This window comes from Neolamprologus multifasciatus, chromosome 15 (assembly GCF_963576455.1).
Source record: "Neolamprologus multifasciatus chromosome 15, fNeoMul1.2, whole genome shotgun sequence".
In the NCBI taxonomy this organism is placed as follows: domain Eukaryota; kingdom Metazoa; phylum Chordata; class Actinopteri; order Cichliformes; family Cichlidae; genus Neolamprologus; species Neolamprologus multifasciatus.
Window position 1 is genome coordinate 10,325,014 of NC_140453.1, and position 62,112 is coordinate 10,387,125.

The 62,112-nt window shown below is 39.0% G+C and overlaps 1 protein-coding gene across 1 annotated transcript; it reads right to left on the reverse strand.

The window, feature by feature from the left end:
* Positions 1 to 2,852: 2,852 nt before the first annotated feature.
* LOC146501620 (potassium channel subfamily K member 2-like) lies at positions 2,853 to 33,938 on the reverse strand. The gene is made up of 7 exons (XM_085133340.1): positions 33,522 to 33,938; positions 29,423 to 29,736; positions 21,622 to 21,739; positions 15,082 to 15,242; positions 13,418 to 13,613; positions 11,124 to 11,266; positions 2,853 to 7,148 (listed from the first exon to the last, which is right to left on the reverse strand). Coding segments are annotated over exons 1-7 (1,290 nt in total). The 5' UTR covers positions 33,523 to 33,938; the 3' UTR covers positions 2,853 to 6,791.
* Between the last annotated feature and the right edge of the window lie 28,174 nt (positions 33,939 to 62,112).

Consider the following 62,112-nt stretch of genomic DNA (forward strand, 5'->3'; position numbering starts at 1 on the left):
ACGGTGTGCGTCATTACTTACGTGATTACCGCACTACTGTGTCCTTTATTGTTGAGGTGCACAGAAAACACACGTTGTTTATCCAGAAGAAATGCAGCAGAGTTCATTCTGGACAAGTTGGCAGTTATTCAAGATGGGGTTTCTGCTGATGTAAAGCAATATACATTGTTATGATTCTCTTTATCACTCTCTCTTTTTAAGGTGTAATTTCATGGGACAAATCTAGTCATAATCTTCCATTTTCAAAGAAACCCTGTAAAAAACTAAAATGTTAACGAGAAGTTTGTTTTGGTTTGTTGCGGCTAAAGGCTGACCGATTGTAGATTAAATCTCTTTAACACATGGGTAAAAATACACGCAGATAATAACACATTACTGAAAAATACAGAAAATTTAGTAAAGTAATTATCTTCTTTGAGAATACAGTTGAATACTCTATACTGCAAACTTCAACACAAACTAGTTTTAAAATAAACTATTTAAATTTTTTAAATTTATTTTACGTTTAATGCTGACTTTACAGACACAATATACCCTATATGAAAATGTAAACTTTTAAGGTATTTATCAAATGCAGTTAAATAAATAGAGCAGGATTTTTACTAATATTTAACTGAACTATTGTGTTTTATTTTGTATGCCGACATTGCACACAGACACAAAATTATTGCACAAAAACCAAAAAGTACCAGTGTCAAAATGATTAGCCTCCCTGTAAATAGTCAGTTGTGTGTATTTCTGCTGGATATTGACCCTGGTAATATTTGGGTTTTTAAAAAAAAAAAAATTTTCAGTTGGATAAGGGGAAAAAAAGAAAGAATAGATCACCATTGCAACTTGTACTCAAGACCAAACACGTTCTCATCCACAGCAATTTGAGAACCACCATTCTAACCACTCTGATTGATATTTTAGTTTTTCTCCAGCCAACCGAAATAAATACATTCTTGTTGTGTTGAACTTGCTTCTCAGTAGACCCCCTCATTGTTTGTGTGGTTAACAGTGTTATAGTCTAGCTAGCAAGCACCACATGACTGATATTCCTGTTGGGATATATTACATCCAGGAAACTTACACAGCACTATTTGTAACCTTTAGGTCCAGGTGCTAGGAAATCTAAACAATTATTTTCCTCCTGTATCTGTCTCAGAGCTCTGTACCTTTTGCATGGCCTTGCAAGTTCTCCACCTCACAACTAGATCCAGTCCTTACTCCTTCTCTGAAACACATTTTTTGCTGAATCTCTGAGTCTGTTGCAATGATCTTAACACATCACTTGAGGTTGGAGTTTTTCCTTCCACTTTTAAAACAATTAAACCACACAGTTAAACCACTAAAGCAATCAAACTTTGATACTAGTATACTAACTAATTACAGACCAAAACCTTCAAACTCATTACAGATCAAACCTTCCCTTTTTGTGCAAAAGAAGTACTACTGGACATCTTCAGAAAATGTGAATGAAGCCATAAATGTTGGTCTTTTAACTGTATTTTTGATTTTAGAGCTCATCCTACTAATAAAGACCTCCCTCACTGCCATTCATACTACACCAAAATAGCTAAGCAATAGATAATTAAATAGACAATTAGATAATCTACTATAGAATTACCATTATAAGAAAAAAGGGGCATTTCCTGTAAATTAAGAGAAATCTCCTGTTTTATAATTACAGGAGAGTCTGGGCTATGAGCTGCTAGAACCTCTTTTATAAGTCTACACATTTGCCTCTTACAATTTAAGCCCAAAGAATTGTGGTACAGCAGCATTTCTTTATCATGTAGAAAAACTGAAACCTACTGTTGAAATTGCCCAATATCTCAGGAAGTAAATGTGTAATGAAACTTCTTTACACTTAGAGAAAGGGACTTTCTTCACTCTTCTGGCCCACTTAGCGGGCTGTATGTGGTCCGACATGTAAAATGAGTTTGACATCCCTGGTTTAGATCATATATTACTGACAGGAAAGATTGGGTATCAGCCACTCATGACTTTTCCTGTGGTGTTCCACATGGCAGTTGTCTTGGTTTATTACTTTTGCCCTTATATGTGCTACCACTTGGCAACCTGTTCACACAGCATAATGTGTTACCATAGTTGTGCAGATGATACGTAGCTATCCCTATCTGAGTTAGATGACGAACTCTCTAACACTGTATTTGACTGACATTAACAAATAGATCACCACAAACCTCTTAAAACTTAACAAAGACAAAATGTGAGTTCTTTTAACTGGGCCTAAAATCAAACATGATATGTTAATTCATACGTTAGGTACATTAGCTCGCAGTAAAACTCTTATTTTAGATTCTGATTAGAGCTTAAACTCCACATTGATTTTTATCATAAAGACAGCCTTCTTCCATTTTAGGAATATAACCAAGACATTACCCTTTATGAGCCTCCATCACTCATGTATTCATTTCCAGTAGACTGGATTACTGCAGTGCTCTTTTTGCTGGACTTCCCAACAACATTAACAGAAGGTTTCAGCTTATCCATAATTAGTTTTATCAGTCTGCTGCAGGATTTATTTAAAATACTGTTACCAGAAAGAAATCTAGCTTCAGGTACTTTACTGTAATTTAACAGCAATATTTGTTTTGCTGCAGGAATAATGGCCCATGCATCACTAACAAATACAATATTTAGTGTTACCGTGTTAATCTGTTGAAATTTACAGTGCTCAACTTTTTGGTTAATAATATTAAGATAAAACCATATAATTATTTTTTTTTAAAGTTCTACATCTTTAGTAGAAACTGCTGATATACAGAGAAACAGTCTTGGATTTGTAGAATGTTACAATAAGGCAAAAAATGTTATGCTGTAAAAAAAAAATATCATGTTTTAGAACAAAAACAAAATGACCTTTTTCATATAAAACCTTTTATTCTAAATATTCAAAATAAGTGGTCATGAGTTAATGTGACATACCATACATTAACACACTGGAAACATACAATGCTATATTGTTTTTAAAAACCAAACAAAGCCCAGGATAGGAAATTCATGATCAATAAACAACATTAAAAATAGCATGCAACACTTGATGATGTCATGTTTTTTAAAAAAAAAGATGTGACCATGAAGCCTTCACATATATTCAACAAATAGAAATATATAAAAAAAAATACAGTGAAAATTATTTGTGTTGTCCTTCCATCACAAATTGTAAAATTCTCATGCATCTTCCAAACCCAAGTTGATATATATTTATTAGTTCATGTTATTATGACTATGATTGATACATGATTCTCGTTTACGGCATTCTGAATCTAAATTAATGAGGGCTGGAGCTTTAAAAGGCCTTTCACAGCATACCCACATGAGCTATTGGAACACCTTTGCAAGCATTTATCGCCGCGTTAAATGATGCATGTGCTTACGTCTATAATGAGGCTCCTCTCAGCTGTCAACGATGGGTGGATACATTCACCATGCTTGAATCAGGATTTTGATGTGAGCTACAGACCTAATTAAAAACTGTCACCTCGGGAAAAGAGAAGGAAACGTAATGTGTGTGGGTGGAAACTTAATGAGCTTCCTCAAACCCGAACGCACACGCTCAGTCGTGCAGTCGTTAATGGTCATACAAACCACCATGTGCATATGGCCTTACGTGTCCTGAAATAATATATAATACTTCATTGACGGTCCTCCTTGACTTTCTGCAGCACTCACAGGCTGTTAATCACGTATCTGACAAGGGAAGCAGCAGCACAGTCTTTTAGGGGCCTTTGCTTTGAGAAGCTACACTAAAGCTGGGATGGCTTTCCTCAGACTACTCAGCAATTATGTACTAATAGTCTTTCTCTCAGTGTATTGCAGTTCAGCACATGGTACAGATAACTGTTTACATGGTATTGATTGCTTTTTAGAAACATAAAGAGAAGTAAGTAACAGTATTATTTGTTAAAGTTCCTTTCTATTTTCCTCAGTGATGCCCCTTTGATTTTATTACACATAATAGCGAATGGCTTTTATACATGAACACACATGACCAGACTCTGCTCAAACCAAGAAAACATGTCAGGGATTATATTGTGCCCGCTAAACTGAGTCACACTTGGGGATTAATGTCACTTGGGAAGTAAAATTGAAGTAATGTCTTAGCCTGTAAAGATCTTAGAAAGGCAAAAAACAAACAAACAAATATAAAAACATATTAAAACTATTTCTTACACCTTTAGGAGGTGGGATGATATGCAGCAATAGTTATGATTTCCAATCTTTTGTAAGAGCCGAATTACTTCAGATTTGATTTCTATACATACAAAAATGAAACATATTTCTGCATTTTTATTTATTTAAATGAACTGGAACATATTAGATACATAGAAAAACTGTATTGAGGTCAGATTAAAAGGTCACTTTTGCTGACCATATCACAAACTACTTTTTCCCCCCAAAGTCATCTAAATGAGTAATGAAATATCAATCTAATATAAGCTGGAGTTAAGTTAGTTAAACGTTACAATTGGTAGTTCGTGGACATACATATTTGACAACTAATCCTTGTATAAGACTTTGTTTGGTTGGTTCAAGCTGTTTTAATTTACTTTTCCCTGAATTTCATCATTGTCTGTGTCTTGGCATAGCAGCTATGGGAATATTAGATGAAGCCAAACTGTAAAGTGTGAAAGAACAACAAAGACCATATAAGGATGCAGGGGGAGGTGCCATAAATCACAAACCTATCAACCATGAAACTTCATTTGTGTCCCATTTGGGGCCTTTGTGCTCTCAGTTTAGCTTAGCATTCATTTTCCAGATTGTGGTTTTTGCTAAAACATCCTCATTTACATTACCCCTGCATGTTAAATGGCATTCAAGGGTAACTGGTGTGCTTGAATCAAAGGGTTGACTGGCCTCACTACTGCCACAACTGGAGTGTCAAGACAAAGGACACTTTGGGTACCTCTAAGATGCCAAAAGCTTTGACAAATTAGCAGTATTTAATGGCAGCAGAATGGAGGAAGGTTGATATGGCATAACAAATCATCTTATAAGACAAACTGTAAAACTGTAAATGGCACTATTAAATGAATGGGACAGTGCACAGTTTTAAATGCACTGAACAAAATCAGACGAGCAAGATGCACTAAAGACACTAGGAGAGACTAAAATGGAAAATATCCCTTAAAAATTGATTAACTTTTATATTTTAATAATTTAAAAGAAGAAGTAGATTCATATTCTGTGTAATTATAAATGGAAGTGAGATATAGGCTGTGCCTGAATAACATTCCTGCCATTAGTATAAATTTTCATCAACACCAAACCTGCAAGAGAGCAGCATTTATTTAAATAATTTCTTCTTGTATATGATGCCGCTAGTATATCTGTAAAGCCTCAATCGGGTCACTAATGTGGCACACAGTAAATAAGGATTTCTGATTGTATACATTCACTAACAGCAATACATAACAGACCTTATCTTTACGAATAGAGGAACTATTCCCCAACCAGCTCAATCACAGAGAGCGGTAAGGTGGAGATGTGCCTCACAGCTTCGGATATTTTACTACTACAGTACCTCAAATGCCAGAAGTTCATTTAAATTCAGTTTTTTCAAAACGCTAGATTTTAGAAATATCTTAATCATCTGTCAGAAAAGCAGGATCATAGCTTTGGTATACTGGAGTTAGAGGGTTTGATCAGAAAGCCTGGCACTGTGGTTAATGTAACTGTCAGCACATTAAGATGGTTAAAGAAAAAAAAACAAAAACTAAGACAGTTGATAGAGCGGTGACCTTTTCTCAAATGTTACCTCAAGTAATCAAATATATCTCAAAATGCTTTCTCCTCCCTTGTCATGCAAACTCCTTCAAGTCAAAGAAAAAAAAAGTCCACTTATTTTCCCACACATCCCAAATACATCTTTATCACTGCCGTTCTCAAAAATAAGAAGTATGAGAGCTCGCACAAGCGCTGCTCAGTCTCTCACACGCCGTCATCCTCAAAGGTTCAGTATACTTTTTAGTAAGGCACAAGTGGAATATTCCTCATAATGAGAAACTGAATGTCAGTCACAAAGGAACTAATATGTCAACATTCATCTCTATAGCGAGGGCAGACTGACCGGCAGATGCAAGGCATATAAATTCATGCTGTAACAAGCGTAATGCAAAAGAAAGTGGGACATTCCTTTGTGTTAGCACAGAGCTGCTGTCTTGTAGAGAATGTGTTCATTGTTGATGATGCAGTGTTTTTATCAGTGAGGATCCTCTCCATCTGATGCAGATTTCAGGGCCTCTGAAAAATTCAGCAGGAGCTTTGCAAAGACACGTCTATTGCTTCCGAAGTTTGATGAATTTATTGGTCTTTGTTTGCAGGGGGTAGGAGGACAGGATGCCCAGTGTGTTGCTACCTCAGTACAGGGTTTTCATTTCCTTCCTCTGCTTAGGAGGAGTTTTCTTTTTTTCTTCAAGCTCATGCCTCCAATACAATCATTTGCTCCAGTCTGGAACATTTTTTTTTTTTGATTTGGCTCAGTCACTAGCACAGCAGTCAGTCAGTCATGTTGATGACATAAAGACTTCAGACTTCTTTCACAGACTAAATCCAAACTGTGTGTTCTTATGTGTGAGGCTCACACACATGAAGGTACATGGCTTCATGACTGATTCATGGGATGGTTGGAACACAGTCTACTTAACAAATCTGTTTGGGTATGTCATCAGCGATGCTCTGTGAATGAACACAAAAGCATGTTTGTATCTGTAATCTCTGTCAGTGGCTAGATGTATTTTACACAGCTCCCCAAATCTTATTATTCACGCTGCTCCTCATTTGAGGTTTTCGATGATGGCGATCTCCTGTCGGTCGGCGTATTCTGGACTGAGGCCGTTTAGATAAAGGCTGCCGTTCCTCGCCAGGGCCCCCGGGACAGGACTGAGGGAAAGATTCACTGTGGGATAACCCTCTCTGTCCTCACAAAAGTTAGCTGACAGCGTCCTCTTGCCAGGGGTCATTTCCTGGTTGATGGACGCATTAATACCCAGCTCAGATGACAGCTTGCGCTTGATGGATGCAGCACGCTGAAACTTGTCATAAATGTCAACACTGAGTCGCCTGCGGGTCTCTTTGAACTCTGCTGACACATTTGCAGTCCATTCTGCTGCATGTGCACGAAACTCCCCAACCTGCAGAAAAAGAATGAAGATTGATGTTTGAAGGCGATCAAACACGTGATTCTAAGTTCCTCTATCTACACCTGGTGTTAGAAAAGTCTAGTTTCACTAAATGTCTCTGTTTACTTGTGTTTGGGTAACATGCGTGAATTATATCATTGCTGGTATTTTACAGTGATGAAATTATTATGATAGATTGTGCAGTTGCACTTGTTGGTAATTTGTGTGCAGGTGGTTTTGGACAAAGAGCTGAAGCTGTCTTCAGGGTTGCCAGATTTGTGGGTTTCCCCACAGATTTGGGCTACTTTTAACATGACATTAAAAGTAGACAAAATTAAACACAAGGTGAACCTTTATTCAGGGCGATTGTAGAATCCAGAATCTGAAGGCCAATGAAAAAATGAAAGGTAGTTTAGTTCAATTCAATTTTATTTATAAAGCGCCAAATCCCAGCAACAGTTACCCCCATGAGCAAGCACTTTGGCAACATGGGGAAGGAAAAACTCCCTTTTAACAGGAAGAAACCTCCGACAGAACCAGGCTCAGAGAGGGGCGGCCATGTGCCACGACTGGTTGGGGTAAAAGAAGGTTAAATCCGCTTAACTCAGAAACAGGCAGCAAACACAGGAATGACAAAAGATGCTCTGACAACAACTGAAGGGAAAGACTGGGCTTAAATATGTACACTGAGTTTATCAAGGGAAGTGGATACAGGAGGGTGATGAGACACAGCTGAACCTAATTTAAAAAACAGGGCAAGGAAGTAAAACTAAAAACAGGAAACAACCAGCTATCAAAATAAAACAGAAAATAACTAAAGGGGAGCAGAAACAAGTAGTTAAGGACACTGGGGAGGCTAGACTATGTAAAGCATTCAAAAATATACTCTAAACACGAAAAAAAAAAAAAAAAACAGACTACCAAGGTTGTCCAAACTCAAGACCAAACACAGCAGCAATATAATAAAACAATAAAAAACTAAGAACCCTAAACAACCGGTCACAACTGAAACAGGACACTTAATAACCAAGAATACAAAGTTCCAAAACACAAAAACTTTCCAAAACTTAGGGTTCCAAAACACAGGACCATGAGAATAGCATACCGTATAATATCCAAGTATTCAAATTCTGTTGACATACATTTATTGTTGTCTTGAAGTTAAAATGATATGTTGCTTTTATAGGCTGTTAAAGATTCATAAAAGCTAAAATGTGTAAATTTAACTGACACGGTTGCTAGACAACCGGGTGAGATCATAATATCGGATATGGATAAGACTTTTTAGGGTCCCAAATGTGCCCACGTGCCAAATTTGGTCATAAATAAATAAATATCTATAAATAAAAATTCATTTTAAATTTGTTAACTTAAGTAATCTACCAACATTACTCATCATGTACATACACTGCCGTACTAATATGGGTGTCACGTCCAGTGTGGCAGACGTGTGGGGTTGAAGATAGGACCCAAAATGCGGCAGCTCTGGTGCAGGTGAGTATTTATTAAACAAAAGAAAATACAAACAGCAATGGCGCAGGAACATGAAACTGGAACCTAAACTGGGCAGAGCTAACAAAACAAACCAGAAACGTAGATGCAGGGAGACCGAGGTAAACAACACAGACAAACCAGCCACAACTAAGACAGAAGACACGACTTAAAAACACTCAGAGAACACAGGGAGATTACACACAGGTGGGGGACACAGCTGGGAGTGATTAACGTGATGAGACTAGGGAGGCGAACTGAAAACACTCACATAAGACGCAGACCTTCACAATAAAACAGGAACTTACACATGCAAGGACACAGACTAAGAAACGCGGACTTGATACAGGAACACACGGGCAGAACAGAGTAAACACTAAACAGAGGAAGAACAGAACCAACAATCACACTAATAGAAAACACAAAACGCTGGGTCAATGGGGATCCCATTGCAGCATATTAGGCTGGTTTTGGTCTTGTTATTGCTGGTTGTAAGGGTGGTTTTGAGACACCGACATGGCAACCCCGAGGCTTCTCTATTTCTGGCACAGTTCTAAGCATCTACACTAGAGACACTTTTATTGCCATCCTCTGTCACACAGTCAGATTAAAATTTAATTCATGTGAAGAGACAAATTAATTTTTTATAACTCTAATGTAAAACATGGAGTTGAAGCACTAAATCCAGGAAAAACAAAAAAACTTGGATGTGTTACATGAACATGGTTTATAAAATGTCATTTCCGTTAATCAGTGCAAACCCCTGTTTAATAGCTCTTATCCAGAGCATTCTTCCACAAAATATGCCAGCACTCCAATGAACAAATGAGTACGACAGACCTTTTTAACATTCATTCATTATTTGCAATAAAAGTTAGCTACGGTAAAGGCCAACAGCAGATGTGGAACTTTATGAGAAGTGGGAAATGAATGAGAATAAAATTCTTTAAAGCATCAGTACATTTAGTCTCATTCTCTTGTGCTATCATTAACCCGAGGGTAGCGGACTTAAAAGGACTTAAAAGCAGGAAAATGTTTCCGAATTCAATGTGATTTTTAGAAATGGGTCTGTGTTGCGAGTTTTTTTTGTGCTGCATTTGGCACAAGATGTTGTACACACATTAGAGGTTACAGACATTTTCCCAACCATTCATCACTGGCCTGCTGAGATTAAAGCAATGAATTAAAAATGAGTTTTGTCATTGAGCTGTGTGTGACCTACTGAACAGGCCTCTGGCGGATATATACTGTATGTGCTTTGCACAGTATGCTTATTTATGGTTCCTGAATAATGACAGGGAAGAGGGAGTTAGGCCAACACATCATTGATCCCACCTTCATTATGAATTAGACCCGTTTCTCCCGGCTGTTTTGTTTATTTATTAGGCTCTAAGGTACACTTGAATTGAAAATGATGGCGCACATTGGAGCACAAACACTGCACGCTTTCCCTGCTGTCTTTTCACTTTCTCTTCCCTTTCCCTAATCCATTCCCCCAGTCTCCCACTTTGTCTGTCAGTAATGCAATTCCCTGCGGAGCTCACAGCCTACACAGCTGTACTTCTAATTATGGCTGTGAAAGGATTTCCCACTATAGAGTGCTATATGCCCTTCAATGTGTGCATGAATGTGTGGCTTTTCCCATTCTTTCTACATATAAATAATGAACCTGCCACAGCAGCACAGTATCATATTTATCAGCACCAGCCACTGCAAACACACCAAAGATTTTGACCAAGTCTTGCACAAAATGGCATTTTTACATAACAGGGTGGGGCCAGGATGGAGATTGAGCTTTTCACTTTCAACTGTATGTGAGGAAAAAATAAATAGTACAGTAATAAACAGTACATTTGCATAATGACTGAAACCAGCCCACTGAAGGAATAATAGGCTGTTCCTTCCTTAAGGAACTGGCCTCACAGCCCATTGTTCCCATTGTTCCTTCAGTGGGCTGGTTTCAGTCATTATGCAAATGTACTGTTTATAAGATTGGGGAAACCTGCAGTCAGCTGAGACTGAAGAAGTCACTTTGATGAGTGACGAAACGTTTCTCCCAGAAAACGCTACGTCCAGATGAACAGAATCAACTTTTGGAGAATACTAACTTATCATCTCAATATACCTTGTAGAGCAGGGGTGTCAAACATAAGGCCTGGGGGCCAGAATTGGCCCAGCAAAGACTCCAATCCAGCCTGCTGGATTGCTTTGGAAAATGTTCCAAGCTTGGTGGATACTTTGTGTGAAATAAAGGACAAACAGCAATTAAAAAAAAAAAGTGAAAATAAAATATGCTAATAGACCTCTCAGTAAGTGCCAACCACGAGCTTGGTTCCTCAAGCATGGGATGCTATTAGCATAAGACTCTAAGATAAATCTTGGGATTCGAGGGGCTGACAGAGTTCTTTCTTCAACTTCAGTTCAGATTCTGCATATCTGCGTGCTTTATGTTGTCAGTAAAACCAACAAAAGAGCCAACTTAACAGCACTACTTGCCTCTTCTTTAGTTTTCTTGGAGATAACCCGAAACCAGTCTCCGATCATACTTAGTACTGCAGCAAAGTACGCCAAGCCCACCAAAATCCAGAAGAGCACCACGGGTTTATAGTAATCAAGGTATTCTGGTTTCTCGAACCCACCTGAAGAACAACAAACAAAACTGTGTTATAAAAGTCGGTCACATCGTTCTGGGATACTTACAGCGCTGTGCAAAAGTCTCAAGCCACCTCTCTTTTCTCATTTACATTTTGCTTGGAAAATGAGAAATAGCTGCAAATATTCATTTAAATATATGTGTGCCAATATTTACTACAAGATACCCAACAGCACTGGCTGAAATCAGCCCCAAACCATGACAGAGTCGCCACAATGTTTCACAGCTGGTGGTAGAAAAAAGTTTTAAACCTGAATTCAATTTCTTAAGTACATGGCTTTCAGATACTTTTCATCTGCTGTAGATAGTTTTTAAAGGCCTGACAATTCTTTGGTGCCCCACTTGTCCAATTTCCTCAAACTTTTTAAAGAAGCTTTGCACACTGTGCAAAGTTTTTAGCTCATAGATTCTTGGGAATCATCTTGTTGGTGCAAATATGCTATTTTATGCATTTAAAAGTGTTAGATTTGACATCTGTTTTTGCAGCAGACTGCTAATAACAAAATGCCTAAAGATAAAATTTAAAATAGGTTCTTTCCTAAACTGGTTGTTCCCTTGAGTTAGGTGCCTTTTTTTGAACAATTGAATGATTTGTAGGTCAGCCTTTTGAAAACAGTCAGGTACAGGGAATGGACAGAAAATGAGTGAAAAAGCAGCCAATGTCCAAGGAAAAACTTTTAAGAAAGTCTCAAGAACACTTTTAAACAAAGGTGTCTGGCTCCTTGGAAGAAATGGGTGGTAGCTAAAGACTTTTGCACAACGTTCTGCTTGACTTCACCCAAATCTATTTCTATGAATGACCCAGGAATAGGGGCTTTTACATAATGATTTTTCTATAATAGATCCATGTTGCATCAGTTCATGGGCTGGTTCTGGTTTTCTGTCATTGTGAACATATTACCTTAAGCCCATTTAAATGCCACCTCAGCCCCCATTATGGTCCTTACCTTTCAATGACTCCGTAAAATATCAGCAGGGATGAAGAGTCAGAGCCAGCCAACTCAGTGTGCAGTTAGATAATCTCTCATTACAACAACATTTTAACTAACGGGAGTCCACATTGATTAGCTTAGTGTAGCTACTGGGGGTTGGCACAGGTGCCACAATCTAATCTATAATCATTAGGCCTGCTCAGGGAAGTTTAATCCAGCAGTGTAAGTGTTTGTGATTTGTCCCATCTGCCTCTCTCTTGTTATCTGCCAAGAAGGTCAAATCAAGCTAATACCAGCTGCTACACAAATACACACAAGCTACGAAAAATGCACAGTACACCCTCTTACTTTTTCTATCACAGACATACTGTATTATGTACAGTGTGTTTAGTTAATTGTTTATAATTATTCTTTTAGGGTGTTTACAGACTTGCGTCGTGAAATAGTGTGACATTTCGAGAAATGCGGTACGCTTCTTACATTTCTTGTGGTGAGTCATGATCAGTGCTCTTCTCGGGTTTATTTATGGAAGGAGAATGAATCTACTTCCAGCAGCTGTATAAAATTTGAAAATAAGCAGGAAGCAGGGTATATCTGAATATAACAAAATGCCAACTGGTCCATCAGACACAGTGTGACACATTGTTTATTCTGCACAAAAAAACCCCCCAACAACTGTAAAACAAGCTTGCTGTTTCACAAAGATTAAACAATATGGTAGAACAAAATGGGAATAATTATTGTGAAATGAGCCAATGTCCAAAAAACTTTCAGAAAGATGGAGAACTATTGTCCAAAACTACTGTAAAAATTTACTAGAAGGTCTGGCTCCTTAGAAACAAAATCTGACCAGTGGCTCTGTTATGCTTGCTTGGATATAAAGTAATTCCCATCAACATCTTCAAAGCACTAAATGAAGACACCATTTGGGAGACTAATCTGATGTTCTGGTAGAGCTCCAGAGACTCACACAATCAGTGGCTATGAGCTCGGTTGTCTTTACAGTTAAATATGTTATCGGTGTTCATAAGAACTACTGTCAAGGTGCTTGTAAATTAAAGTGAGGCACAGAATATAATTGTAGTGCACTGGGAGGCTTATCACTGCTGCGCAGATCCTTTGAGTCAGGCTGGCCGATAAATCATTCAACTATAAATACACTGATTCTACATAAAAATGAAGGACAAAAGAAAAATTCAAGTGACCTTTTTCTCCAGCGACAAAGTCTCCAAAGCCGATGGTAGTGAGTGTGATGACGACAAAGTAGATGGACTCGAGAGTGCTCCAATCTTCAATGTGCTTGAAGATGACGGCTGGCAGGGTCACGAAGATGAGGCACCCGAACAGGATGAAGAGCAGCGTGGAGATGACGCGAATCTTTGTCTGGCTGACTTTCCACTTCTGTAGGGAGATTTGCTCGCATGAAGAATACATGATGTGCACTTTCGGAGACTAAAACTTTAAATTTAAACTGTAGGAGCGATAGGGAAGAGCTTGAAAGAATTCAAACAGCGCAGAAGCTTTACATGGAAACACTGCGCTGAATTTTATGAGTAGTTACCATGTGCTTTGGTTTCTGATGTGCTAATAAAACAAGCTGTTTGTTTTTTCTTACAGGTGCGGCCGCTGGCGATACATCATGAATTTTTATTTGTATGCTATCCTTTTATTCCGCTCCGCACCAGCCCATTTTTTTCCCTGCCTGTCTTGCCTTAGATATTGTCAATATGTATACTACATATAATGTAATAACTGAAAAACAACAACAACAACAACAACAACAACCCATGCTTTTATTTATTTATTTATTTGGATCTGAATATTGTAATGAGTCACTTTCTTTGACTTCTTCCTAGGAATAAATTGTATGTTTTCTAACATCTCAAGCTGTGAAGTTCATGTGACATCATTTCCGCTCTCAGATGGAACGCCCACCCATGACTTGACATCCCTTGGAAATGCTCTAATAACAGATTTACTACATTTTTAGTATGCTAATTGATACATTACAGTCAGCACTTGCACTGCTTCAACAACAGCATGCACATTTCATTTCCTCATTATCCCCAGAGTTCGTCTTTTCCTTGCGTTACTGTGCATTATATTCTGCACGCTGTCCTTTTTTGTGCTGCCCTTGCACTCATGGTGACTGCATTCAGCTGGGTCTCTTGGTATCATGCCCTTTTCCTCTGCAGTTATGTAAGACCAAAGCACAGCACGTCAGAGGTAAAGTATAAAGAGCAGACAGCCCTCAGATCACTCTGTCTGTGATATCTTATGTCCTCATCGCTCTCAAAAAAGCATAGTACAACAATGCACAGTTGAAAGGTAATCTACAGTGAATGTTAGAGAAACAAATTAAAACTGCATCACTGTATTTCCATGGGGACCAGTGAAGCTGATGGTTTTCAGCACCTTCACTGCATGGCAGTGAGTTCAGCAGGTGGCAGTCCATCTTTTTCCATTGTCTCCATGACCTTCCAACCTGTCTTTTCCTCCCCGGGGAGGGACAGAGCCAGCTATACATCAAAATCAGTACCCTGACAAAATGCTTTTGTCAGTGCTTTTATACTGAAACAGGAGACTCTTAAACTACTTTTTGAGGGGACGTATGATTTCAGCTGACTTTTACGGAAGAATAACAAAGTACATCAGGAAATGAAAAACATCTGATAATTAGGGCCTCATCTTTTTTTGTCTTTCTTCTAGGAATCTACCAGATGCTACACTTTTTAAGGTAATAAAAGTCAGTGCCTATCTACCTTATCAACAGATTTATATTCATTTTTAATCTAAATTTGCAATAAATGTCACTTTTTACAACTTTATTCATGTATAATGTCACTGATGGATAGAGAACATATCTTACCACGATCATCTTCTCTACTTTGGCAATGCCCTTCCCAAAAATAGTTCCCAACTGGTCCCCGACACCAGCCAGTAAGAATCCAAATAGGGGAATCCCCAGCAGGGCATAGATTATACAGAAGATCCGCCCACCTTCTGTGTGAGGAGAGATGTTCCCAAATCCTGAGAGAAATGACACACACACAGTGAATGTTGAGTGGATCTTGACAGTTTCAGTGATGTTATGTTTCCAAATTATTCTATCCTCTGGAGCAGAACATAGTTTTAATGTACAATTTGCATACTTTCTAACATAAAAGTTAAAGGCGATTGTTGATTCATAGTTGCACCTGTTTTATTTTTCTCTGAGCTTTCATTCATGAAATTGCACATTTTTAAAAATCTTATTGCTCTCTACTTTTGCTATATCACGCTTGTCAGTTTAAATCATGAAAAAATCGTGTGAACAAGTGTTTGGTTTTTCTTCTGTAATGAAATTGAACATGAAGAGTGAAGTATCCAAATGCAGAAAATAGACATTGGTTAGATTAAACAGAAGGCACTGTTTATTTAGATTAAAAACTCAGATTTAAGTCCTAAACAGAAAAGTCCAAAAGTCCAAAATCCAAACCCAAAACTCTGAGGCTCAGAGAAACATGCAAGCAAATGAGCAGAGAAGCAGTACTACACGACAAGCAACGCAACCAAATCGTTGCCTGGTTACTGGCTGGATCCCTCCTTATGTGGGGATGGTCTCCCCCCCCACCGGCCACCTCGATGTGTAAGGTGGGCTGACCCATGTTAGAATGTCCGGTCTGTGCCTCCAGGGCTCGTGGGTGCCTGTAGGTTAGGGCATCTTGTCTCAGGGAGCTTGTCCCAGACCCAGACCATTTTGTCTCACCCCCTTTATTGTGACGCAATGTGCAGATGAGCTCCAAGCCTCGGGACTCATCTGCACACTTCAGTCTACTCTTTGTGGTGGTGGCGCTGGGTGCTGCCCTAGACATGGCGGTGTTCAGGACCGTTGTCATTGTGTGCCTGATGTCTGACTTCTTACCGCCCTCTGGCAGGGTGTGGGGAATGGGGCTACCTACTGAACCAGTCGTTCTCTCCTTTCTTACTTGGTCTTCCATGTCCCGGCTCCATACATCACATCACTCAAACCCTTAGGGTCTCGGGGGGAGGGGGGAATCATATAGTTCAGTGGTCCCCATCCCTTTTTGTGCCACGGACTGACCTTTAAGGTGTCGCTGATAATTACAACAAAATAAAACCAGTAACGGTACCAAAAAAAGAAGATTTATTCAGAACACACGGGAAAAGACCCATGGAAACCAAGTTAACAATAAAACGATTTTAAAAATAACGATAAAAAACGATAAAACCCTGAAAACCATAAATTTCACACCCAAGCCTGAACTCTCGCGGCCTGGTACCAAACGACGTACCAGTCCGTGGCCCGGGGGATGGCTGATGTAGTTCACCCCAACCCCCCTTTTGAGTAGTAACTCTAATAATTATGGTTCACGACATATAACCACACACATAGGCCATGGGGGGCAGTGCAGTACCCAGAGGCTGTTTCGTGGGGCTGCTGCAGTGGCCCCATTCACCCCTTCACTGACCCTCATTTTATCTGTAAGTTAGACATTGAGGGTCTTTGCAGTACCAGTTTGCCACTGGTTTGAGGCAGCATTTGCTCGCCAGGTGGTTCTTGAGTGCCTGGAAACCTGGGACCCTATTCTTGAATTGTACCAGAGTGAAAGGCCTCTATCAGGGTTGATTCCCTTTTGCCTTTGGTCCTCTGGGACTCTGGTTCCATCTCTGCCTGCCTTTGGGCATGCTCTCTCTCTCACACACTCATACTACAAGAAGATTGCTGATTTATGTATCTGTGTATTTTATAATTGTTGTGTAGCACGTGCTGTATGTCTGTTCTTTTTTTTATACAAGAGTAGTTGGTGATACATTGTGCTTTTTTTCCCCGTCTGTCCTGCCTTAGACATTGTTATACTGTACCACATATAATGCAATTACTGAAATAACACAAATAGAAATGGATAAATAAGCAGAGAAAATATTCACATGAAAAAAAATCAGAATTTCAGAACTTCATTCATTACAGGCTGCACAAAACAAAACCTGCCAGACAAGAACATTTTCACGAAGTCTGACTGTGCTATGATATGATTGCTGAGAGGCACAAAAGAATAGCTTTGAGAAATTTCAGTAGAAGCTGCGTAACGTCTCTGACTCGGAAAAAAGCTTATTATTCACACCCTCTATTCTCAGCCAACTCTAACATGAATGAAAAATGGGGAGAAAATGAAGCGATGAACATTGAGCTGTACCTCTGAAACCTGAGAAACAAAAATACGAGTCTGTTACAGGTTTAACGCCTTTGTTTTAATCCCCAAACCCATATTTAGCTGCAGCTAGAAAATCAAATGGAGGTTATGAAAGTCAACATCCTGTTTAAAAACAAGACCTGCGCCTCTCATACTCCTGACCCCACACACCCATCAAAATGCAATATCAATTCCATTATTTAACATTTAATAAGGCATCTGCATAATGAACTACATCCACTTTTCTTCATTAATGTAGTCATCTGTCTCAGGAAATGAGCTGCAGGGTGTCTTCTAACAACTTTCCATAATCACACTGGAGCAGGGTGACACCTAATGTGAGAACAATTGTCAATCATGGCTCAGTAATTTTAAGATCAGTACAATGGGAAACAGGATGTCGGATTAGGTTTTTTAACCTGCGGGTGACATTGCAAAACAAATGAGAAGCAGGAGCTCTCTAATTTGAACCTGTACTTAATTCATTTCTTCCTGAATTAATTCTAGTTTATATTCTAAGCTCTTCTTTTGTTTTATTTCAATAGCAGACATAAAAGCTTAGTACGGTAAGGGTATTAGTCACATGTGGCAGAAGACATCTGTGGTATTCATTCATCTGTCTATTCATTAGGCGATGTCGTTACCTCGTTATGCATAAATAATCAAATAATAAATAGTTAATAGAAGTGTCGTGATGACTACATATTGATTAAAATCATGACAGATATAAATAAAAAATGTTTATTTTTAGTTTTGTCATTGAAACGTGCAAACAAACACGTTAAGGGTTAATATTTGGTATGACCACCTTTATCCTTCAACACAACTAGAACTCTCTCAGTTAAGCTTTTGCATTTTTTCTTTAAGTAATCTTCAGGAATAGTTCTTATTTTAAAAAAAGCATTCAAAGCTAGTTTTGGATGCCTTCTGATTCATTCTCTGGCAAGATGATCCCACACTACTTCAGTAATGCTGAGTTTGGGGCTTTGGGGAGGCCAATTCATGACTGATTCATGTCCATTGTATGTTTTTCTAACCAGATACGCTTTTACTGCACTGGCAGTAAAGCTGAAAAACTCAGATGTATCTAATCAGGCGACTTCTATATGGATCAAAATCTGACAGTGTTTTTAATTCCATCAGTTTTGATCTCCAAGACCTCCAAAACCACCGACTGAGCTCCAAACCATGACAGCACGTCCACCATGTGTTTCAGATGGCTGTACACACACTCATTGTTGTGCCTCTCTCCTGACCACCTCTGTGCACAGTGACAATGATTTGAAACAAAAGTTTTACTTGTTGCCACTTATTTTCAATCTAGCTCTAGTAATTTGGCAAACCTGTTTCCACTGAGACCATTTCTCACGAGGTTTCCCCGAACAGGTCCTATGTTAGGTCTTTGTTGGATTTTTATTTTTCTGATTTTTAAAGGACATGATTTTCAGATACTGTCCATCTGTAGATATTTTTTTAGTCCTAGCACTTCTTCTTCTGTCCTCCACTTGTCCGGTTACCTCACAAATTTAAGGCTACACCATGCTGAGACATGCCAAGTGTTCAGCTCATTGCTCTTTGCTAATCACTATTCTGTGGTTGTCGCATACAAGTACTGGATTGAAATTGACCACTCAAGACCACTGAAATTTTTTTTAAGTCTGGGTCCTTGGAAGCAAAATATAATGAAATAATGACTGGCTTCACACTTTTATGCAGATATCAGCATGTTATTGTTATTATACTGATTTACTGTGTGACTGTAACTGTGATGTGGTAGTCTGATAGTGTGACAGCCCTGGGCAAAAACAGCCAGTTTTAAACCATCACATATTTTCTTAAAAATATCTAAAAACATAAGAAGTCATGCATTTAAAATACATTATCTGCCTTCTGCTCTACCGAGATGCTGTTTTCCTACAGGACCTGCAATATATCAGACTTCAAAAACCATGAAAGGTATTCTTGAGTTAGTTTCAAAGCATTGCCTCATGAACAGTACATTAACCTTAAGATTTTAGAAGGAGGAGCCCTGGATCGCCTCTTTCCCGACACAGTTGAGTGGATTATGTGATGATTACATATAGTAACACGTCAGGTCTTGTGCAATCTCTCGTAGGAGCGATGACAATTGCAGTGGACAGTAAAAGCTTAATGACTTCCTTCTAAACTCATTAAGTGACACAGGGAGAGAAAACCAGCTGCACAACATTTAACAGAGTGACTTCATTAGCTACAAAAAGACACAGGCTCTGGGTTTGGTTGCTCTTTCTCTTTCCTTGAATCAGATGTTGGTACAGTGGGTTTGAGGTGGTATCAAAAATATATAAAAATATACCTTTTTATGGAAAACCATTGCACAACGTGTCGCAACATGTTCTTGTAAAAACAACCTTCCAACAGAGTCCAAAAGGAGCAAAGTTGTATGAGAGAATAATAAAAAAATTTCTACAGGCTATAAATAATGAATCATTTGAGCTCTGTTGGTGTAAATACAGTAGAAATGTGAATTTCCGAGTATACCAGTCTTAACAAAGAAATCCCATGGGGGGAGAAATGCTGTGAGATCAATGATTACTGCTCTTTTGCTCCCAGGAGAGGGTAGGAAGGAGCCAGGAGAGGCAACCGAACCCACAAAGTTATTCCAGTTCATTTCCTCGATAAAGGGCAACGATGATGGGGGGTATGCTGTGTTTCAATAATGGGCATCCAATTAAAGATCACATAAACAAAGGAGTATGTGTGTATGAAATGTAATGTTTGATATGGCTTCAGAAATGTTTTCCTGTCTGGACTCTTAATAGATTCTTTACAGACTGTGCGCTGACAAGAAATGACATAATGGCTTCTCTAAAGCAAGATGTCTTTGCATAGCAGCACAGAGGCCACAGAACATTTTGTTCCTGTAAGGCAAAATTAAAATGATTGCCAACAGACAGCGCAGCAATTATGTGTTGTTTGCACAAACAACCATCAGAGATACTGCAAACAAAATCACCACAAGCACAGTTTACTACCAAAAAAGATTTAAATTCTTAATTTCAGAGAGTTTTGGATGCTTCATGCTTTTTTAATTAGTTTTTAAACTAAAGCAGAGCTCTGTCATTTCTCTGCATCACTTACTGCACTCACATTGCATAGAAAATCGAAGTAAACCTGCTTGTACTGACAATACTCGACATCTTTAAATCACTGGAGCACAGGAGTATAAAAGAGAGAGTCAACATACTCAGTCTCAGGTGAGCAGACGAAAAACCCACAGTGCAGTTTTTGCTTTTTTGCAATAAATTCGAGGGGAAACATATTTTAAAGCCAAAAGGCAAAATCCATTTATGGTAATGCAATGCATTAGCAACATTTTATCACAAGGATGAGCTGTGACAGAATCCAGGAAATATGAAATGAAGCTCAACAGCCCACCACACGATGTTATACCCGTCGTGTGTGTGTGTGTGTGTGTGGAGGGGAATTTTTCATGAGCAGAACTGCAAGCACAAGCCTGGCGCAGTGCACCAAAATCTAGAAATCTGGAAAGAGGTTGCAGGAGAAGTCTTAGCGTTAGCGAGCAAAACCCGACGCTAAAATATTTATCAAGATCACACTTATGGTGTTTTTAAAAGGAGGGTGTGCTCTGAAAAGGTGCAACAGATATGAAAGGGAGCCCAACAGCCCACCGAACAGACACGGCGAACTGTCATGGTCCAATTGGAAGAGCCAGATGAGCTGTCAAACCAGTTGTGTGGGTGTTTGTGTGCGTGCCATTCCTTTTTTCTGATTAGCAAGCTCTTACAGCTGGAGGTGACAGAGAGAGAGAGCAAATGGTGTAAATGATGGAGAAAAGGGAAGTGTGTTTGAGTTTCAGGCTGTGTTTTTTGCTCGTATGAAACCAAATTACATTACTAAATATTTAAGTTGGACATTTAAGTTCTGTTATGTATAAAGAGCACAGTAGCTAACATTGAGGGCACAATTTGCAAATGAGGTACAAAATTATTTACTGGAATAATCTCAAGTGAGAGGCTGCTACAGACCAAACTGGATCAAGACAAGTATTCAACTAAAACAACTATTTAAGACCTGTTCAGGCACTGGCTCACACTTTTTGGTAGTGGGACCGAGGTGTATCCACTTGTATCCAAAATGCTTCCACATTGTTCTTACAATTTATTTGAATTTCCATTTTATTTCACAGCCGAATGAGAAATTTCTCTGCTTACCGATGGTGGTGATAACAGTCCCAGCGAAGAAAAAGGAGGAACTCATGTCCCAGAGGCTCGTCTGATTGGATGAATTTCCTGAAGGGTTCACACCTTCTCGAATTGCTATAACCACTTGCTGCAGAAGAAAGAAAAAAAAACAGCCTTAGCATGAAATAAATAATACAGTAAATATGTGCTGCTATTTTCCATGCCAAAGTTTACAAGCAAAAGATGTGGAATGACCTGCGCACAAGTTCATTGTATTTACACGGAGAGATGATGTTTTGAAAAATTGCTTTTACATTTTTTTCTATACATCAAAATGAAGCTTACGTGTAAGTTCAATAATAATGTAATCGTCTGCCTTCTTTCCTGGACGTTCGGCTACTAGTCTGTTCTTTACATCACTACCAGTTTCCCACGCTGTCTGAGTCAGTACTGACATCATTACAGTCCTATCATCTTCTTGCCTGCCTCCTTTGAGCCAATCTGCCTCCATTCTGTGTTGTTAAATCTGACTACTCTGTCATTCTCCCTTTTAGAGTCTCATTCGTGCAGCCCCTCTCCTCCCCATCGCCACCACACCCAACAGAGCTCTATCCACCAAGCCTCAATCTTCATCTTCACCACCATCTAGGGATCCTGTCCTAAATCAATGCTGGGATTCTGCTCTGCCATGAAGGGTCATCAGAATTTAATCGGCAAATACATTATTTAATTTTACTCTCTCAATAAATCATGTTCAGTTCTTCTAAATGATCTCTCCTTATTGAAATTCTCATGTAACATGTAGACTTGCTTCTTTTCTCACCTATTTGCATAGAGTCCGCTCAGTCTATACTTAACACTGGGCATTTGATTACAGTGAGTTCACCCTGCTGGCAAACTGCATACTGGATGAATATAGCCAGACGCAGACAGCTGTGGCATTATCGCCTTTCTTTATGATAGATTATGCCTTGGAAAGCTAATGCATTAAAATGTCTGATGTGTTCCAGAAGGAGGGAAAAATTTAATTCAGGGAGATTGCACAATTCAGCTACTGTGATAGATGTCTACCTAAGACACCATAATACGGCCTAATAAGTGACTGGTCTCCTGATGGCTATTCATAGCTTGGCATCAAGAATACTTTTAAGTGGTATTTTAAAAAAAAATGAAGTGCCAAAAGTGCCAAAAATGTTATTTCTTTCAGTGGCAACTTCAAAAGCAAATCAATCTGCATATGTTACTTTTATAATAAAATGACTTTACTGCAGTAAAATGTTTACAGACTGGCACAAAAATGGTTTTGCCCTCTATTGATAGTTTCGCCACTTCACAACAACTCTAGACGAGATACATTTTCTTAACAACTGAATTATAGGTGCTGCTACTTTGACATGTGCCCAACAGGAAGCTGTAGTCACGTCTGCAAGGCCCTTACCTCCATGCTGCTAGATCCAACCACTTGTAGTGTCTGTGCCTTTGGGAGCATTTAATTGCAATGATCTGACAGATGATATAGTTTGCTGCGCAGCACGAGTTTCTTCTTTAGTTTTAGTGAGTGAAATTTCAGTATTTTATAAGTCTGTTACTAAGCACTAATTAGGATCCAGCAGTTAGCTACGTTTGCAGCTTGCAAACTGAAGGGAATATCGGACTCCAAATTTCCACAGTGACAATGAGTTTAAGACCAGTGTGTGATGTCACATCCAGTTTTAAAACAGTTTATGAAAACAGCTTGTTAAAATTTGTTCATCTTCTTTGTCAGCATGTTAAATATCTATTTTTAGCCATAAAATGATCTTTTCCTAAACCTAACTAAAAAATCTATTTGTATAAACGTGTGTAATTCACAGACACACACCAGCTAAGAGTTTGATTTCTTCTTTTATCCTGCTGATTTATGTAATTAATAAAATACATGCTAAGTGCATTAAACTGTACGTCTCCTGTCTTTATCAGGTTAATTTCAACCATGCTAAAATTGGACTGAAATATTTTTTTTCACGCTGAAACATGAAAACTGGACACCGCTGCACACAGCCACCAAACAGGTGGTCCTCTGATAACATCAAACAGAACACAGGCAACTGGGTTTGAGAAGAAAAAAATGTCAGCACTCACAAAAGTGAAAATAGCATAAATACCATGCTGAAATAGTTTTTAGCATAAAACATGAAAACAGGACAACACTGCCCAAAACCACCAAATTGGGTGGTCCTCTGATTCCATCAAACAGAAAACAGGCAATGAGGTTTTAGAAAAAAATCAGCACACAAACAAGGTGGAAATGGTCATTTCCAAAGGAAGCATTAAAACTTGAACTTGAACTTACTTCCAAATAGAATGCAACAAGCCTAATAATTCCAAACCACATCCCACAACTTCAGAGCCCCTGCTCATGCAATATGTCTTATCCGTGATCAACTTTGGGGGTCATCATCCCCCTTCCCAGGCTCCTCGAGGCAAAATGACAGCTGACAGCGCCTGACTCCACCTCTATAGTTTGTCTTTATATATCCATAAATGTTTCTGCTCAACTCAGCCATCATATCACTCTGTGATCAAACAAGACCTGATGTCCACTTCAAGGGACAGAAGCAGAACATAAAAAGTAAAAAAATTACAATTTTGAAAAAGAACATTTTGTCTTCTGGATCTTAGGAGGTTAAGGTGTATTAAAGAAATATAATAACAATACTACAACAGTACTGTACAATAGCACACAACAGTCTGTGTCTGTGATCTTCCTGCTCTTCCTGCTACCTGTTTCTAACTGTTTTTCTTTTCTTTATTGGGGGGAGTTGACTAGTCCAACTGACCTACCTAATCTCTATCGATCTCTAATCACTAGTGTATAACCTGCACAGATACTACAGTATGTAGGTAAAGCTGTAAAGCTGAGAGTTGCCCAGGTAATCACTGGTCGCTATGGAAAAATGTGTATGTGAATAAAGTGTTTGATTTCCTTGTTATGAATATTATGAAAATTTCCTTGTTTAATCTACTAATTTTTTCCTCCTCGTGGACTGCACAAAAAGTTACCCAAGGACACACTCTGAGAACTCTGATTTTAGATCTAAGGTGTAATAAGAGAGAAAAAGGGCACAATTAAAAAATCAGTCTACCGCATACAGCACCATGGAAACTGTCACAGATTCATCATGACGCATTCATTTGGATGACTGATGTTTCAGATCCATGGACAGAGATTCCAGCTTGAGTAAACCTGAGCCAAATAAGACATCAATGAGTATGGCAGACTCAACTAATATAATTAATCAAACAAACCCCGGCCTCTCTCTGCTACTAGGAGATGGAGAGGAAGGATCGTATTGGCTGTTTGGTATCAAGGGTTACAGCATCAAGATAAAACGAGAAAGATAAAAGATCAAGACTAGTGAACTGTCATTTCCTCTGAATGCTGGATTAACTTGATCCCACCAGGTTTAAAAAAAAGAGAGAGAGAGAGACTCAGGTCAACAGGGGAACAGTTTAATTTACTGCAGTAAGAAAAAAGCATTTTTGGCCCAAGTGGCAACTAAAGAGACTCGCTAGAATTATTACTGAGACAAAATGAAAGAGAAACACTTTGAAACGACAAGGGAGCAGATACTCTACTACAGATCTGATGCCATTAACTAGTAGAGGAATACTTTGCTGGACTAAAGCTTTTACTCCCCTGTGATTATGCATTCTGTTCAGTTTGAGGCCAAGAAAAAAGATCTAAAAAGGATCTAATTCTTGTGTGGTTTTTCTTTTAATAAATGTAAAAATTGAACCTAAAAGAGTTAGAATTTTTTTAATTATTTCCATCAGCTGGATTTAATATGAATAGACCTCTCAGGTTTAGAGTTACGTTGCTATAATATAGTAAGTGTACAAGACACCGTATGTTGCTCATCAGTCACTAGAACGAGCTCAAATGACGACAATTAGGAAAAGCACGAAAGCATAGAATTTATTGATTTACAGTTTTCTCCACTCAAGCTATTTAGCTGCTATAATAGAGTTGGTAGAGCCCACTGGAGGACAGCTGTATTATGAGACTTAATACATGTACCAAGATTAGCTTTTATTATGTTTTTGTCTAAACCTCACAATTCCCAAATAAACCAAAGGAGGAGGAAGAGGTCAAAGTTAATTCCACTACATTCACAGTGGCTTTAAAAACATAATTTAGCAATTGATTAGATCAGAAAGCCCTGGCTCAGTCAGCCCCCTTTTGTGTCTCAGTCAAGTGAGCTTACTAATTCACCGCTTTGGCACTCAGCTATATGCAAACTAATAAAAGATAAGAAAGGATGATGCGAAGACCGCAGTGGACGTCTCAAAGCTGAGGCAAATAGACCGGAGAGAAAAAGTTGGAGCTTTTAACATCACTCACTTTTTTTAATTACTCCCTTTGAGAGCACATCTCTCCTCAATCCTCTGCTGAGTAATGTTTTATCAACAGGAACCTGCAAAGGTGTGTGCATGTGTGTGTGTTTGTATACATCATTAAGTAAAAGTGTGTGTGTGAGGGAGGGGGAGGGGGGACCTCAGTTGAAGCTGCCTATCAATAAATGATCAGAAGAGTAATAGTTGCTTGAAAGGCTGGTGTACTCACTGCAGCTACTCTGCCCACCTCTGCCCGAGACTAGAGTTTGGCTGGACTCTAGTCTCGTGAAAACACAATAAAAGACTTATATCAACACTGCTATCTGCCTTACAATTAGCCTCAAAATACCAAACATTAAAGTGATTCTAAATGCTTCCAGAGACAACTCGCCCTGGATTTTTAGGTTAAGTTCTTGAGCAAGTAATTAGTTCCAATTTGCTCCAGAAGTCCAGGAAACCTATAGTGCTCAGATGCATCTAAAGACAGAGGACAGTTTGCAGAAAAAGGAACACGCAGGACAGGAGACATACTCGTATAGCAAAAAACATCCTCATCCCATTTATCAGTTTTACAGGTGACGGTCTGTCAAAAGAACTCCTACTTTGTTACAGACTGATCCAATCTCAGTGCATATTGTCAAAAGAAGTTGCTTTTTGTCATGTAAGTTGTTACGTGGGTTCCTACTTTTAGATGACGATGATGCAGAATCAACTGCTGCTACTGCTGGCTTTCCATATGTTTTCCTGATGATATGCTTTTAAGTATGTCTTAACCATAAATAAGCTTCACTGCATAGTCGTAGTCCTATTGTTGGACGTCATGTAACAGGTAGTGGGACTGAAAGAGAGAGCTGGAAGGATGATTTCCATTGTTCAGAGCCTCAGGTTTCACTCTAACAATGTGAAAGATGGATGATCTCAGCTCTGAAAGCACCACCATCACCATTAAACATTAACTCGGCAATTTAAAGATAAATAACCGCCATCTGTTACAACTGTGGCCACGACACATTTTTCAATACATGCAGTAATAAATCCTTTCAGCGTGAAATTGGTTTTAATTATGTTAGAGCACACATGTACTATTAACAGCGTATGCTAATACTTTTATTACTTTAATGCCACAGAAGGTAAATATGCATTAAGTACACTTTGAAGCCCTTTAAAGTATTAAACAATAAAACCCAGAGTGAAATAAAAAGTAATATTTTTATATTGTGAAAGTTTTCTCCTGTTCTCATGTTATGAATGAGAAGACCTGCTTGTTAAATCAAGAGGGGTTTTTTTCAGTGTGAGGTGAAATCCATATCAGAGCGTGCACCAATGATTCAAGCGCTGCTGTTCTATAATTTAGTAACTAAAAACAAACGTTAAAACAGCTTTTGGTTTGCAGGTTATAGTATATGATGGGCTTTTCAATTGAAGTGTTTGCTTAGAATTTTTTATTATTTTAAAAATGTTTGCTCCACTCAAAATGAAATGATCCTTGCCATTAAACTGTATGTTTATGCCAGTAGCTTAATTTGACTTGTGACACGATGATTTGGTTAAAGCAAACAAACAAAAAAATAAATAAAATGAATACTATGAAAAGAAATCATAGATTGGAAATTGTATAATAAACTTGCTTTATGTTCTCTGTAGACCTTCATTACTTTGCTGGCTCATTACTTGTTTGCATTTGGTCATTGTTGCAATGTTTTAGGGCATCCTACCATACTATGTGAAAAAAATACATATATTGCTTTTTGATATATTACCTTTTTAATTTTTCATGTTACTACATAACGTTGGTCTTGCACATTTTGATAGTTGAAGGTGTTTTTCTTGGCTCCAAATGGCAGACTCTTAATGAGAAATTGCAGCTAGCGGCCAAATTTAGAAAAGGTAGAAAATCATTTTTCCCTTGAGATTTAAGACCTTTCAGCTTTGGCACATTAGAAAAGTAATCATCATCCACAAGTGCAATGCTCCAACAAGATTCCCCAAGAGGAAATGCTTTTAATCAACCCTGACAAGTTTGCCTGCTAGATAAACTAATCCATCGAGAAACAGTCAGGACTTCACAAGTTAATCAATATATCAATATATATTTTTTTAGTGCGTTTTTATTTTTAGTCACAGATGTACAGTTACAAGTTGACGGATTGGATTAATTTAGGGAGATTTACTAGTTCAACTCGAGACTTCATGGCTTGATTTGTAGTTACATCTTTGACTTTCTTTTCAGCAAACATTGAATACCCAAAGGGCAAACATAACACAAACCTGAGGACCCAGATGGGTAATTTGGCGGTATTGTGCTTTATTTTGCTGCCATTCATAGTTTATATTCGTTTTCTGTATATTTTTTTTTGCAGAGCAGTTCAAAATGGTTAAATTTACATCAGCACTAGCATTCAAGATTTGGGATGATGAAACGGTAGATGGCCTGTTGAGCCCTTTTGTTCATCCCATGCTAATTTGTAATAGCTTTAATAGAAATGTCAAAATTAGCATCAGCCTCCAGCAATGATGGGTTCCATGTCATTTAGTTTACAGCTTAAAAACATTTAAACGTGCCTCTTCTAAGGTACTCCCGCGCTGGTCTCAGCCTCACGTAGTAATTTTCTGGTGCTTGGCATATGGTGAGCTCAAGAAAATAAAACGTTCCCTGCATGGTTCGATTCTGTTTCTTCAAATGAAACTGCAGATAAAAAGTAAGTAAAGATATGCTGTGATATGGAATTCCCTAGAATGAAACTTTGTTTTAAAGTTCCATTTAGCAAAACAGATGCATTTCATGATTTGCTACCCTGTATCAATTGTCTAAGGCTTCTAAAACCCTCACAAATCCCTGTTGAAAAATGCATTTCATGGATAAGAACAGGTACAAAAGAACCCCAAATTTGCTTATCTTTAACAAATGGTATTATTTAGCTTTAAAACAGAGACATTATGACAGAGACACATGGCAGTCAGAGAGTCCTGCATTGGAACAAAGATGGTGATGGCTATAACAAAGAGTTATATCTTCAGTGGGTGGGGGTGGGGGTTGTTCAAACTTTAGAAAAGGGTTTTCTTCTAAAGACCTCTGACCTTGACTTCAAGGTCACTGAGACTCAAACTCTTCTGAGATTCTTAGCTGTAACTATGGTATGAATGTCAAAATCCTACATCGCCTTGTTCTTGAGTTATCACATTTGCAAACTTGGGTGTTGACACCCCATCAGACTTTTACAGCTGTGGGGTAAAAACTATTTACAGTTATTATACTTTTCTGCAAGGCATAATGTTAAAGGCAGGATAGGGTTTCAGGGGTGCTTAAACAACATTAAGCTGCCAGGTACAAACTGCTCAGTGTTCTCCCTGAGTTTTAAAAATCTGCAGACAAATTTTGTGTTTTGCTACACATTAAGACCTGCACAACAGAATAAATTAGGATTATTATTATGGCACTGAAGCTTCCACCTACCCGGACCAGCTCTTCCAGCTCCGAGGAGTTTACACATGCATGCGCAACCAAGAAGTCCAGCTTTTGAGTAAGAATGGCCAGTTTCTGGGAGCTCTCGTGAGGCTGTTCAAGCGCTCTGAACACTGTTGCCCCGATGATGAGGTACAACACCACCAGGAAAAAGATAGCTGATACCGTCTTCCACCTCATGACCGTAGTCCGAGTGTCGCACTCGTCCTCTGGGGTGTTCAGCACCACTGGTTTGGTTGAAAACGACAGGCGAGGCTTGGAGTTGTGGGCGGCAGCCTTTGGGTCAAGAAGGTCAGGTGCAGCCACTGCAAGGACACAAATGATTTACGTGGATCAGTGTCTTTACATGTTTCCTCATTTATCCCATCATTCACCTTTCCTATAATTAGACTTGGTTGCCAGTAGATTCATCAGTCAATGAATCTCTCACTGTACCTGTGCTATTTTTATCACAGACATAAACAGGAAACAATATGCGCCATATGAGATTTACATAATATAATATAATGGGGTTGCGACTAACTATTTCTCATGGTTACCATCCAGACAGTGCAGTATCATAATATGTTTTATTCATTCAAACTAAACAGGGCTAAATGTAATAATAAACCTTTAACAAATATGTCAAACAAAAAAGGAGCTCTCACTGAAGAAGCTTGGATCAAAGGAGCTGTGATATCTCTGCCTAAAAAGATGGTTCAGTCAACAAAATAATTGCCAGTTATTGATTCTGTCATTTAACTAACTGTTTAAATTACTGTTTGCTTCTTCATCACATAAAGGAAAAAGGTTGTGAGATAATTAGAAATCTTACCACGCTTTAAACTCATAAAATGTTCCAGGACTGGCTGTCCCTGAACACTATTGCAGACTGTTCTTTATAACTGCTTTTATTAATTATCTGTCTTTAAAATGTAAATGAGTACAAATGATTTTCAGTTTCATATTTTTAAATACCTGACACTTCAAAACATCGTTTTTTAAATGGTTTAAGGGCATTTCTGACTCATAAATTTACTTCAAAGAGCTGCTTTCAACTTCAAACTCAACCACAACCCATACTCTATGTTTAAACTGCCTATTGTGGATCAAATATCCTAAAAGGCATAAAACCTTTAACTTTTCTTGAACTCAAAATTGATATATACAACACTGAGCGGCAGTTACCATTTCTTTGTGACCTCTCTGAGAAACTTGTGTCAGGGCAAGCTAGATAGTCTCAAGAACACTTTATAATTGTGTAATGGGTCGATGAGGCATTTCAACACCTTCTCTTCCAGTCATGAAGTGGTTTATAACCATCCCAGGATGGTATTATCCTTCCCCCTACATTACTCTAAATTTCTCAAGCACAGGGAGGAGTTCATTTCCTTAAGAAAATGGAAAGTTTCTGACCAACTACCAGGATCCTGTCTGGTCCAGAAGACCGGCAAGCATGGAGCAGATGTGGAAAAAGGTTCTTTCACATGTATATTGAAGAAAATCTGGTCTAATGTGTTAAAGAAAAGAGCAGGGTTGGATTGTAATGTTTTATCTCTCAATGTATACAGTTGGGTCCTTAAGTTTTCGACAGTTAATTTTTTTTCTCCTCTTCACACAAACAAAGGATTTAAAATAAAACCGAGTCTGGGCTCAGCCTTGTTTCAAGGCTTTTACACATTTTTTGTTTTGGAATCAGACGTTATTATACACAATTCCATTTCTAGATACTCAAAATTAATTGGACAATTGACTGACAGGCGGTTTCATGAGCAGATGAGGGCTGTTAATTTGTTGTTTCATGACAAATTAGGCCAATAAAAGCTCTGTTAGCCTTCGTTTCAACTCTGAATATGATGCCCAAATAGATGTCAGTGCAAGTGAGGACACCATTAGACTGAAAAAACAAAGGAGCAGTTGAATCAACAATTTGGTTAATTCTTAAAAAGAATGAATGCACTGGCTGGCTGAGCCAAAAAGGTGTGAACTGCAGAAGTAACCAAGTCAAGCACACTCGAGGAGATAGCTGATCGCTTTTAAAGTTTACAATGAAGAGACATCATGATTGGAAATAGAGCAAGTTTACAACAAGGTTCAAATTACTGGTTACACTGAAGAAAGAGAAAGATTAGACTTTACCAGAGAACTGATTGATTAACGTCTACCACAATGATGGGAAGAGACAAGCATGGAAAGCTTACCACATCTATTAAACATGGTGGAGGCAGTGTTGTGGCATGGACGGTGGAACTGGGTCATTAGTGTTTATTTTATTGATGATGTGATTGCTGATAGAAATAGCAGGACAAATTTTGAGGATGAAATCTCTTTGCATTCAACCAACTGCTGATTGGACAGCACTTCACAGAGCAAAGGGATAATGACCTAAAATCATACTTTCTTGTTCTCCAGGGAAAGAAATGTGATTCCCCCCCCCCCCCCCCCCCCCAGCATCGACCAAGCCCGTCAGCTGATTTCAATCCAGTAAGGCAGCTTTTCAGTTATTAAATACAAAACTGAATGGAGAAAGATCCACAAACAAGCAGCTAAAGGTGACTCTAGTAAAGGCCAAGCAGAGCATCGCAAATATCTATATCTAGTGAATAATAAGAATCAGAATCTGCTTTGTACACATACAAGGAATTAGGCTCCGTTTTCTTCTTTGCTCTCATTGTATGTGACAGACAATACTGACTACACGACATCAGCATGACACAGACACAATGAGACAGACAAAAACAATTAAAGCACATTTAAGATGCAATGGTGCAAAGATGTAATACATGGTGGAATAGATAAGGGATGGATAATTAGTTACTATATGCACAGTGTAAATACATGAGGACTGACTATATATATGTACAACAGAACAAAAACTGTATATAGCGCATTTTATTGTATTTTATATTGAATCACTGGAATCACCTAAGATGACCTCTGTGCGGACAATTTCTGAATTTTGTGGCATACAGCTAAGAGAGTTTTGGCTGCTAAAAAAAGAAAAAAATATTTCAGAAACGTTAATATTAGATATTATAGTGAGACTTTCTGTTGCAGTATTTTAATGCCACCACCTAGCATAACCTATCATCAAATCTTAAAAATAGAAGTCCAGTAGGAATGGCAGTTTTTTAAAATGCTGTTATAAGTAATAATGTTTTTTTTACTTGGTTTGTCTAATTACATTTTTTATGTTTTTCTTAAGAAACAGCGCCACCTCAACCCAGACGATCAGCATGAGGTTGGACACTTTTCATTCACATTGTGTTCACACTGAAGGAAAAAAAACACAATGCATCAGCCTTAATTTTACAATCGGCTTCATTATCTCACGATCCTCTTCCAAATTATGTCCAATAAATATACATGTATGACTTATATAAAACTCCCAAATATCACTTCAATCGACCTGTCAATCAATCAATCTGTGCATGCAAAACATGTGAAGAAGAATGAAGAAAGAAGAATGCAACCCTTTGCACTTCATGAGTTAAAATACTATATCTTTATATATTTATTTAAATGCATGCATGCATGTATTTATTTATTTTGGCTGCTGCCCCACAGTATAAATGTGCAAAGCAACTGAATGGACGCTCATTAAAAATGTATAACTCTTTGTCACAAACCCGTTTCCTAAACCGCTTGCTACAGTAGATGCAATTACATAACCACCCCGAGAGGTCCTGGACATAATTTTATAGTAAACAACTCATGGAGAGGATCACTCGCTCAAAAACAATCCAGTGAAAACAAAAAGGACTGTTTTAGGTTTTATGGTTATGTTATTTGCACATACACGCAACAGCGGTAAGCACTTTTATTATATTAGTCCATCTTTAATGGGTCTATCTAATTAAAAATGACGTTTTCTTGTCTATAATTAAGTAAAAGTGTCATCAAGTTCAAAACAATAATACGAATAGTTCAAATATCCCTGTTATTAACCTTCAATCAATTATCAGTGAACCGATTACCTACTGAACGGTAGCTTTCCCCCTTAACATCTTCTCTAAAGTGCAAACTTGATAACAGGTTATAAGTCACGAAGAATAAAAGCAGCTAATCGTCATCTGCTAGGCTTAGATTTCCAACTTGACTGCGTACTTACTTCTCTACCATCTCTTCTCTCTTCGTCTCCTCATGGAAGGATCTTTTTTGCTCTCCAATAAAGTGCGAGCACTATTCCTCTACTGGACTCGCGTTTTGCCTCTGGTGCTCCCGACAAGAGATATGTCCGCTCTTCACATGGTTTCAGAGAACTGCGCTTCACTTCAGCGTCACTGGAGATAACGCATCCAGGACGTCGCGTTCCTAGCAAAAGCAACGCTGAGACAGAGCGTAAAAGGAACACGGAGAACAGACCGCCTCCGCGAAATCCAGCCAGGTGTTTGCAGGCATCTCGTGCTTTTACGGAGGGAAGGTTTGGGCTGTCAGGGTCAGGAGACGCGCTTCATCAGTGTGACACTGCTGGATGCGCTGTGGCGCATTCCGGCTGCGCTCTCAGCGACCGTGTGTGCTCTTGTTGAGAGAGAGAGAGAGAAACTTCCTCCAAAGGGAGATGTGGATTCATTAAAACCTCCACTCCATTAAAAAAAAACAACCCTCTATATGTTCATATATTATAAAGGATCACCACTTTTCTTCCTTCCAGCATCATCCAAATGTACAATTCAGCTTCAGAATCAGAAAGCAGACCTGTCTGACATCCACGTCTTGGTAGATGGTGAGCTGCTGTGTGAAAAGGGTGAAGAGCATATAGAATACTACAGAATAATCACCTTAAAAAGCATGAATTTTATCAAAATAGGACATTTTTAATACCATTTTGGTGGTAAAATAATACTAATAATACCAATAATACTAATACTACTACTACTACTACTACTAATAATAATAATAATAAATAGAGCTGTCTTCTTACTGGACTAAATTGGCAACATCCCAGTCAACGGGCCTTATCTCACCTCCAGGAAAAAGCCAGCTTAGGCAGAAGCAGAGCCCAGGTTGCAGCTCCACGCTTTGAAGCCTGGCTTTAATTAAATTAATTTGAATTTGTGAGACTGTCTGTAAGGTTTATGTCCCCTGTGTTGCTTGTTATCTTTACCTTGGCATGCAGACGTGACCTCCACATGAAAACCAACACTGACAAGGATTCTCAGTAATTTGATGGTCAGTTGCTGATCAGCTCCTTTACGTGCCCTTGTGTGTGTGTGTGTGTGTGTGTGTTTGTGTGTGTGTGTGCAGATGAGACCACAGTATTGATTACATGCATGATCAGCTGCTGCTAATTGAATTGGGGGAGTTCTGTTTTTCTTTCGTGCTTTGACACTGATGTACTGCTGGCATTAGATTGATTCATTAATCAGGAAGGCGTCTTTGAAAGAAAAACGGGATCCCTTTAACAGATATTTGATTTTTTTTCCTGTTTTACAAAACGGCTCTAATGCTTTTGTTTTGAGATGCAAAAAACACAATAAAACCAAAAGAACCAAGAAAAAAAAATCTGCTAAATTTTATATTTTTAATTTTTTAAATGTTTATTTCATTTTCTAACCAATGCATAATCATAGTATAAATTATACAAGTCATAAATATATGACTGATTTCCACTTTTTTCTATTTTGTGCATTTTTTTTATGTTTTGTTGGGACAGTAGTTGAGGTTAAAGTGGACAAAATTTTCATTTAAAGAAGAGAAAACGCTAAATGAAAAGAATTGTAAACATGTAGTCTGTAACCGCGCTTTAAAAATGCTTTAGATTGCTCTCAATAACCACGTGTTCTTTCATAGATTTTCAACCATTTGCTCCATCCTTTCCTTTTCCATTATAATCTTTTTCTGGCCATCTGTTCATTTCTCCTTCTCTAAATTACTTTAATTCACTCAAGCATCCAATCTGCACTCACATGCTCAGAGAATCTGGGAGGTTTTTTTTTTTTTAGGTCCTCCAGGACACGACTTCTAGGTAAGTCGTGCTGGTCACACTGTCAGGATCCAAGTAATCTGCGATTAATCATTTCAGAGCATTAATCGCAGAGGTACTGTACATGTGTGACACTTTCATTCATTTCTTCATTCATTCATCATTCAACAGAAGAAAAACCCATTCCTGGATAAAATATGAGAGACTTACATTGCGGCTTCTGTGTCTCACATGCAGTCATATCAGCAATGTGTACTGAAAGGCTCAAGGGATTGCATTTACTCATCAAACATTAACTCCAGTTTACCCAAAGAGAACTGTCATTGATTGTCTGAACCATAATAAATGAGAGACTATGAGTCAGTACAAATTATTTCTTAGTTGTCAACATGCTGTTGTGAGCTGGTATCAGTCAGAGGCTGAATTTTTTGGTTCAGCTTGTGTCCTCAGCCAAGTCAGACATCAGTTCAAGAAGCAGCAGAGCAGAATTTATTTGCACCCAAGTGGAATACATGCATATAATATAATGCTCGCTCTGCTGCTATAACACCCGCTGCAAAGTCTTTGAGCAGTTAATGCTGTAATGTTCTGTCAACAGAAACTACAAAACCACTGTAGGTTATGAGTGGCTGTAAATCTTTCTGACTTTGCTTTAAAGTTGTTTTACCCTCGGCTATAGTCATCTTTTTTGTTGCTCTTAGTGTAAAAGCAGCAAGTCTTTTTGACCATCTCACCACTGCTTAGTGTATAAAGCTGCTGAAATATAACATTTGTTTCTTCATGGTTTTGCCATTCTGATTATTTGCAAACCTGAAGAAATTTAAAGGTTACGTCCAAGTTAAATGAATGAGGTAAGAGACCATATGTAGTGATGTGTTTCAGCTTTATGTGACATTAACACACTTTATTAGGTACACCATTCAACTTATCATTAACCCTCTCAGGCTCAAATTAAACTTTTTGTTGCACAATCAAGTCCTGCAGTGGTACTTCTGAGTAAAAAAAACTAAAATAAAATATGTATGTGGAGTAATCAGGTTGTTAGTTTTTAACTGTTGCAAATTGGCAACGCCTGCCTTGAGAGGGTTAATACAAATGACCCAATCGCATGTAGACTTGGTCAAGTTCAAACTCGGCATCAGAATGGAGAAGAAAGGTGATTTAAGTGACTTGAACGTGGGATGGTTGTTGATGCCAAATGAGTTTGTCTGAGTATTTCAGGATCTGCTGGGATTTTCCCACACAACAATCTCTAGGGTTTACAGAGGACAGCCCCAAAATGAGAAAATATCCAGTGAGCATCAGTTTTCTGTGCCTTGTTGATGCCAGAGGTCAGAGGAGAATGGGCAGACTGCTTCAAACTAATAGAAAGGCAACAGTTACTAGAAAAATCTCTCATTATAGAAAAGGTAGACGAACATTTCTGAAAGCAAAATATCTCCAACCTCGAAGCAGATTGGCTACAGAAGCAGAAGACCATGAATGCCACTCCTGTTAGGTAAGAACAGGAAACTGTTTCTGCAATTCACACAGGCTAATCAAAAACGAGTAACAGAAGATTGAAAAAATATCGCCTGGTCCAATAAATGTTGATTTCTGTTGCGACATTCTGATGATGCTCAGAATTTGGCATAAACAACATAAAAGCAGAGATCCATTCTGCCTTGCAGCAACAGCTCAGGATGGATGGAAGTGTGGGGGATAGTTTCGTATCAGTATCTATAGTAGCAAAATCTCTGAGGAATGTTTTCAGCACTTTGTTGAATTAATGCAAAAGGGGGACCAGCCCGGTACAAGCAAGCTATACTTAATAAAATGTCTGTGAGTGTTTACTACCAGTGTTGCCTAAGTTTTAAACTTTGCAGTAATGCTATTTAGTCAGGAGGATCATTTGGGAATTTGAAGTAGAGCTGTTTAGATATTTCTAGACACAAAGAGGTTTTTTTCATCTCATTATGAGTCCCCTCATGAAATATGAGCACGTGGTTCCTAATTCATCGTAATTTGCAGACTGTTTCGCTCAAGCTGGACAGCACCTGTAACTGGAACATATGGCTTTTGTTACAGACAACAATCAGGATAGTAATCCTATTATGGGTGACATTGTTGCACTAATGGGCCATATTACCACAGTAATTTCTCCTAATGGTGCAGCGAAAATGATGCTGTTGTAGTAAGCCACTTTAGTGTTCACCCATGACCCGTTACAAAAGGTTCTTACATAATAGTTGCTTACATAAAATTTCTGTTAATTAAAATTTAATCACAAAGGTTTAAAGATTTACATTTCAAATGTATTTTTTGCACATTGTATTTCTATTACTTATATTATAATGAACCCGATAGCATGTTTTGCATCTGGTAATTTGAGTGTACTGTGCATCAACATTATGGGGTGTATTATTGTGTTTGTGTATTATTTTTCATATTTGGTAGAGATGCAAAAAGTGTAAAATATATCCTGTATCTTAGGAACAGATGGTTGAGGATCTGTTTCTAAATGCTTCAACTCTTGCTGTTATTCCCACATGCTTAGAGATGCAAGGACATGCAGAAATATTGCCTTGGTGAAAAATGTGACTGCAGTAATGTTAAAAAAAAGCTCTGGAAACAGATAATTAGCAACATCAGCAAACAGAAATGCTTCAACCTTCATGTGATTAAATCTGTATAATATAGTCTTCACCGCAAACTTGCATTGTAAAAGCTCAGAGGGTTTCATGCTGAACAAATGAACTGCATCTCTGCCCCCAATCCTGCTGAATACACACCTGAATCTTTTCTAATGAGGTTGCATTTTCTAAATCCTGCAGAAAGCTATCAGCAGTTTTTAGGAGCACAAGCCTTTTGAATTCAAAAACAAGAAAGATCAGATTTAGATTGCTCTTCAATTGTCTGATCTTCATTATTTTACAAAATATATACAACAATGTCAGTATCCACAGAAATTGTCACTTTGTATTAATATAATACTGATGTTTCTGTTAGGTAGGTTTAATGAAAGCCCAACACAGACAACAAGTTCTGAAAGTAAACTGAATCTATTGAAAAAAAAAAATCATTAAAAACGAATTACAATGAAGACAGCACACATTTTAGAAAGTCTGTTTGAAACAACTTATTAAACGGAGAATTATACATCTTGCATGGGACAATGCTTTAACAGCCTTGCTCTCTGGGATTCAGTGAAGTCCAGCTAATTGCAGCCTTTTTGCACATTGTTTTTGTATCAGTTACTCTCACTGTGTTCAGGGGACAGCCAATAATGCATAGTCTGACACACGGTTAGCATTTGTGTGGAAACAATCTTTATAACTGATGTTGCTCTCAAGCGTCTGTCTAATTAACCCTGTGCTTCATGTTCATTGTCAGGTCGAGTTGTTCTAGTCACCGGTTCTTGATGGATAATTAAGCTCAAAAGGAAAAAGGCTGCATTATCCGTCGACTGGAGTCTTTCATTTCCTGCTCAGTCAACTGAGCCCTGCAAAAATCAATCACCATGAACAACTGAGCGAAATGAACTTGTCCAAAAGCGCCTGCTCACTCAAAACACCTGCAGGTGCACACAGATGCATGCACATAATACGCCCATATTAGGAGAAATACTTATTTGACCCCCTGCTGAATTTGTATATTTATTCACTTACAAAGAAATAAAGTCTCTAATTTTCATTGTGGTTTAATTTTAATGTAGAGAGGCAGGATATCAAACAAAAACCAAGAATCAACAATCGATTAATCAATTACAGATACTTCCCACTGTCACCAAAGTCCTTCCTCAGGGGGGGTTGTTTAATTGTTTGGTTTTCTCTGTATTATTGTCGGGTCTTTATCTTATACATAGTATATAAAGCACCTAGAGGAAACTGTTGTTGTGATTTGGCATTATATAAATCAAATCAAATTAAACTTAATTGAAGTAACTTAAATTTATCATGTCCACAGTATCACTTTGTCCTATTCCAACATCTCCACCACTGAGAGCAAGATAAAAGAGTTGTCAAAGGACATTCGGGACAAGACTGTAGACCTGCACAGTGCTGGCATGGGCTACAAGATCATCAGCATGAACCTTTGTAATAAGGTAACCATCAATCATCCTTGGTCAGGAGCTCCATGAAAATCATGGGATAATGATTATCATGAGAAAGGTGGTGGATATTCCAAAAAATACACAGGAGAAGCTTGTTACACAGGGGACCAAAGTCACAAAGAACATCATTTATAACACACGATGCAGTTTAGAGCAGCATTACAGTGTAATAAAATGTCAATTAATCGAATAAGGTAAGTTAAATAACAATAGTTTCCCCTGCATTTCAAATAAATGAGGGTTGCTCTACTTCCTGATAACCTTCTGACAAACATTTCTGCAGAACAAAATAATGTCTAGGCTTGACTTGCTGTAATGGCTGAAACGTTTTAAGAAACTGTTGGATTTGGATCAATGCTGATGTTATTTCAATCACAGCATTTCTCAAAGGTCACTGTTAGAATGACTAAGTCTAAAATAATGTCTCAGGCTGCTGGCAAGCAAAAAGCAAATCTATAATCTTTTTGTACGTTTGAAGAGAATGTTTTGAAGATAGTTTGGTGCAAGAGCAACACAGTCTGGTCATTACTGCTGTTAAAAAACACTAAGTCAGCTCTCCCACACTAGTGATGTGCAATACCACTGATTTCCTTTCCGATCCGATACCAAGTAAAATTCAGGGTGGTATCGACGATACTGATCCAATACCGATACTTTGTACAAAAACGTATTTTATTTATTGTATCTTTTATTGTATCTCAAATTATAGCGTCATAATGATTACAGGACATCAGATTACTTGTTCTTATCACTTAATAATGCAGAGTTCATCGTATAGAAATAAAAAACCTGAAGTTGTGCCCTATTTGAACACCTTGCCTGCCCTCAGCACTAAAGGACTCCGTGAGAGACGTCTGTCTCGCCCTAGCAGCACCTGTCCTTGTCCACTCCTCCTCTTCAGTTCGCCTCAATATACGCTCGTCATATTCTCTGATATGATTTACTCTGAGGTGTTTGACAAATTTGTGGTGTTGCCACAACACCTCACTTTCTTGCCACGTGTATTGCAAACCACGTCTCGGCTGTTTGTGGATGTAAAATACATCCGCACATGACTCCAATTACGCTCAGCCATTGTTGTGAGTGCGCACGCCAAGGGGCTGCGACACATTTATACAGCCGTATTTCGCACATGACTATGAAAGGCGGAAGAGGAAGTTCCTTCCAATGTAGACAATCCGAATGATATAGTTTCTTTCCACTGTGTTCTTGTTAATGATAAACTACAAATTTACCCTAAATTACTAAAATATCGATATTTTAATGTGAGAATAGATTCTAGAACATAAATGACTGGTATCGGAGGAATCGATATTTCAGTATCGGTATTTCAGTTTTTGAATTAGAAATCTTTAGTTAATATATTTGTATATTGGATTTTTTTCTATTGTTCTACTACTTAAAGTTTTTAATTCCCTTAAATCCCTTTAATCTCCCTTATGATTCTAATACTCAGGTTGACTTTTTGTAATGTTGTTTAGTCTCCGGTTTTGGTAATTGTCTATTATTCTTATTCGTACCATTACTATTATTAATAGTAGTAATTGTAGCAGTAAAAGTCTCTCTGTGTTTCTGTTTGTGTTTTCTTCTTTATTGTTTTGTTTACTTCTTGGTTCCTTTGGGTTTCCTTTTCTCATATATCTTGAGAAGTATTAGTAATCAGGCCTATACCAGTCGTCTTTGTTCTTTATGTCCTGTACCAGTTTTTTGTCTCTGTTGTCTCCTTATTGTAATGATTGTGTTAACCGGTGTCTCATTACCCCAGCTCTGTCCAATGATTCTATGCTTGATTTTCTTCTATGTCAAATGCCATGCCATCATAACTCGGGAGTTCTGCAGGACACGATGCGGACTCAGGATGATAAGTTCAGTGCGGTTATTTACAGTGGCTGTTCAACAGTAATGCAAAGGCAAGCAATAGTAGTCAGAGGATTTGTTGGCTCCCACAGGTAAACCCACAGAGTTGATTCGTACAGGAAAATATTCTCTCTGTCTCTCAGTAAGTCGCATCAGATGGAGAAGCAGGAGTCCTGTGCAGACGAGAAAAAAAACAGGTAAGACAGAAACGGGAGCAAAATACCACAAAGCATCTAGTAAGAAGTTTCAATTCAATTCAATTTTATTTATATAGCGCCAAATCACAACAAATGTCGCCTCAAGGCGCTTCATAGATACAGAGAAAAGCCCAACAATCATATGACCCCCTATGAGCAAGCACTTTGGCGACAGTGGGAAGGAAAAACTCCCTTTTAACAGGAAGAAACCTCCGGCAGAACCAGGCTCAGGGAGGGGCGGCCATCTGCTGCGACCGGTTGGGGTGAGAGAAGGAAGACAGGATAAAGACATGCTGTGGAAGAGAGACAGAGATTAATAACAGATACGATTCAATACAGAGAGGTCTGTTAATACATAGTGAGTGAGAAAGGTGACTGGAAAGGAAAAACTCAATGCATCATGGGAATCCCCCGGCAGCCTACATCTATTGCAGCATAACTAAGGGAGGATTCAGGGTCACCTGGTCCAGCCCTAACTATATGCTTTAGCAAAAAGGAAAGTTTTAAGCCTAATCTTAAAAGTAGAGATAGTGTCTGTCTCCTGAATCCAAACTGGAAGCTGGTTCCACAGAAGAGGGGCCTGAAAACTGAAGGCTCTCCCTCCCATTCTACTTTTAAATACTCTAGGAACAACAAGTAGGCCTGCAGAGCGAGAGCGAAGTGCTCTAATAGGGTGATATGGTACTACAAGGTCATTAAGATAAGATGGGGCCTGATTATTTAAGACCTTGTATGTGAGGAGCAGGATTTTGAATTCAATTCTGGATTTAACAGGAAGCCAATGAAGGGAAGCCAAAACAGGAGAAATATGCTCTCTCTTTCTAGTCCCTGTCAGTACTCTTGCTGCAGCATTTTGGATTAACTGAAGGCTTTTCAGTGAGTTTTTTGGACATCCTGATAATAATGAATTGCAGTAGTCTAGCCTGGATAGTAATAAATGCATGAACTAGTTTTTCAGCGTCACTCTGAGACAGGATATTTCTAATTTTAGAGATGTTGCGCAAATGGAAGAACGCAGTCTTACATATTTGTTTAATATGTGCGTTGAAGGACATATCCTGGTCAAAAAGGACTCCAAGGTTCCTCACAGTGTTACTGGAGGCCAAGGTAATGCCATCCAGAGTAAGAATCTGGTTAGATACCATATTTCTAAGCTTTTCAGCGCCGAGTACAATGACCTCAGTTTTATCTGAGTTAAGAAGCAGAAAGTTAGTGGCCATCCAAGTCTTTATGTCTTTAAGACATTCCTGCAGTTTAACTAATTGGTGTGTGTTATCTGGCTTCATGGACAGATAGAGCTGGGTGTCATCTGCATAGCAGTGAAAATGTATGCTATGTCTTCTAATGATGCTGCCTAGGGGAAGCATGTATAATGTAAACAGAATTGGTCCTAGCACCGAACCCTGTGGAACTCCATAATTAACCTCAGTGTGTGAAGAGGACTCTCCATTTACATGCACAAATTGGAGTCTATTAGATAGATATGATACAAACCACTGCAGTGCAATACCTGTAATACCTACAGCATGTTCTAATCGCTCTAATAGAATATTATGGTCAACAGTATCGAATGCTGCACTAAGGTCAAGAAGGACAAGCACAGAGATGAGTCCACTGTCAGAGGCCATAAGAAGATCATTTGTAACCTTCAATAAAGCTGTTTCTGTGCTGTGATGAACTCTGAAACCTGACTGAAACTCTTCAAATAAACCATTCCTCTGCAGATGATCTGTTAGCTGTTTGACAACTACTCTTTCAAGGATTTTTGATATGAAAGGAAGGTTGGAGATTGGCCTATAATTAGCTAAGACTGCTGGGTCTAGAGATGGCTTTTTGAGTAAAGGTTTAACTGCAGCCACCTTGAAGGCCTGTGGTACATAGCCGATTATTAGAGATAGGTTGATCATATATAAGATCGAAGAATTAATCAATGGCAGGACTTCTTTGAGCAGTTTTGTAGGAATGGGGTCTAAAAGACACGTTGATGGTTTGGAGGAAGTAATTATTGAAGTTAACTCAGAAAGATCGATTGGAAAAAAGAGTCTAACTTAACATCAATGGAACTAAGAGTAGCTGTAGATAATATTAGATCTGTGGGATGATTATTGGTAATTTTTTCTCTAATGATAAAAATTTTATTTGTGAAGAAGTTCATGAAGTCATCACTAGTTAACGTTAAAGGGATGGTTGGCTCAACAGAGCTCTGACTTTTTGTCAGCCTGGCTACAGTGCTGAAGAGAAACCTGGGGTTGTTCTTATTTTCTTCAATCAGTGATGAGTAGTAAGCTGTTCTGGCTTTGCGGAGGGCTTTCTTATAAAGCAACAAACTATTTCTCCAGGCTAAATGATGATCCTCTAAATTTGTGACACGCCATTTCCTCTCCAGATTACGAGTCATCTGCTTTAGGGTACGTGTTTGAGAATTATACCACGGGGTCAGGTACTTCTGATTAGAGACCTTAGTTTTTTTGTTTGTTTTTTTGTTTTTTTTTTTTTTGTTTTTTTTTTCGCCTGTCCCATTTGGTTCTTTAGCCGTCAGAATTGTTGTCTGAAGACCAACAAGGATACCCAATGGATTTATTTTGCCAAATGGATCATCATGGCATTGCCGTATTGGTCCATTTGATCGACCTTTGTTTTTATTATTTATTTTATTTTCAGTTGTTACAGACGGGACAGACATGAGTGAGGGATAGGAAAGGGAGAAAGAAAGAGGAAGGAAAAGAAAAACAGAAGGGGAGAGGGACAGTGAGAAAGGGGGGAAGAAAAAATATCTCCGGGATCACCTGTTGAGAGAAAAAGAATAGAAAACAAGCAAAAAAAAAAAACAAAACAATGCAACATACTATACACAACACCATCGCATTAATCTAGCTAAGTGAAAACAGCAGTAAATACTAAATATTGAATGTTGTTGTGCAGCACGCAGGACAGACAGCGCACAATGTGCTTTGAAGTAGCAGCCAAGAAAGGTGTGATTTAAGTCTACGAATAGTGAACACCCATGTGCACACCTGTGTGGATCGGCGCGCTTGTATTCAAATGGTTTCCCCATGTAATGGTCTGCTAGAGGATGTAGAGAGCCATAGCCCCGTCCCCCAGGGCATGAAGCAGGCATGGAGGAGATCCAGGCCCCAGACATCCAGAGGCCCCAGAGTGCAAGAGCCCAAGGAGGACCACCGGAGGGGCATCCGTGCCACCTTCATGGGAAGGGCTGAGGATCCCCAGATGAGGGGTCACCCAGTAGCCACCGGGCAGAAGCTAGAGGGGGCTGCACCGGCGTGCCCGCCGGCTCTGCCGGCAGCCAGCTGCGCCAGAGTGAACCGAGCCGCAGGCACAGAGGCCGGAGGCCCGAGGGCCCCCCGCGCCCCGGAAGAGGCCTGACCGAGCAGCAGGCGCCAGGCCCCGCCAAGTAGTCACCGGGAGTGAGCTGGTACATACCTGAGCGCCCAGCCCCGGACACCAAGAACCACCAACGCACCGACCCCTGAGGGCATCAGTCACCGGCAGGGAGTGTGGTGAGGGGAGATAGGCCTCCACACTTTGGAGGGCCTTGGAGTTCCCAGAGAGGTGAAGTCTAAGACCCGACCTGACATATAGACACAGACAAACAGGCACACACAGACACAGACATGCATTCCCACCCTCATGCACACATATACAAACACTCAGCACTCACCCAACGCAGGAATAAACGTAAATGGACATGTACACACAATCACACTCCCCAAACATACTCTATATCCCGGGTCCAGGTATCCTCACCCCCAGAGATGGAAACGGCACCCAGACCCAAGAGATGTTACCCTTCCCTCCGGGGTGGAGGCAAGCAGACCGCCCCAGGCTCCGCAGCAGCAGGGAGGCCAATCGGACAGCCAGCATCTCTTCCCAGCCCCCCCGCCCCGATGGCTAGCAGAGAACAGGGGTGTGTTAAGACCCCATACCTCCCTCCTCCCGCTCAAGTGTACCTTAGACCTTAGTTTTCACTGGAGCTACAGTATCCAGAGTCGTACGTAGTGAGGAGGTGAAATTATTAACAAGATAATCGACCTCTGTTGGGGTAGCGTTCAGATAGCTGCTCTGCTCTGTGTTGGTACAGGGCATTGACGATGATAACAGTGGCTGGATTATATTCTTAAACTTAGTTACAGCGCTTTCAGAAAGACATCTACAAGTGCCAGCAACACTGACTGTTTCCAGCTTAACAATCCAGCATTAGCTGACGGGCTTCCTTGTCCTTAAGTAGTAGCAACAGCTGATCACAGGATTGTCAACCGGTGAGTTAATTATCACAGGTGTGCTGTAGCGGGAAGCAAAGAAGGAGGCACAGCTGTAACAGAAGGTGTGATTAGCACGAACACAGAAAGACACAGGGGAGGAGAGGAGGACTGGAGGATCATGAAACATGCAGACTGCTGCTGTACTCTGTATTGTTTGACCCCCTTTGAAAGGGCAAAATAACGACAACCTGCTTGTGTCAAAATTTCCACAACACTCATGAACTCGTATTTTATTCACAAATGTTTAAACTAAGACCTTAAAATATTTCATGAAAAAAACATTGTAATGGAAAAGTTATGGATGTCAGATAATCCCTTCATACGTTAATTTTTGACCCTCACATATCCTTCCTGTTATCTTATAGTCCCCCCCTCCCTCAGTGTGATCTTTCCCACACTGCTCTTTCACACCTGTACACCTCAGCAAGGGGGAGTTAATTCAGATTAATGTGGTGGCAGACAAGGGCATCGCTGACTAAGCTTGCATCTGTGATCATGAACGCTGCATATAAAATCAGCAGGTGTGACAATACCTGCCTTGTTACATCTTCTTCCATATACAAAGCCAACTCTGAAAATCTTGGATTTTCACTTTCACACTTTATTCATCATGCCTTCTAATGCCCATCACATTATTCACACAGGGCATGATTAATTTACTACAGGCTTGAACGCATTTATGCCCCAACCTGCAATAACTCTATTTAATAAAACTCAGTAAATATGAAACTGATGCTCTGTTTGGTGTTTTTACTGAGATGTTGTGTAATAATAATAAAAAGCTGGAAAAGCCATATTATATTTAATGAGATGCAAATGGCAGTTATTAGGCTGTATCTCTGTCAGCCGCTTCTCCTTTTTGGACAAAAAGTGGACCGAGTCAGGCTGGATACACTAACACAACAGATATTTAAATGAAGTTACTGGTAACTGAAATCCCATGTGAAACTGTCAGGATAGGATCAAGAAGCACTGATACAAAAAAACTAAAGGGCTACAAAGAACACTGGGAAAATGCATATATAATACAACAAAGACAGAGAGGCGAGATATGCAAATGAAAGAAAATGAAGCATTGGTGATGTTGGGGGCAAATGAGTTTATTTTTTTACAAAAATAAACTCATAAATATCATAAATAACTCATAAATAAATGATTGAAACAAACGAGAAACACAAAGGAGCATAAGAAAACCAACGAGGACAATGACAGGTGCTCACAGGGAGCTGCAGGTGGTGGGGCTGAAGTTGCGTAAGCTATTGAACGCTGCTTGTTCAGAATGGGATGTGCCAAACATACATAACAACTGCACATCGGAGAATTAGATGTTCTTTTTTCCAGAGAAATATCACAAAGGGTACCTTCACAATATTACTCATAGATAATAGACCGCGTAGGTGTGTCCTCGACTTAGCTGTGACTCTTTTGTCAGCCTTTTCTTCCTTCTGCAGGATCCGAGATTATTATGGGATTGGTGGAGCCTCCTGTCACGAAAAAATGGGGAACTTCTCCTCGGAGAGAGAAGACCTATTTGGCGGGGAGGTTTTCAAGCACTTAGATGCATGACTTTAGTCTCTATTACATCTTCCTATGTTTGTTTTCTAAGGTGTATTCTAACCTTTATCAGATCCACTACTCGCCCAATACTAACCCTTACCCAAAATAGTAAAACATTCGTTCACTTTACAATGTAATGACTCACATTGTCGTGCTACCTTTTAGTCTCAATAAAACTTTAGGTCCCCACAACATTGAGTAATACCTGTGTCTCACACACGCAGCAGCAGGACAAATGACACGGGGTGAAGAGCTTTTTAGATAACAATCTGTGTGGTGAAATTAGGAGCTCTATTACAAACCTGACACATATATATATATATATATATATATATATATATATATATATATATATATATGTGTGTGTGTGTGTGTGATATCTGATATCTTTCTCTGTTGCTTTGTATTTCACTGTTGGCATTTGATTGATTCATTAATTAAGCGGGTGTCTTTGGAGAAGTGACGGTTTTAATAATTGTCTCTAGTTCTATGGCTATGTCCACACGTACCGGGTATTTTTGAAAACACAGATTTTTCTATGCGTTTGCACCTTTTGTCCACACGTAAACGGCGTTTTTGGTCACTGAAAACGGAGTTTTTAAAACTCCGGCCAGGGTGACGTGCTCTCTCTGCCTGTTTCCTGGGTGAGAGATGCCTTTTTGTTGTTGTTGTGCTAAGCTAATAGGCAGAATGCTACCTGTATAGCTCTAAAGAATGTAGCATCATAGGCAGTGTAGTCCGTGCTGCAGGGAGAATGGACTGCCATACCCGTTATGTGTCTGTGAGCGAGGGAGGGAGAAAAAGGAAAAGTATGAGCTGTCATCGAGCAAAAACGGGAGCTGGAAGCATGTAAATATAATAATAACCACAGCAGCCAAGAAGAGTGCCAGACGAGCCCAGTTGTAAGTAAGCTATTAAGACTCGACTGTTCGTGTTTTCCTCCAAAAACAATAAGTTCCGTTGGAGCAGCCTTTCAACGCCTCTCTCTGTCTCTCGCTAACAAAGTTGACCCAGACAACAAAGTAAAGCTAGTTTTCAGCTATGAGCCCGACATAGAACCCACGGTATTAGCCAGAGTTCCCTTTACTACGGTTCGGAGCCGCGGACCTTCAGTAATAGTAATAAATCACACAGCAATAGTACATTCACGTAGTTGTAAACAGCATGATAATATATTAAGTAATCCAAAGTATTCCGAATACGTTACTCTCATTGAGTAACGTAACGGAATACGTTACAGAATACATTTTGGGGCATGTATTCTGTATTCTGTAATGGAATACATTTTAAAAGTAACCTTCCCAACACTGACTATTACTGTTAATTGTACTCTCTGCAGTGTTTAAATGCTTACATATACACACACAGTTACTGTCCCTCCACACATGGATCTGCTTCTATGCCCCAGCTTTGTTTACTTTTTCCACACCGAGGCTTCTAGACTTCTGATTGGCCAACATTTCTGCACGGTTAGGAATATATCGCCACCTGTTGCTTTGGCATGTTCCTAGCAGCGTTTTCCTTCATTTCTGCCTTTACGTGTGGACGGGATTATTTTTTAAAACGAAAACGGAAGATCTCCGTTTTCACAAATACCCGTGTACGTGTGGACGTAGCCTATTGCTCCCCCTCCACCTCTGTGCCCACTTTCTTTCTGTATCTATATGTGGTTAAATACATGTGCACAAACACGTGTGCGCATGGGGGGATCTGCCCCTTCCTTGTTCCTTGTGCACTTCCCTCTCTCTTCACAGGAGAGTGGCACGCAGCAGTCAGACAAAGATTGACCGATCAATAAACGTCTGAGAGCTGAAGAAGGTAATCCATACAAGTGAACTGAGCTCTCGCATTTAACTCCCACTGTGTCCTTCCCTGCAAACACGACTACTGAGCAACAACATCACCAAACCACAAAAGATCCCCTGATTCCTACTTCTAACAAACCGGAGGCTTTTGTAGATACTAATACAGATATTCAGCTGAAAAAATAAAAAGCTCTTCACGGTTATGTTTGAATGTGTGTAAGTGTGCGCGTCTGCTGAAGCACTGGGGTTTGCACCTTGTATAATAAGCTGTTGCCCAAGGATATGATTATGTGGCGTTGCTTTGATAAGAAAAAAAACCCTACAGGAGTCCTCCCTCGCTTCCTATCACATTGACTTTGTGGTTACCCATTTTCCCTTTTGGAGACTTCAACTCGCTGCAGCCCAACAGCTCATTATCAGTTGGATAACATTCATCTCAGTGGCACATACTATACTTGGAAGGCAGCTTTTTGTGTGCATGTGAATTCATTTGCGCCATTTGAAGCCTTTCGAACCTGCGATTAGGCCTTTATTCTTAACGCTTTTTTGTGAGAGAGAAAAAAGATAAACCTTTATGCTGAAATATTCACTTTGGCTTTTTATCTGGTGCTTTCAGCGCCTCTCGTTTAAAAATGTGCTTTACATTCTCAACTTGTGCTGCTGCAAAGACATTTTTATTGCTGCTCTCTTCAAACACTCGCTGCGCTGCACGCCAGTCGATGAGTAGTGGGGGTGTTAGATCACATGCTCCCTGCCATGTAGGACAACACAGATATTGCTTACTTTGTCACTCACGCACGCACACACGGAAAATTCTAAAAAGGGGAAATGACTCTGATATATTTGTAGTTCGCGTCCAAGTGCTTCTGCTATCTTGTCATGCACGCCAGAAGGCAGGTGCCACCTGTGTGGAAATGAAACTGTCAGAAAATAGATATAGATGTTAATACAAGGTGTCCTGTTTACCTGCAACACTCTGTATGTGACGCTAATCAAGAATTAACTTGTCTGCCTTCGCCACAGAGGCACCTCCTATCTTGCCAAATTACATCAGCTTGCTGCTCATAATAGAAATAAAGTCTGATGCATACTTTTTTTTCTTTATTATTTTTCACCTGATGAAAAGATGATCAGCAGCAGCAGTTTCAGGAAATTAGATGTATTTTTCCATGACAGCTTGCTATGAAAGCAAAGTGGAAACCATGTTATTGACATGAACGCTGACCAAAAACAGTTCACAAATAGACAGTTATTAGCAGGTTGATGTTTTAAAGTATTGCTTGCAATATTTTCTGTTTCTAGCTCCCACATTTACTTAAACATCACTGAAATAATGAGGCAAGATGCTAAAGGCCAAAGCCTTTCAAGACAAATGCTGATGTTGACATAGTCTGTGTTTTTCTCCACAAAGCTTATTGTTCTTTTATGTTCTTGAAATCAAAGGCAGTCCGTTCTTCTCCTGTGGGTCCTGTGGGGCTCCCTGCACACATCATCTCACATTAATTTTTCTTGTGTAACTGAATGCCAGATGGTATAGTGCAGAGAGTCTGTTGACTTCTACAGTAAAAATGATCAATCAAACAATAAATCTGCTGCTAAACCTTCATAAATAATTCAGCTTTTCACCCATTTAGTCCTGTGGGCATGTTTGGTGTAAAATATTGTGCATATATGAGGCTCTGCTTTGGCAGCAAAACTGTTAAAAAAAACAAACAATTTGGCAAGAAATCTGAACTCTTGCTTAAAAAAGTGATGCTGAAGTTTTACAACATGTTCTTTCTCCCTCGTTTTAAGTTATGTAACAGTGAACAGAGAACATGCTTGACTTCTAGTATATGATTCCCTCATATGCGTTCCAAGGAAGGAGAAGACGGGAAGTGGACCTTGACATACTGACCTGTATTTGCATCTTCAGTGCCTGTGTGCCAGCATCACGTTAAAAGGATCACAATAACTGCAGCTTGTGTTGCTGGGCAACTAACCGTCGTCCAAATTGCAGACATACATACCAGGAATAGCAAATTGTGGTGGAAGAACTCTCCACAAAGCATCTGTTGACTGTACACTTTGCAGAAGGTATTTCCTCACTTTGACACATGGAAGTCGAAGAAGCATGGCGCTGATGTTTTTAAAAAAAAATCAAGCTTTCAGTTTAACTGCCGTAACATGAAAGGTTTCATATTGAAAAGGTTGCTTAGGAAGGGCAACATTTTTATTCAGTAAATGGAAATTAACTTGTTAGTAATGACCATCTGTTCAGAGCATCAACGTGCTCCAGAAATAATGTCTTTCATGTTTGTACTAAAGTATCTTCCTATTCCAGCAACTTTCTCTAACTTCTTCAGTTCAGAGAACAATATAAAAATAACTGCACAAGCACCGTTTGCCACAGTAGACAGCTTGCTTACACAATCCCTTCACGCTATTGAGGGCTATTCATTCTTTTCAAGTGTGCATGGAGCTGTCGAGGAGCCGCTAACCAGATCCAGCAGCAGGTTTTTCACAGCCAGATGAACCTGGTACCTCAAATGCCGTTTGCTGAGGTGTTGGAGAAGAACTTTTCCACCCGTGAGACCCGAATGCTGGAACTAATGACGCTGGCTCTCCAGTTGCCAAGAAGATATTTTCCAGTGAAGAGGTTTGAACTATAATTTCAAGCACTTCTTTTCAGAGACACTGATAGCTTCACAAGGTGCATTAGCTGAACCAGGGCACAATGTTGAGGCTGAACAACAATGAAGTGCAAAGGAGCAACAAGGCTCCTGGCTCTCTGGTTTACTAGGTTATTATTTTAATAATTTTAATTTTCATTCACTTGCTGTCGGCTATCCAGAGTCCGCAATAGGCGACAGCAAAATTGATCCTAAAAGCCACTTAAATGACAATCGTTTGCAATATTTTTGTGCATAATATCCCATTAATGCCGTATTGGATATGCAATAAGATAGGATATTATGCTGTTAAAATTAGGTAGGTTTTTAAATTACATTCAATATTTGCCTCAACTCCACACAACTCATCTCATGTAGAGTTCAGACTCCATTCCAATATTACATGTGATTTCATAATCTAGGTGCTGGACATCATATATTCTCCTATGATGGGCATACATTTTAAATTTTTTGACCTGGAATACTCTGAACTTTCCACTGTAAAATTCATCACATTTATCAATAATTCAGTCATGTATTGAACATTCACCTCACAAACATCTGTGCGCCACAAAAATACCCCAAATTAAGGCAGCGGAAGGAAAAATGAGAACCTCCTACCTTTCTCAATGCTGCAATTTGTCAGGTGCTAAGAAGAGAAGTGATTTGGGTAATTTGGTGGCATGCAGCAGCCTGTAATTACCTAAACTGTATGAAACAGATGAGATAAGAAACGGTTTTCCAGCACCCTAATGGAAAAAGTGGATTTTTAAGAGAAAATTAAATGTTTATATTTTGGATTATATTACTCAGGGCTGTCACTGTCTGGGACTTCAACACATACTGGGCAAAAACATCTTAAAAACAAAATGCTGAGGCAGCACTAAAACATGCAGCACTTTGCTTTCTTTGTTACATAACCTCTCCCCATGCATGCCCTGTTCTCACAACCGCCTCTGCAGTGTGAAAGAAACCCTTTGGCACTAGCAGAAAATTAAAAAAAAAAAAAAGAACAAAACTGTGATATTAAGACATGTCTGTAAACACACATCAATATTTTATTTGGATCTATCAAAACCAAAACACATAAAATACATGGGAATGGCGACTCAACCTGAGAAGATTTTTTTCTTTGAATTTGGAGAGATTTAATTATCCGTCTTGTCTGGATGGAATATAATCCTTGATTTAATTCAAGAATACAATTTTCTTTATCACTGTCTCGAGCCTGTAAGCAGTGGTGCAGGTTTGAGGACGACATCTCATAAAATTCTGAAAATGGAAAATGAGCATGAACTTAACTCACTAAAAGCAAGATGTTTTTGGAAAGACGGGAATGCACTCCGTCTGTCGTGGTTTTAGATGAGGGTTTTGAATTTCTGGGAAATTTGGGTTTTTCTGGTTTTGTATTTTTTGGATCCTATATTCTGTATTATTTAGTCGTCTGGTTATAATGTTATATTTACATTCCTGGGCTTATGATGATTCTGTTTTCTGTGCTGTTTGTTACTTGATAGATGATGATTATTCCCCTTTTGGTCTTCCTAGTCTGTCTTTCCACTCTTTTCTCTTTGTTTCTTATCTTCTGTGTTTGTCTCAAGTGTGTATATTTTAGTCCTGGTTTCACTGTTAGTGATTTACTCATTATTATAGCCTCTTGTCCTTTGTTTTGGTTTCCCCTGTCTCATTAGTTAGATTCTATTCAGCTGTGTTCACCAGATGTCTCCAATCTCCTCATCTCCTAGTTCCTCCTAGTTTCTTCCTAGTTATTTGTTCCTTTGTTCTTTGCACCTTCTTTGTCTGAATTTGTGTGAAATTGAGTAGTAACAACAATAAAACTGCCTCTTTTAGGTAATCCCTTGTCTCTAAGTCCTGCAATTTGGCCCTACTCTGCCTCCCACACAGTTAAACCTTGACAGCTTCCTCATGTTTGATGCTTAATGCACATGCCACTATATATGGTGTCATGATCAGTGATTGACAGTTTCCATCTTTGAAGACAAGAGCCAATACACTTTTTATTCTATATTGTGCACTTCTCTGCTGAAATGCCCAAGCTGGCAGCATTGTGTGTGTTTGCCCATGTGTGAAAGCATAAACTAGAAGATACCTTAGTTTCATGTTAAAAAAATAGAATCTTTTAAAACACAAAGTGGTACTACTAATTTTCATTTTTTGAAGGGCTGCTTTTAAATGGGGAAAATGTGGAAATAACAAATCATGTCCATTTTGAAAACAACTATACTATTAACTTTGTACTGACTTTATCTAATAACTTTATGAAAGTGGATCTGAACCAAACTGCAAACATTTTTAATAAGCCCTTTTTACATTGCTTTAACCAATGCTTTTTTCTGTATTTCTAATAGCTTCTTCAAGTATTTCAGTAAAGCAATTTATTGTTTTCATTAAAGTAGCAGTCAGCAGATTGTGTGAGATTAGGTAAAGTATATAGCTATAAAAATAGAGGGTTTAAAAGAAGACACTGAACAGGTGGAAATTTCTTTCTTTTTATGACCAAAAGCACAACCCAAGAGACCAGTGACTAGTTTAAAAAGACTTCACTTGAAAGGACCTCAGGAATCTGGACTCAAAGGCTGACAGATTGAAGTCAGGCAAGGCTTTTTCTGGGACTGGGCAGGTATTCTCCAGGGAGGCCACTTAAATCTTTTCCTTAGGCTGAAGGTGGAGGAGAACTGCCAGGATAAATTCAGAGGACGAAAAGGTGGGAAGTGGGTAGGCAGGTAACTACAGGTAAAAATGATGAATGGCTTACTTAGACCAGCTTGAGAAGATCACAGGCGATTTAGCTGAAAGTAAATCGATTCCTCTGAGGGATCCATCTAAGCACAAGTGGGGACATAAACTAGGAGAGGCCCAAGAGAGTTTTGTCAGGAACAGGTAAGATTTCAGAAACAGGCATACACCTTGTGAGGCCAATTTACCACCATAGAGGCAACAATAATCTGGCAAAAGATGATAAATTAGCATGGCCTTAAATCCATTGAACTAAGGAGTAATGAGAAGAGTTAAGTAAGGATTGGTGTGCCAGCTGGGTCAGAGGGGCAGGCACCGCCCTGCCCAGAGATGGAGCTGAGAACCAGAAAACCTGCTCCGAACACTAAATGAGAGAAAAGGGGGAATCTAGAGGAAGAGTGAAAGAGAAAGAAGAAGAGTGGGGCTTGCCAGGACCATGACACCTTTTTGGTTATTTAATTTAAATCTTGTTCTGATATATTGTCTGGCAGATGGATCTTATAACTTTAATGTAAGCACAGGGCTCCTGTAGTTGAGTGCCTGGGTAACACTTTTATAATGTTTGAGATGATGAGTTGCTGTTAGGATGATCTCATTGTTTTTGGTGTATGACTATTAAATATTGCCTTTTAAATTAGTAGATGATGCTCTAATGAATAGCGAGTCATTTGTAGGATCTCCAGCTTAATGGCAGAATTAGTCTCATGACGCTGAATGAGAATACCCAAGAAAAACTGTATAACAGTCTTAACAGAGGCAGCAGAGGGACACTTTAGATTACCCAAACACATTCACACACACAAGCACACATTCCTCCTGTCATTGTCATTATGCAAATGCAAATGTGAAAGAAAGCATGGCAGTGCGATTAGCACACAAAGTAGGCTGAGTGAGCTATAAGTTAAAAACCCAGAGTGGGAGGATAGAGTTATGTAGTGACATGCAGTCTGAGGGATTATGGCAATTCATTACACACTGTCAGTCACAAGAGCAGAGCACAGCAGCAGCAGAACCTTGTTTTTATGCATCTGTAGTTTGATGCACACATCCATTATTGGCCCCTCATTGTATTTCATCCATCTACTTTTCTCGTTCCCTTCATCTGAGCAGGAGAGTGACTTTTACTCTGCTACGGATGACCATGCATGTGTTGTTGCCATGGTTACCAGGTCACAGAGGGCAAAATGTAATCTGTGGCTGCATGCTGCATTCATGAACACATGGCACATGTTCTTCGGTGTAATGTTTGGCAGCCTCTGACTTGATCAGGTTTGCCTGGCGTGTATTTACTTGGCTGTTTGCCGTTGTTGGCTCCTTATTCATAGCAAATCAATTTCCTCATGTTAGATTAAAAATTCGAAAGACCGAACAGAACCAGTGTGAATGAGTGGCCTGTCATGTTGCCTTTGGAGATTTTGAAATTACAAGGTGCAAGAGAAAAAAAGTATGTGCAGCTCTATAAGTTCAGAATTTCTCATTTGAGTGGCAGACTTCTCAAAATGGTGCATTGAATACAAGGTAGTTGAGCAATATTGCTTATGTTTGTGTCTCACTATGCCTTTCACATATTTTCTACTTAGTTGTGGAGCTAAAGTTTGAGATTTGTGTGTGTGTGTGTGTGGGGGGGGGGGGGGGTATGCAAAGCAGAGTCAAAGTCTTGACTCTGCTTGTTTTTAGAGGAATTTTATTAATTTATTTTTGTTTACTTGATGAACCACTTAACTCTGACCTATGAATCATTCAAGAATAAAGTGGTATATCTACACATAACGTCAATTTAGCAAAAAAAAAAAATCGGCAATTGTATATATAGGCACGTTATTAGAAGCCTGTTACAAAGGCATATTATGTGTTCCCATTTCTTTGGCTGAATGTGTGAAAAATGCCAAACATAAAACAGTTTGAAAACATGAAAAAATATTTTTGATCCATCACTTGTAATAGTTTGGGGCTGGATTTCAGACAGTAGTGTTGGGGATCTTTCAAAGCACAGAAAGGGAAAGCGCCGTCAGATATTGATCCACCATGCAATGCCATCTGGACATTGGCAATGGCTTCATTATGTAGCATTACAATGATTCCAAACACATTGGCAATACAGCAAAGGCATACCTGGACAGAAAAAACTCAACAGATGATTATCAGTTATTGGGGATTGGCCTCCCCAGCACCTGGAACTCAACATTATTGAAGCAGTGTGGGATCATCTTAACAGAGAGCTATACAAAAGGCAGCCAACATCCAAAGAAGAGCTTTGAATGTACTTCAAGAAGCCTAGAGACTCTTTTACTCCAAGAAATGACAAGAAAGCTTGCATGAGAGAGCTCAAACTGTGTTGAAGAATAAATGTGGTCATACCAAATATTACCAAGAACTGTACTGTAGGTCTGCATTATTTGCAACTCTGTCATGCCAACATTTGCTGCACTGTATGGGAAAGGCTGTTATGGTGGCACACGAGCATTATGGGGAACACCCGTCCATACTCCAGCTCATTCACTCTAACGGGGTGGGGTAAGGTGGGCTTCTTCAGGGGCTTGTTTACAAGCAGGTCACAACTGAATACTGAAGTTCTACCAGTTGGATGCTCCCTTGGCTTTATTGGTACTTCAAGTAATTATTGTAGGTTATTAGCTGGTGGAGTGACTTAGCAAATGACTGTTGTAAAAACGTAACAACTGAAAATAGGAGAAACAACTTAAAACACGACACTGCACCTCCCTGTTGCAGAAATTCATTTCATTATTCGGTTTTTGTAAAGACATAAGGGGGATAAACAAAAGCAGGCGGATAAGTGATTTTTTTCAGAATAATGACATTTGGGAGACAACCACTTCTTAAGAATTTCTGCAGAGTATTATCATTAGCAGGCAACAAATAAAAAGAGGCTTCTGAAACACTGTTTTTAAACAATATATTAGAATGTAAAATAACAGATATGTAATAGTTTTCCTTCTATCAGGACATTGCTGTGTAAGTAGGTTTGTTGAAAGCATGTTTTGTTGATATCGTGCAGTCCCTGTTGTTGTTCTGTTCCCAGGGCTGCAGACCTGTCAGAGGGTAATCTGCAGCATCAGACACACACAGGTTCCAGCGTGCCTCATGAATAAAATCCAGAGCGGCAGACCTCCTTTCTCCATGAACTATTGAGTTGCAGTGTTTTGATTAGATCCTTTTCTTTTGCTTTTCCTTGGAACAATAATGAATAAACAATGAGCCAGATACATGTATCTGTTGTTTGTTATTAGCAGCATACACATATCAGGTCCTGACAGCTTTGTATTACACAACTTAACTACATTTGTTTCATCCACAACCAAACTCAACCAGCTTTTCACCTTCAACTACTGGACAAAATCCTGTTTATGCAGCCACAAAAATGTTCAAGGACATTTCTGATCTTTTAATACACTTCTTCCAACAACTACCTGTCCAAAAATAGTGGCATATCTAGTCAAACTTGTCTCTATGCACATCTATATCCATAGAGCCAGGCGATTTGTAAAAACAAAAGAAAAAAATGTTGTCACTGTATTGCGTAGACACTGCAGAGCCACTCTTGGAGAGATATATGTGTGTCAGGCATAAAACTTGACACGGAGGTAATGGGTAATAAAGTGGTGATATTGTGAAATGATATTGTCTCTGTTATTGTTTTACCCGTGCCTGTCAGCAAGACACACAATTCTGTGTAATATAATATATTGTATAATGAAATCACAGTAATAGTAGTGGATCCCCAAACAACAAATGTCACGACAAACACATTTTACTATGCAATGAGGAAACCGATATCGGGTGCAGATTTACTGTAGAGCATCAGTAAGTGAAGCTGTTATTATTAAATGATGTGAAAACCTCGTACCTCCAATTCGATTATGTTTTATTTTTGTTTTTAGGTGGGGTTGACTGGATATTGTGGAGAACAATAAAATCTGATTCAGCGTTTTATTGATTTTACGTTGGCTGCAAAAGCTGTGCTCATGTGTGGGACGCACATGCAGGACAGACCATGACCTTGTTTACTATCAGGGCACCTGAGTGAAGAGGGCTGGATAGCGTGAACTCATGTGTATTCAATGCGTGTGTAGTGTGGGATGAAGTGTATTTTGACCCCAAACTTGTTTATTCCTTTTTAATTACAATATTTTGTTTTCTGTATTTACAAAAGTGTCAGAATATCTCCTGTACTTTGTGCTGTATAACCCCTCGCAGCAACCCCTTAATGCACTTTGGTTAGTCTAATATCTTTTAGGTCTCCAAGTCCTTAGTATAAGTGATACAAGTTTTTTTCACCTACAATGACATTAGCACAATATTAATTTCTTTGTCTGTAGAGAAACAATTGCTGCTAATGCAGCTGCTGCAATTCAGTGTGAAAAACACTGTGAATGTGTGATTAAGCATTTTTATTCACAATACATAATTACTTGACACTTGATTACATAAAACTCTCCAAATGTGAGTCATGACAATGTCCTGCTTTGCCCCAAGAACATAATAAAAAGTCGACAAGACACACCAAGTGCCGCTAACTGATTTCATTTCAGTGCTCTAACAATCATAAAACAAAGCCAATTGTTTTTTGGGGGTTTTGGGTTTTTTTTTTACCCATTATCGGTCCAGTCCTTGTACCTGACCATTTTCAGGGAAATGTTTCTTTTGCTTACTAAGACAGTTAACACTGACCTATGAGTAATTAAAGCATTTTACCTATTTCAGGGGATGAACCAGTGTTGAGTTTACATATAGCAGACAACTTAGCAAAGAACCAACTTTAAATTGTATCTTTAGCCACTTTGTTAATAGCAGCTTGTCACAAAAATACATAATTTGTTTTCATTTCTTTGGTTTAATGTTTGAAAAATGAGTGGCAACGGGCCTCCACATTTTTAATTCAAATCATGTATGAAGGAGGTCAGGCGAGACATATAACAGTTGTCTGTAAAACATGGTGCAGGCTCTGTCATGGTTTGGGGCAGCCAGCAGTGTTGGAGAGCTTGTCACTATTGATGGAATTATGAACTCAGAAAAGTACAGTCAGATTTGGATCCACCAAACTATATATATAAAAAAATATAAAAGTTCCTACTGGCAACAGCTTGATTTTTTAGCATGACAGAGATTCCAAAAACTCCATTATTGATATCACTTATCGATTCAATTCCTTATTGATTCTCTTATGGATTGTCATTGGGTTCTCATAGGCTCTGTTTTGAGAGTCACCGCACTCTCTAAGCAGCAATAAAGAAATTACATTAATGCAAATTAATTGCATGCTGTGTGTCAAATGTTTCATGTTTGTTGAGGTATTTCCCCTCTTCTTTGAGATCAGTGTTGGAGTCATTACTCAAAAAAGTAATTATTTCACATTTTAAACAGAACATGGACAATTTGACCTCAGTAAATCGCATGATAGGGTGGGGCTAGGTTTCACAATGGGTTCACCCAAAATCTTGGCTGCTTGTGACTACACCCGTTTCCACACTTTGGCTCGTGTGATTAGGAAGGACCAAAAGGGGTCCATGGCTCTCTTGGGGACACTCCCATAGGGCTTAAAATCTGGGACTCTGCACCAATTGCTCTTAGAACTGAAGAAGCTTCTCAGATGAGATGTGAAATGTCTTCAAGGAAACTTAAAGTACTCCGGACGCTTTTCTTTCCAAGCTCCTTACACTACGATGACCTGGATGACTGAGAACCTTCACAGACATTACACACAAAACTTTTCTTAAAAGGAATGCAGCATGTTAAAGAGAGGCTACAGCCTGACTGTTCATCTGTTTGTTACCTGATATTAAGGGTCTGGCTGCTGGGGTCGGCATTCGCTGAGCACAAGGGGTTCTTGGCTAGCTTAGCGTTAGCATGCTGTCTGCACAAATGCTTGCAAAGAACTGAAGTTGTGTTAGCAGAATAATGCGGTTGTTTCTGTCCTGGAAGCAGTTTTCCTCTTTACCATTTATGTCACCCTTCTGTACAATAAAAATAAATGTTCATATCCTCGCTCTACACTGTGTCGCTATCAGCTGATTGTAGCCCAATTGCAAGAACCAATAAGTGGCATCAAAAGGCAGGCAGACTAACAAAACAAAAGTCAGCCCACATTCAACAACAGCTTTAAACGTCCTAGAACTATTTCTAAAGACTACTTAAAGAAATGAATGAATGAATGAATAAATGAATGAATGAATGAATGAATGAATGAATGAATGAATGAAAGGGGACATGCAGAGGGTTGGTGTGACAGAGGAGAATACTAGTTACAGGGTGAGATGATGGCATATTATCTGCTGTGGTGAGCTCTAAGAACTGCTGAAAGAAGAAGAAGGATCTAACAGCAATTATCTCACACTTTCTTTTTCAAACCCTTCCCGTCTATAGTAAGATGCTTCACTGGCTGAGACCACATCGTCATTTATTTCTCACAGCACTTCTAGTAGATAATGGCATGAAAATGAGTTGAGTCTACGATTTAGAAAAGGTCTCTGAGTGGACTGGAGATGGCTTCCGGACAGGGCAGATCCCCATGTTTGCCCCAGGGAGGTTGGGGCATGGAAATGAGAACAAACTGCTTATAGTGCAGGGGGGGGGTCATATATCAACAGAGAATGAAAAGGGAATGCATGAAGTGTGAGCCTGCTCCTGAAATTCAGATAAATGATCTCCATTTTATTTTATTCATTTTTGCCAATTACTAAATCAGCATCCACACTCTTGTTTTTATCAGCAATGCAGAAAAAGAGCTGCCAGAATAACAGAGTATAATCAAGCATAATAAGAAGAATTAACTATAATACAACAGCTGAATACAGAATCAATCCTGGCAAAACTAAGCTTCTTCTTTTTCACCCCGACAGCTTCTTTGGGGCGGGGGGGGGGGGGGGGGGTGTCATTACATCGGCTCATCCACCATTAATATCAAATCTGCCAAGAACGTTGGTATATTTTTTGACCAGCATTTGAAATGCACATTTCACATCTCAAAGTTCATCCAATCTTGTTTCTTTCGTCTAAGAAACACTGCAAAAATCCAACCTCTAATTTGAATCTTGAGTATATATGCTTTAACTTTCTTCCATCTCGAAGAGATGGCCCATCAAAAAAACTAGCTGACACTCATACATCACTCCTCTTCGTTCTTCTCTTCACTCCCCAATCAAATTCTTTATCCTTTTAAATTTTTTAATAAAAACATATAAAGCTCGATGGTCAGGCTCCTGCATATATAGCAGAGACCTTATTCCAGCAGTTAGTCTCTCTTAACTCTTAACTGTTTCCCTCTTTAGTATTAAATCCAGAGGCAATCAAGCTTTTGAGGATGAAGTGCCTAAACTTTGTAACAACTTGTCTCCACCTATCAAGCCATCTAAATCTGTGGTGTTTTTCAAAGACTAATAAAAACTCGTTTTTATAGGTCAATTTTTCTCAGTCTTTCACCCATTTGACTTTGTGTCTCTATGCTGGAACATGTTTACTTATCTTTAATGTGTGGTTTTATTCAAACTGTAAAGCACTGTGTAACTGTGCACTGAAATCAGGGCCCCTACCTTCATCACGCTTCCATTTACCACTGTGCTTT

Excerpts from the sequence above, each read along its gene's own strand:
- LOC146501620 (XM_085133340.1), bottom strand. Across the intron at positions 13,614-15,081 it reads AAGTAGAGAAGATGATCGTG|AAGTGGAAAGTCAGCCAGAC; the intron begins GTAAGATATGTT and ends ATCTCCCTACAG. Across the intron at positions 7,149-11,123 it reads CCAAGAAAACTAAAGAAGAG|GTTGGGGAGTTTCGTGCACA; the intron begins GCAAGTAGTGCT and ends CTTTTTCTGCAG.